At 42.1% G+C, this 72,089-nt stretch overlaps 3 protein-coding genes and 1 long non-coding RNA gene across 4 annotated transcripts; 1 reads left to right on the forward strand and 3 right to left on the reverse strand.

Moving 5' to 3' along the window:
- Window positions 1-21,874: 21,874 nt before the first annotated feature.
- On the reverse strand, window positions 21,875-26,282 carry supt7l (SPT7 like, STAGA complex subunit gamma). Its single transcript, XM_080043003.1, has 5 exons — window positions 26,197-26,282; window positions 24,887-25,379; window positions 24,142-24,466; window positions 23,180-23,387; window positions 21,875-22,886 (listed from the first exon to the last, which is right to left on the reverse strand). Exons 2-5 carry the CDS (start codon window positions 25,321-25,323, stop codon window positions 22,576-22,578), a joined length of 1,281 nt encoding a protein of 426 aa, XP_079899129.1. The 5' UTR covers window positions 25,324-25,379; window positions 26,197-26,282; the 3' UTR covers window positions 21,875-22,575.
- Window positions 26,283-26,517: 235 nt separating this feature from the next.
- On the forward strand, window positions 26,518-36,422 carry slc4a1ap (solute carrier family 4 member 1 adaptor protein). The gene is made up of 14 exons (XM_080041951.1): window positions 26,518-27,360; window positions 28,008-28,233; window positions 28,422-28,550; window positions 28,690-28,750; window positions 29,140-29,279; window positions 29,641-29,801; window positions 30,455-30,524; window positions 30,778-30,967; window positions 31,412-31,508; window positions 31,870-32,086; window positions 32,546-32,644; window positions 33,023-33,108; window positions 33,269-33,338; window positions 35,216-36,422. The coding sequence occupies exons 1-14, from the start codon at window positions 26,563-26,565 to the stop codon at window positions 35,263-35,265; spliced, it is 2,394 nt and encodes a 797-aa protein (XP_079898077.1). The 5' UTR covers window positions 26,518-26,562; the 3' UTR covers window positions 35,266-36,422.
- A 932-nt stretch (window positions 36,423-37,354) lies between these two features.
- On the reverse strand, window positions 37,355-57,508 carry LOC307261916 (uncharacterized protein). Its single transcript, XM_080042598.1, has 5 exons — window positions 56,890-57,508; window positions 49,121-49,202; window positions 48,149-48,717; window positions 44,439-44,492; window positions 37,355-38,728 (listed from the first exon to the last, which is right to left on the reverse strand). Exons 1-5 carry the CDS (start codon window positions 56,956-56,958, stop codon window positions 38,603-38,605), a joined length of 900 nt encoding a protein of 299 aa, XP_079898724.1. The 5' UTR covers window positions 56,959-57,508; the 3' UTR covers window positions 37,355-38,602.
- A 5,577-nt stretch (window positions 57,509-63,085) lies between these two features.
- On the reverse strand, window positions 63,086-65,559 carry LOC307261347. Its single transcript, XR_013845218.1, has 3 exons — window positions 65,398-65,559; window positions 64,489-64,617; window positions 63,086-63,374 (listed from the first exon to the last, which is right to left on the reverse strand). It is a non-coding gene; the product is annotated as an uncharacterized lncRNA (long non-coding RNA).
- Between the last annotated feature and the right edge of the window lie 6,530 nt (window positions 65,560-72,089).

The following is a 72,089-nucleotide window of genomic DNA, read 5'->3' on the forward strand; positions in this document are numbered from 1 at the left end:
TCTGCACTACTCTTCCCTCCTTGCTACTAAAAGCATATCAAATGTGAGCAGCTATTTGTTTGGAGTAACTTCCCTCTCCCTTGGTATTTAATGTGACACAGTCTGCACTACTCTTCCGCATTGTGTGTGTGTGTGTGTGTGTGTGTGTGTGTGTGTGTGTGTGTGTGTGTGTGTGTGTGTGTGTGTGTGTGTGTGTGTGTGTGTGTGTGTGTGTGTGTGTGTGTGTGTGTGTGTGTGTGTTCTTCTGTCTCCTCCACCCACCATCCACCAGATGATTCTACACTGGGATTGGGCATTTATTTAGTTTCTCTCCATTCTTTCCTCCCCCCCTCTACTTGTGAATCCCAGGCACATCCCTTCTTCTTTAAGAGGCAGCAGTAGAGGAGGAAGTGAAGGAGAGCGATGGCCGCCCCGTAGGAGGGAGCAGGCTTGACTGATGATCCGTCCAGGGCCCCAGGACACTGCCTTTTCCGAGCAGCCAGCATGGACTAGTGGCCAACCCATTAGTACTGCATGCTGTGAATGGGAGCTTATTTTCCATGAAAGCCCTAAGGCAGATTTTCCCGTCCACACCAATACAAGCGGCGAACAAGATTGTGTCGCCGCAAAATTTTTCTGGATATCAATCATAGGCTCATACTTATCTTTAGACCATATACTATTAAACCTGAAGTGTTTTCATTTCAAAACGCCATATCAAGCGTTTTATTAGCCCAACGGCTTTTAACGGCTTTCAGTTTGTTTTCGAGGGAGGAGGAGGGAGCATGGACATACACACACACAGGATTCTACATCCGCTACCAGTCCGCTACGCTTGCCGCCCGTTGCCGCCCCCTCTTTCTTGATAGGTCGATGGCGCCACTACGTCATACACTCGGGCGTGCCAGGGCTCTCATGAAAGCAATATGGCAGCTTCCTTGTTGCTTCTCTGCGCCAATGAGAAGCTTTCATAGGAATGAATGAGCGCCATTTTTCAATACGGTGTCCATTTCTTTATATGTCCATGGTTCCGTCCCCGCTATACACAGTTGGTTGTTTGGTTGTTGTTGGTTTAAATGGCCTCGCTCCCACAGCCATTCAATATAAACTACAGGCAGGAGTTTTGCGCCGGCTTTGGATGCAGTTGCACACATCTGCTTTCAACGCAATCCAAGTGATGCATTTTCCCCCATATGAACACCATATGACGTTCTCCCATTTGACGTGAATATGGCTTTGATTATCCAGCATTATACCCGTGAAAGCAATGGGGTTCCTGTAGACCGCTTTGTGAAATGTTCCTCTTTCATTATTTTGAAGGCTGTGACAAGAGTTTTTTCACATTCACACAATACTCGACATCACTTGACTCTTCTATATAGCCGACAGTGAATCAAGACTAAACAAAAGATATATATATTTGCTTATATTTTTGTCATTGCAGACGGCACTTATCCCATTGTCTCCATGGGCGTCCATGTTTTCCCAGTGCAGCGGAATTACTGGTATTCTTTTAAATTGGCAGTCAGCACCACTGGCGTCGTCAATGTGCACGCCTCATGTACTTAGGTTGTATCTATGACAGGCTTAAAGGTGCAGTGTGTAAAGGGAATTGGCAATTGGCAAAGAACAGACTTGGTTTAAATGGAATATTATGTTCATAAGTATATTTTTATCATAGGTTTCGTGGCCCAGGCTGTAAATAGGTTTAATAAGACTTTGAAAACGGCCTGTCTAACAAGTGAGTCAAATAAAAATAGCTCAGTCTTGGTCCACCCCCCAGTGGCACTTCCGGGTTACTACAGTTGTGGTCACTTCATTATTGGATGCTGGAGGTTGGGGCTTGGTTTTTATTAGTGAATAATCGCTTGAAAATACAAGTTTACTAGAATGAACCTTCATACTGTATCTACATAAGAGTAGGGCACGCCTTCAGGTTGCACCACCATGTTTCTACAGTAGCACAGAACAGACTAACTTAACAACCTTACGCTTTTCTATATATAGTGGGTGTCCTGGGGAAATGCACCTGTTGGAAGATGAAGGAGAGAATGAAAAACTAAATACATCTTCACCTCATCACTTGATAATGAGTAATGACTTGGGGGAGTGGAGGATGATGCTATATTTAGTAACTAGCCTTTTGTCATTGAAGGCCACCATAGCTTCTGTAAATTCTCCCAACTGGAGGCGTAGAGATGGAGCATTGCATTAGAACTTCCACCAATACAGGATACCAAAATACACGTTAGACACTGCACCTTTAAACTGGCAGCCAGCGCCACTGACGTCACCCCTTGGCATGCCCCATTTACAAAATGTTTGATCCTCCATGATAAGCTAAATGCCTGTCTACTGATGTGCAAGTTTGAAAGACAGCTCTGTCACAGAACTGACACCTGTGTGTGTGTGTGTGTGTCAAAAAGAGGGCCGTAAACATAGTGAACAGGGCTGACTGAGCATATACAGTCAAGTGCGAAAGTTTGTGAACCCCTTGAGCCTTTTGGAATTTTATTTATTTTAACCATTATTAATTCATTTTTATCAATACCAGTATTTTTTATATGAAATAACAGATGTTTGTTTATCAATTCAACATTTTTATTTTCCAGAAATCAATTGTTAAAACAGATAAAACAAATTATTTGACGAATGTTGTATGTGCAAAAGTTTGTGAACCCTGAGCTGCATTGCTTAAATCGAGCAAGGTAAACACAATCAGGTTGGCCAAATTGGTTGATGAAATAGACCAATGTAATGAGAGATCTTTAGGAAAGAAATTGGGCGGCACTAGATAAAACAGAGATAAAACCAGGTCAGTTTAGGCTCACCAAAGTGAACCCATACAGGTCAGACATGCTAAAAGGGAAACAAATCTCAGAGGATCTCAGGAATAGAGTTTTGATGTTACACATTTGTCTGGGGACAGTTATAAATTCATAAAAAAAAATTTGAGCTCAATCGGTCCACCGTGAGGCAAATCATCTACAAATGGAGAGCTTTAAGAGTGACTTAACATCTGCCTAGAAGTGGACTTCCTTCAAAAATATCCTCAAGCGCCACAAGAAAAGTGATTTTTCAGGTAAAAGCCAACCCAAACATTACACCTGGAGATTTGCAGACAATTTGAAACCACCATTATTCACTTGGGAGAAGGTTCTCTAGGTGGTAGGCAGAATTGCGTTTTTGCCCAAACATGGCGGTTTTGGTTATGACCAAACAGTTCAATTTTTGACTAATCTGTCCACAGAATAAGACTTCAGGTATCTCCAGGTGCTCTCTGGCAAAGTTGTGACAAGCAGTTTTGTTCTTTTTTGAGAGCAGAGGCTTCTTCAGCAACCATCCCATGAAAGCCATGTTGACTGAGTTTTCTTCTTATTGTGGAACCATGCACATCTGTCCCAGATGCTGCAAGAGAGGTCTGCAAATCACCAGATGTAATGTTTGGGTTGGCTTTTAACTGAAAAATCACTTATCTTGTGGCACTTGTGGATATTTTTGAAGGAAGTCCACTTCTAGGCAGATGTTCAGTCACTCTTAAAGCTCTTCATTTGTAGATGATTTGCCTCACGGTGGACCGATGGAGCTCAAACTTTTTTTTAAATAATTTATAGCTGTCCCCAGACAAATGTGCAGCATCACAACTCTATTCCTGAGATCCTCTGAGATTGTTTCCCCTTTTAGCATGTCTGACCTGTATGGGTTCACTTTGGTGAGCCTAAACTGACCTGGTTTTATCTCTGTTGTATCTAGTGCCGCCCAATTTCTTCCCTAAAGATCTCTCACTACATTGGTCCATTTCATGACTGAATTTGGCCCATCTGATTGTGTTTACCTGCTCCATTTAAGCAATGCAGCTCAGGGTTCACAAACTTTTGCACATACAACATTCGTCAAATAATTTGTTTTATCTGTTTTAACAATTGATTTCTGGAAAATAAAAATGTTGAATTGATAAACAAACATCTGTTATTTCATATAAAAAATACTGGTATTGATAAAAATGAATTAATGATGGTTACAATAAATAAAATTCCAAAATGTTCAAGGGGTTCACAAACTTTCGCACTTGACTGTAGGCTCATTATAACTACAGAGGTTGTCCGGTCTTAAAGAAAAGTGACGCATATGACAGCTCAAATCCAAAGAAGCAAGCGGCTGTCTCAATTACAGGAGCTTGCAACACACAGACAGCTGAGGAATGTCTTACCTGAGAGTCTGGCAGATGCGGGGAAAGAGTAAATGTACGTGTTTTCATGTGATACCTCCGCATGTGTTGCTGTTTCTCCAACGGCAGTTCAATAAACAGCTTACTGTCAAAAAAATGCATTTTTGAGTCAACCTCTCATGATGGTTCCCTGCTACACTTTTCTCCCCATTAGATACTTTTTTGGACAGCACATCCTCAAAGGCACATACACAGCTATAGACGCCATAAGATCAGGACACCCACTCCGGATTACTCACGCTGACATATTGTCTGTCTGTCACTTTTCTACCTAAGCCTTTTGCCAGATCAGGCCCTTGCAGTATAGGGGGGTTTCCATAGCAACAACTCATCCCCTCTGTCTGTGTGCAATCTGATCTTGTTTATCGAGTTCGCCCTTCTCATCGAAGAGGAGCTGCAATGGAAACAGATCCCGATGCCTCGCGGCCAAAGGAAGAGATTCAGAATAGGATATAGAAATTTATCACAAAAGGAGTTAAAAAAAATGTTTTTACTTGCACTTGCTTACTTGCAGACAGGGTCATTATTGTTGAATAATACTAATTAACTCATGAACTCTGAAGGCAACCTTGTGTCCACAGTTCTAATATGAAAGCCATGTGCTTCACAGTAACAACCTTCCTTGGTTGGCTTTACCAAAAGATGGAGGAAGGTGGCGGCAGGGATTTGCTCCCATCCCAACACAACAGGGGTCAGGCACTGATGTCGAGTGATAAGGCAAAGGCCCAAGCAAGATTTTACAGTTTATTGGAAAGGTAAAGGTCGGGGTTAGCTCTGTGCTAGTGGCTAGTGATTCTAATTCTTCTGCACCAAGCTGGGAACACCAGAGCAGAAATCTCACTGGAGCTGTAATCAACCCCTTTTTATATAGATTCCTATTTCATATTTGATGTTATTTCACTAAACATGAAATAATGGCAGCGGTGGATCTGGCTGCAAGATGTGAGTGACTCCAACAGTTGCAATTGTTGAGTAGGGGAGAATGGGGTAAAATGTCACACGGGTTGGTTGTCACAATCGTTATCTCGGAACCAGAAGGCAATGTCTGTGAAATTTTAGTATGTAAATATCCAGAATTGGGATCAGAGGTCACCTACATAGTCTTCCTTGGAGTTAGACTGCTGAATTTGAGGTGAGAGGGCTGTTTGTGTTTTTTATGTCAAATTGAAAATATGTAGCTCCTCAGTTTTTTTCTTCTAGGCTTTTACACAATGGGTTTATAACAAAACACTAGTTACCCATAAAAAGTGTGAAGGGTAAACTATAGTTTAGATTGTGGTTAGCAAGCTAATTAGTTGTCAGATGGTTGTTGGCCTTGATGCTAGCAAGAAATTCAAGTTGGGGTTGGTCGTCACATTTTGAGGGGTTGGTTGTCACATGTTATCCAAAGGCTGCAGCCAGAAAAGGAACCCAATAACGAAATAAATTGTCAAGCTGTATCCTCACTGACACCCCAGAGAAGGAGAGAATAGAGCAGGAAAAGGCAGCTAGCACGCGAAAGAAAAAAGGGCAACAAAATGAAAACAACCCAGTGCATCCCAAACTAGACCAGCTGCAAAGCCTACAGTAAATTATGTAGGCCTATTTGTCAACTTGACAATGGAATTAAACAATCAAATTTAGTTCTGCTTTCTTGCCTTCTTTTTAAGATTATTCCCATTAAGATAACATTGTGACAAACAACCCCATAGTGTGTGACAACCGACCCCATGATGGGGTTGGTTGTCACAATGTGTAAGGGTGTCTTTGATGATTAATTTCTTCTTTATTACAATAAGATAGAAAAAGTGAGGGGTACACATTTCAAGCCAACACCTTAAGCTTCAATTTAATGTAGGAATGACGACTGAAAGATGTTTAGGTGATGAGCAATTCTCACTAGAGTAAAAAGTGTGCCTACTTACCCCGTTCTCCCCTATTAGACTTGGTCCCTTTTACTACAGGTGAAACTCGAAAAATTAGAATATCATGCAAAAGTTCATTTATTTCAGTAATTCAACTTAAAAGGTGAAACTAATATATTATATAGACACATTACATGCACAGTGAGGTGTTTCAAGCCTTTATTTGTTATAATTGTGAAGAGTAAGGCTTACAGCTTATGAAAACCCCATATTCAAAATCTCAGAAAATTAGAATATTGTGAAAAGGCTCAATATTATAGGCTCAAAGTGTCACACTCTAATCAGCCAATTAATCCAAAACACCTGCAAAGGGTTGCTGAGCCTTTAAATGGTCTCTGTCTGGTTCAGTAGAATTCACAATCATGGGGAAGACTGCTGACCTGACAGTTGTGCAGAAAACCATCATTGACACCCTCCACAAGGAGGGAAAGACTCAAAAGGTAATTTCAAAACAAGTTGTATGCTCCCAAAGTGCTGTATCAAAGCACATCAATAGAAAGCTAAGTGGAAGGAAAAAGTGTGGAAGAAAAAGGTGCACAAGCACCAGGGATGACCGCAGCCTGGAGAGGATTGTCAGGAAAAGGCCATTCAAAAGTGTTAGGGAGCTTCACAAGGAGTGGACTGAGGCTAGAATTACTGCTTCAAGAGCCACCACATACGGACGGATCCTTGACATGGGCTTCAAATGTCGAATTCCTCTCATTAAGCCGCTCCTGAACAAGAAACAGCGTCAGAGGCGTCTTACCTGGGCTAAAGAAAAAAATAACTGGTCTGTTGCTCAGTGGTCCAAGGTCCTCTTTTCCAATGAGAGCAAATTTAGCATCACATTTGGAAACCAAGGTCACAGAGTCTGGAGGAAGAAAGAAGAGGCACACAATCCAAGATGCTTGAAGTCCAGTGTGAAGTTTCCACAGTCTGTTATGATTTGGGGAGCCATGTCATCTGCTGGTGTTGGTCCACTGTGCTTTATTAAGTCCAGAGTCAACCCAGCCGTCTACCAGGAAATCTTAGAACACTTCATGCTTCCTACAGCAGACAAGCTTTATGGAGATGCTGACTTCATTTTCCAGCAGGATTTGGCACCTGCCCACACTGCCAAAAGCACCAAAACCTGGTTCAATGACCATGGGATTACTGTGCTTGATTGGCCAGCAAACTCTCCTGACCTGAACCCCATAGAGAATCTATGGGGCATTGCTAAGAGAAAGATGAGAGACATGAGACCCAACAATACAGACGAGCTGAAGGCCGCTATCAGAGCAACCTGGGCTTCCATAACACCTCAGCAGTGCCACAGGCTGATAGCATCCATGCCACGCCGCATTCAGGCAGTCATTCATGCAAAAGGGGCCCAAACCAAGTACTTAATACATATGCATGATTATACTTTTCAGAGGGCCGACATTTCTGTATTTAAAATCCTATTTTTATTGATTTTATGTAATATTCTAATTTTCTGAGATTTTGAATTTGGGGTTTTCCTAAACTGTAAGCCATAATAATCACAATTATAACAAATAAAGGCTTGATATATCTCATTGTGCATGTACTGACTATATAATATATTAGTTTCACCTTTTAAGTTGAATTACTGACATAAATTAACTTTTGCATGATATTCTAATTTTTCGAGTTTCACCTGTATATTTTCATTACGTTTGGTCATGTTTGCATTTGTATAACTATCACTTGGCGATGCAGAAGCTGGATGTTTTAGTCATTGATTTTAGCTTTCTAGTTTGACTTCAATCTGCTTGCTACTTGAATAATTGAAACATAATTGATAGGCTGCTTGTCCCCTGCAGCCAAAATAAGGCAATACCAACTAATTGGGAACAGCAATGTTTTGAAGGAAACGTAAAGCAGACCTGATTGGTTTGCCGATTAACATAATGAGAAATGTTGTTAATTAATCTGGCATTTGTCAACGCCACAAGTCTGAATGTATCAGTGGAATGCTCACTGAAAACGTATTTAGTTTGTTTTCCAGCAAAACACAGGGACTCAGGTGCGGACACAGGGGTGTCTGAAGGTTATCCCCGGAGGGATAACCACTAAATCGCAAATGTGAATATGGGGAAAGGGGGGAAAACAAAAACACACAGAGCTTTAAAGGGCCACACAGGCTACCTTTAAGATGAAACACTGAACAACACACTAAACCACATCTGCCAAGCAGCTGAAGGCATACACAAGTAACTCAACAGTTTACTTTGGAACTATAAACACAGAGCGCACTTAGAGAGAACCTCTCACTATCCCAGAGGGCGAGACAATGAGCAGCACAGAGCACTGGGCTCTCAGGGCATATATAAACTCCTCACACCTGGGCTCAATCAGCCAATCAGTGCCACACACACCTGATTGCAGTGAGTGAATCAGTAACCATTCTCACGGCGCCAAAATATACCGTGCCCTCACCGGGCTGAAAGATTCCGTGTCCTCACACCATGTCATTTATAACCTGTGGCAGTTATTTGCGTATCCCTTCTTGAAATCCAATAAGGCTTTTCGATTGTATACTAATTGCCATGTCATCGGCTCGCATGATTGGTGTAAAAAAAAAAAAATTCTCTTTGAATATTTTAATAGATCTTAATTGCCCTCATTGCAACACTGTCAGCAGCTCTCTCATTTCACCGGAACGCAAACAAAAAATTATTTTTTTGCAAATGCTGGGACCCCTTTTGCCTTTCAGAGGGACTGAAATCCATTAAAAAGGGAAGATGGGGTTTATATAGAAAATGATAATACAAGTGTCGAGGGCATAGAGGAGTTAGCCGAGGTTAATTTCATTCTCTCCTCCCCTCTCTGGCAGCAAAACGCTATCTCCGCTTGCACTATTAAAAGGAGGAGTAATTGAATCATTTGTGTTGCAAAGGCATTCAGAGGCCACCACACCAAAGGGGATAACGTATAAGAACTTCTCAACATAGGGGTTTCAATAAGCTGTGATTAAAAGTCCTTAGTCATGATAAAAAAGTATAGCTGTAGGTCACATGATCATAGGCCTACTGTATATCATCTGGGCCTGACTGAGTTACACAAAGATACATACTGGGGTTAAATGTACCATATGAGGATAAGGGGAGAGGATGGATTTATTTTTTCAGGTTGCTCATCCTTCCTTCTGTACGTACGTCTGTCCGGGTCATTCTTGTGAACGCTATATCTCAAGAAACGCTTTTAGGGCTTTTCTTCCATGTTTGAGCAAATGTGGAGTCAATAATGAACTGAATAGAATTTGGAGGTCCGAGGTCAGTGTGACTTAGGTTGCGTTCCGAATCGCATACTTTCTACTATATAGTAGGGGAGAGTGGCCTAAGTTCTGCATTTTGGAAGTTGTGCCACCCCTTGTTTCTAGAAAACCGTGGAAGAAATGGGAAATGTGACCACATATTTAAGAAGAGCCATCCATTTGACTCATCCTGTAAAGAAGGGAGACACAAGGAATAAGATATAAGCACATTTAAGCTCAAAAAACTGTGTTTTGCCTTTCAAAGTAAAATTTCCATGATCAAGGTTTTTTGATTATTGTGTCTGAACAATTATAGACAAGTTTGAAAACATTTGACACGTTTTAGTGCTCTGGGGCCGTATTCACAAAACATTTTATCTTAGCGCTAAGAGTACTCATAAGGAGCACTAAAAGTTCTTAGTAAGGAGTAATTTCTTAAAACCTATTCACAAAGCTGATAAGATCAACTTTTACTAAGGAATGGGAGGAACTCCTAAGCTGAGAATAGAGGGCGGTGTTGACCCTGTTGCTATGGATGATGTCATGTTCATACCTTCTATGCCCACAGTGATTGGCTGAGAGGGAATGAGAGCTAAGAGTGAGTTTATGATAGAAACACTGTGGAGATATCCATATCGTGTCGCTGTATTAAAGTGAAGAGTTTTTATATACAATTAATGACAAGTGACACTGATTTAACATGAAACCAAGATACTGCAGGGTTTCCCACACATTCGTTCACAATTAACCTACAATAGCGCCACATAGGTCTATTAATTTAAAATGTTACAATGATTTGAATCGGAAAAAATATCCTCATTGAACAGCTGCACGCCATGCACTCTCACTGTATTTCCCTCAACGGCGGACTATGCCGCAATAGTCAGACAGCGGCAAACCAGGAAATTCGCAATTTAGAAACAACAACTGGCGAAATCGTAAAGTGCATGCGGAAGGAAAAAGGCGAGACACGCAACTATACAGTAGCGGACCTGTGGAATGGAGGAGTTGGAAGCGCCACATATGGGCCTACTCTAGTAACAAATTAAACCCAAACGTGACACCAACAGTAACTTTCAGTGCATCGTAAACCCAAAGCAACTGCAGGAAAAGGAACTTAATACATAATTTTTTATATAAATATAATAAATATAAATGTGTCTATACTTTCTAAACATAGCTTTACTAAGATCATTAAACCCTTACAGCTATTAAGGTACCTTTTGTAAAGCTCACTAGCATTAAATCTCTCCAAAATGCCATCAAATGAGTGTCTGTGATTTATTCTTAGTGACTTAGGAGTCCTCTCGAGGACTCCTAGCTTTTCATAGATTTAGGAGCTAGTTTTAGCGCTAAAATGCTTTGTGAATTACACTTATCTTAAAAAGTTAGGAGTCCTAAAATTAGGAGTGAAACGCCCCTTATTTTTGAGAGTTACTCCTAAATCAGCACGTTAGGACCTACTCTTAGCCTTAAAATGTTTTGTGAATACGGCCCCTGGTATGCTACATTTTGAGTCTATACAGTTAGCACGATGTCAGCCCTAAATTGCTGCATCATGCTTATTATCCAAATTTCTGGGATTGGGGTGATTTGTGCCAAAGGGCCTGGGTGAGTTATAAGTAGGGTTGCAAAATTCCGGGAATTTTCAAAGTTGGAAACTTTCCATGGGAATTAACGGGAATTTATGGGAATTAACGGGAATAAACGGGAATTTACTAAATTTAAAGCAAACCAAATGCACTAAATCCTTCTAACTATGTTATTTCAGTCCTGGCAAACGTTCTAGACAGTAAAAAGCAGTTTTTTCAACTAAGTTGTTATATATTTATGAACATTTAATTTCAAATCAGATTTTTTTTTAAGTTTATTGAGACACCCAACTTGATATCATATATTGATTTTTACTAGACCAGGTTTACAGAGGCTTAAACAGTGATTATAAATATAGTTGGGGAAAATATATTTGAGCAAAATCTTGACTAAAATAACCAGATTTTATGCAACTAACCTTGGCAAGTTGCACATAGCACACATCCTACTGCAGGGGTACTGAGGCCATGCCCTCTACATGCTCTGTGCATTCCTCCATCACATGGTGGGGGGGCATTTGACTTTATTTATTGAATAGGTTGGGTCAGACAGATGAGTAATATTTAACTCAACATTCATCTTTTTGTTGATCAGTGAAATTGTTGATTGTTCATAAAATAATCAAAACTTGATAAAGTTCTTCTTACAAATAAATCTGTTCAAATGTAATGATTTTTAATTGTATTATTTTGCATGGATGTCTGTCTATGACCAAACATAGTGTGTAGATGTTTAGATTTATGTTTGGATATGAAAAAAAAATCATTTAAATTACCGACATTTATAATTTCCAATTTTGAATATTCCCAAAATTCCCGAGCGAAAGTTCCCGTGGAAAGTTTCCGGAAACTTTGAAGGTAAAATAACAATAACCAAAATAAAAGACGTAAAGCCCATACATCCACATAAACACAGATAGTAGTGCAGAGGTAAGATAGTTAATGGGGAGGAAACACCAGGGTGTACATATGGGTGTTGAGCCTTCATTTAAAGGCAGAAATGTAGGGGAATCACATTTGTCAGGTGGCAGTTGGTTCCACAAGCACGGAGCAACTAGTGCAAAGTACATTTCTGAGAGTTGTGCCAGTGGCATGGCTGTATACGCTGGTCACCAAAAGAAAGTGATTGTCTACAGTAGCTCAGAAGAGAGTGACATCTCAATTCCACTTAACGACACCACTGATGAGAGTTCAGATGGCCAGAAAGATGATGATGGTGACTTTGTCATTATGAGCTTTGCAGGTAAAACCATTAGATCTGCTAGGCCTCATTTAAGAAAATTGTCCTTCAATCTTTGTCAACTATTTACTTTATTTACTTTAAATACACCTTAAATAAGTGATTGTCTAATGGATTTGTCTTGCATTACAGTTTATGAGATGTATATCAATGGCACAATTCACCCAATGGTATTCTCTCCAACCGCACAACTTACACCACACCGGGGGCAAGTTGTGCATCAAGACAACTTTTTTTCCGAAAGCTATATTTCTTCAACAGTTTATTCAAGATCCAAAGTTTTTATTGCCAGGGATTCACAACACCCTGAAATATATGTACATATTTGAGTTGGAGACTTTACTGTCAAGGCCTTACTTTAAAGTCACTTTGAGTGAAAAGTTGCACAACTTAGGCCACTCTCCCCTATGTAGAAAAAAGATTTAGGATGTCCCGATTCTTGTGGCCAGATTTAGGATTGTTAGAAGTACCCGGATGTCCTACTTCATGCGGCCAAGATTGTTAGTGTTGAAAACTGCATCCTATTTGGGTGATTCTGACCCACAATCCATTGCGCACGTGAAGTGACGTCACAAAGCCTCCATATGAAAACAAACGGGGATGCGACGGATATAAAAGCAAGAGGCAAGATCAAGGCGCAATGTTATGATGAAATAAGAGAGTAAAGTATGTCCCAATAGTATGCCTACTGCATCCTAACTAGATTATTTTTTATCGTCGGATGTAGTATGTAGAATAGAAAAAAGAAAGAGTATGCGATTCGGAACGCAACCTTATTGTCAGTTCGCAGTGACCTTCTATAAAGCATTGCCTACCACCACTGTGCTTTCACTGTTTGGCCATTGTATTCCTCACGTAGGCATATAACCACCAAGAGGTATTTTTCATCTTATTTATATGTTGGGATTTCTTAGCTGCTCTGCTAACATTTGTCCGTTTGCTAAATCTACTCGGAGAAATGGGTTCAGAGTTAAGGCTGTTGCATACTCCACAAGAACAAATAAAAAAACTTCTCTGTGACAGAGCTGCGAGAAGAAAAAGACATAATTTCTCGCAGCTATTGTTCAGCAGTTCTCCTTCTCCGAGAACTATTGTGTGATTGGTCAGTCAGAAGTCAATGAGGAAAATCAGCTGGTGCTATATGGTAACAGCGCGTGGTGTGTGCCGCGGTGAGGAGTTTGGCACTTGAGTTCTCATGAAGTATGAAATGTCCAGCTCTTGTTCTCGCAGCTCTGTCAGCGAGAATTTTGTTCTTTGTTCTTGCGTAGTATGTAACAGCCTTTAGAGAACCTGCTTGCACCTCCTTATTGTAAGGGCAGGACTTGCTACTATTGCTATTACATTATTCGAGTAATTTGCCCAACACTGAGCATTGACAGTGCTATCGATATCCTCAAGAAAGGCAAGAAAGAGAGTATAAGTGTTTGTCCCGAATAGCCCATAGCCATAGCCCATATTAACTACTGTGGGGTTTTTAGATACATTTCTCAGAACACCCAGGACCTGCTCCAATACGTTTCTTGAGAGCACTTGTGCCACACAATGACGTTTGTCTTGATGTCAGCAGAGTGAGGCAACAGTGAAACAGCTGAAGTGCTATGCATTTGTTACAGTGTATCACTGTCAAGTTAAAAAGGTCTTAGGGAAGATAAAACCGTGTGTGTGTGTGTGTGTGTGTGTGTGTGTGTGTGTGTGTGTGCGTGTGTGCGTGCGTGCGTGCGTGCGTGCGTGCGTGCGTGCGTGCGTGCGTGCGTGCGTGCGTGCGTGCGTGCGTGCGTGTGTGCGTGCGTGCGTGCCAACTGAAACATCTCAAGTAGCATGAGAAGAGTCAAGAGGCAAATAACACACGTTCTGAAGATTCTGTGAAGTTGCATTGGAATGTATGGCGCGGGAGACAAGTAATAAGTAAAAGGAGTATGAGGAGGAAGAGTGTCACCGCTCAGGTGCACTGTTTAATTGGCAAATGAAACTGCATATACTCCAAAGAAAGAGACCCTTTTCTCTACAGTGTGTGGCTTGTGCTTCCTTTTGGATTGGGAAAAAAAACCCTGATTGTTTACCTCGAATGGAGCGCTGAGGGGATTTTTACAGAAAGGGTTGTGTCACAATTGTATCCCCATTTCAGTAAACTAACGGCCAGCTCTCTGACAGCAGCTATGCTTTCCTCCACACATATAGGATTGAGCGGGAGTGGAGGGGAATACCAGAAAGAAAAATCCCCACAATGATTGAAAGGTGTCGCCTATATTAAAATAAGCGAGCGCTTTCCGTCCCCGAGCCGTGGCGTCTTGCTGTCAAAGCCGTCGCAGAGTGCACTGGGATTTTCACAATCTCTGAAAAAAAAACAGTGTTTTGACAGTTTGTGAGAAATGTTGCAGACGAGGATAGACTGGTGTCATATACTCCGTATCAACAAGGTGACACTGAGGACTCATCATGTGACAAACAGTGTGCCACACTTAAAAACCTCAGCTGCTCTCTAGGAAGGTGAAAGGACCCAGTGACCCTGTTTTTCAGACAGCCACTGACTGGACAATGGTGGTTTTTGGATAAAGCACGTGGCCTTGTATAAAATATAATAAAAAAAAAGATAATAATGATGGATGTTATTTACTGAACCCCTTTGCATAATGTTTTGCGCTGATGGCCAATTTCATGTCTAGTCCAGAGGCTTTTAAGGAGAGACATTGCATGCAAAAACATTTTCTCCAGGTTTTTTTTCAAGCACTTAATATATTCAAGCACTTAATAAAGCATTTTAATATATTGGCCTATTTATTCAAACATTTCTGTGGAAAAAGTTTTAAAAAAAAGTTATTGTTTTAATGTAAGTATTCAAGTGGCAAAGTTGCATGATGATATCTACTGTTTAAGTTAGAAAATGTACATGGTGATTTAGGTACCTTAATACCCTTAGCGCCCGATTGCTGCAATATGCGTTAGAAATATTTACGCGTTCAAATCCCAGCACACAGGCAATGACGCATGTAGCTTTAGATCAAGTGTGACTTACATTTTACGAGGATAGGATGCATTGTCCATGGTGAATACACTTCCATGAGTTTCTATAGAACTCATAGAGAAAAAGGCTCTCTTCATGACCCCATAAATAGCATGAGAATAATCATACTAATCCACTGATAATTGCTTGTACATCAAAGCGAAAATTGCAAAACAGGAACTACTAATGTGTAACAGTTGTTAAAAAATTGTGAACTAATATAGGCTAAAATAAAATAAAATAAAAGCAGGGCTCAAGTTGTAGCCTAGAGCAAGCTCGCTTTTGAAATCCCCCCCAATAGATTTTGTGTTGACCTATGGAATATGCAGCAAAGAATAAATAAATGCTATAAAAAAGCCTGAGCAGCGTTTTAGCACCACTGTGTAACCCACGCACAGGCAATTTCAGGCTTCTTTAAATGTGAGCCAATTTAATGAATACTAAAACTAAAAGCTAGTGCTTTACAGTAGAAGGGATTGAAGGCTTCTTTACGATATCAATGCCATCCTCTGAAAGGGCTTTCAAGCTGCTGATGTAAAAAATAAAAAAAACATTATAGTGGCCCCATCAACTGTAGTGGAATCGAATGAGAGAAAAAAAACTTGGTGCTTTTTTTAAGTGCGTATACTGCCAGCCATATGCAAGGCACAACAATCGCCTAATTGGTTATAAGCCCTTTTGCTGCAAAGGCAGAAGTGTGGGGAAAGAAAGCACCCAAGTCAACTCAACATACCTGCCACCACTGACAGGCAATTAAGGACAGGAGGCCGATATTCAGCTGCTCCTTCTCAATGTAATGTAATGCATATGAACAGAAAAATCTTTCAGTGTGACAGACCTGGTATGATATGACTTGGTTAGATTCATTTCAATCACATCTACCAGCAGACACTCAGGGGACACTGTGGTATGGCAATGCAGGCGCCAACAACAGTTAAGCTAATTATCACCATGTGTTGAGAATATGTATTCATTTGGCAGCATGGCTTCTCTGCAGCATTTCTGATGCCATGGAACTACTGCTGCTGCCCACTGTGACGGCTTGGGGAGTGCCCAAGATCTCTGTAGGGACTTGGGGAGATAAAATGCTAAACCCAGTATATGAATAGAGGCCTGCACAGTTAAGTTAGTGAGTGGCACGGGACTGCCCTCCAGTGGAATACTTATGTATTGCCTCTAAATCAGACTAATGCAACACAGAAATATGTAATTCTTTTCCAAAAAAGACCAAATATTGTTTTCAGTTAAATAAATTGGAGCACAATTGTGGAGAGACTGGGATTTATTCTCTTAAAAGATGAAAGCTATGGTATGAAAGCACATTAAAGAAGGGCTACATGGAAATGGACTGTTTTGCCCCCAGGCTGACGGCTCTTGCTGAGTATACTGCCTCCCCGCAGAGAGCTTCACCAATCCAATTCATGGCGGCAGGTCCAGGTCATGACTTATGTTCAGCCAATCCCTATGGGGCCTGTCATCAAAGCCTGTCTGGGAGGTTTTTGTTGTATTTTATTTCGTTTTTTGGTCTTCATATCAAAATACTTTGATTTGCTTTCAACAATGTTAAAATGACTTCAATATAAGTTCAAGTCTGGCATTCAAACATTATATGTTAAATATACTTAAACATTTAAATAGTTTATAAATAAGTACTAGTTAAAGGTGGAGTCAGTGATTCTGGAGAATGCTTGTTGTCAAAATAACTTTTTTTTCAATATCAGTGAATATCTCGTCATGATCCGCTACCTCTGTGTGCGCTGAAATAAAATACACAGCCTAGGCTCTGTTAACAGGCTTGTTTCTAACATACCCTTTGTTTACATACCAGTCACAGAGCTAAGTATTCTACCAACATTTGTTCAGTAGTAGCCTGGTCCTACCAGACCATCGTACTTCATTTCATTTGTACATAAGGTCTGGAATCGCTCAATTGGCAAACGTTACTCACTTGAAGGCGGGTGTCTGTTGAAGTTTAAAACTATTGGATCTGCCCAGTGCCACTCTGGATCTGCCAACCGATCGCATAATGTTTGGTCACTCTGTTCGCTGATTGGACCGGCAAAAATCTGTTCGGAGAAAACCCGTGAATATACCACAGGCCCAGACTGACTACTGAAGGGAAATGAGAATTGAGTGGAAGTACGTATAGGCGGGCGGTGCCAGGCTAGTTCAGCAGTATGTTCAGGTTAAAACTTTATCAGCTAAATATACTTAAAAAATATGTACTTGTTAAGCAATGAAATGTGCAAAGGGCTGAGTTATGCCAGAAGTCTGGAGTTTATTCAAAACTAATATAGAGTTTTAACTTATTGGGCCTTGAACAGCTATTGAAATGCAATCATCTCAGATGGGAAATCACTCTCTGGTGGAACCACAAACAACTCAATATTTTTCATGTTTAATCTTAATATGAAAAGTAAAGCTACAGCTGTGTAATGTATGATCTGGAGTTTCAACAAGTACTGTGTCATTGTCCCACTGAAATGTAGTGGAGCAGAATTATAAAGTACAATATAAGTACCTTGGGCTTTTACTTTGGTGCAGAACTTTGGGACATAGTCATTCTCCAAGGTTTGATTATTCAGTCAGTTGCAGCATGTTTGGTAGTTGGCTCACACTTTCTGATGAACTCTTTTGGATTTCATTCCCAATTATACCACTGGCTGTTCTCCAAGCTAAATAAATAAATAATCAAGCAGGGGGTGGCCGACTTCCAATTCTCGCTTAATTCGACATTTTCAGATCACCCTGGAGAAAATATGCATTGACAGGCTCAAAATTGAGTCACATTGCAATCAATTCCCTGGTCCCTGGGGTGCTGTGGAATGTCTGTGACAGTGGTGTATGGGCAGGGGGGGAACCTTTGTACCTGTCACATCTCATATGTCTGGCAATTCATCTTTCTGTTGATGCCGACATCTCCTCTTATAATTCATTTATTTGTTGCAGATGTGCGTCATCTCTCATTTGAATACAATAGACTGAATTTGGAGAGTTCCTCCATTGACAATACTCTAGGCTAGAGTGTGTCTTTTCAACTTTACACCTGATTCATTTGAAAACAGAGAAACGAGCGCCCTTAAAGACCCTGTAAACCCAAATCCACAAAATCCTTCTGTGTCATTTGGGGAGTTAGCTGCATGGTTAAGCATCTGGAAAGAGTATATGAGTATATTTATCAATACGAATGAAAGATATTGTCATTTAAGTTTGATAAACTTTACAGAAATTCGGTTTAAATGTGGCCCAGCTACACTCTGGTTCTTATTACACAATAAGAATTTTTGAACCAATCAGGGCAGTTCTCTGCCCAGAATTCTACATCCACGCCCCCACACAGTCCTGTCAAACGGGTCTAAAACCAAATTTTGTAATATTTATGAAAAAAAAAAATTCAATCAGATTTTTGTAAAAGCTAATTGAAACACCCAACTTTGCTATCACATATTGATTAGTATTTGAGTCCAGGTTTCCAGAGGCTTTAAGGCCCATCTGAGCACGCCAACACCTACAGTCTATTGCCAAGAAGGATTTTTGAATTCTGCTCACTAACTCAAAACTCGGCAGGATAGATTAAATTTCATGCCAAAATAAATGACTTTGCACGTAGTAGGAAAGTAATTAATCATTTGCCGGGTCCAAAAACATCTTGACATTTCTGTAATTACACCTTTTTCTCCCAAGCGCAAAGCAACTCAGCAGCTGTTGACAAACTGAGGGGGGGTCACACGTTGTAATAAGGTTGTAAAGGACTGACCATTAAAAAACCTTTTTTCTGCTTTCCACCTGCTAATGGCTTTCCTTTTTTATTTATTATACGTGATCAACAAGTGTGGAAGCGTGTTCAGCATAAATAACTAGATTACTTCAGCTGGTCATTTCTTGGGTGCCCCTTGAAGCGATAATTGAGTCATCAAATCTCTACAACAGATAACATAGAAGATATTTTGCTTCAGTGCAGGCAGGCTCGTCAAGATTGTAGGGAATTATAGGTGTCCCTTGTAGCGTAAAAAAGAGCAGTGTTTTAAAGTAACGTAGTATTAAAGGTCACATATTATGCTAAATGCACTTTTTAAATGTGTTCTAACATATCCATGGGTCCACGGTGTGCCTAGAGACTGCCAAAATATTTTAAAAAATAACAATCTCTCCTGTTCTCACTCTCCCCCTTTCTGAAACCCCCACCCCTCCCCCCCAATATACTCCAGTCAGAATTTTCCCCTTTTCTGACCTCACAAACTGGAAAGCCAGAAGCTTCCACTGTGCAGCCCACACCCCTATTTCTTATTGGTCCACGGCCCTGACAGACAGAGGGCGAGGCGTATCTGGCTTCGCTTCCGGACAGGGGGCGGGGGCAGCTCAAAGATTGTATATTTACGAGGGGAGCGCAGCTCTTTTAAAAAAATAGGCCATTGTGAGATTAGCTGAACATCAGCATAGTACAATAAATTATCTGAAAGTTTTTTTCAGCAAACAATTAAAAAAAAACGTATTAGGGACCACTAAGACCATATAATATGGTGTATAATAGTACCGAAAAGTGTATAATATGGGAGCTTTAACTCAAGTACAGTTCTAAAATTACGAATTGAAGTACTTGTACTTAATTTGAGTGTCACCATGTTATGTGTTTTTATACTTTTACTTTACTAGGCAAATGTTGAACTTTCTACTCTACTGCATTTATTTGGTATTTGTTGCTAGTTACTTTTTTTTTTTTGGCATTTTTATGCTTTATTGATAGTGTAGAGACAGAGTTGAAATGGGGCAGAGAGGGGAGTGACATGCAGAGAACGACCGTGGGCTGGAATCGAACCCGGGTCCGCTGCTGGCCGAGGCCCATGGGGGGGACGCCCTACCAACTGAGCTAAGGGCGCCCCGTTGCTAGTTACTTTTACGGATTCGATTTGAATGAAAAACCATGAACATGCTCATTTTCAGGTTTAAAATTGTAATTTGGGTTTCTACTAGAAAATGTTTTCATGTTGTTGTGTCCAGTTTGTCACATGCTAAAATCTCCTCTTTTCAGCCTCTGTCTGAAATACTCCAGTTGAGAGCTTCTTGAACACAGATCTGCAGAAAGGTGGAGGTGGAGAAAGAGAGGTTGTTCTCTCTGAAACTTTGGGAGTCACACTGGGAACACATATTAATGTTGAAGAAGTGCATTTTGCATAATTAGTGACCTTTAAGTGTATGTATTAATAGCATGTCCACCACATTTCCCTATAAAAAAAAGAGTCCAAGTAAGAACAACAGATGAGTAAACATTATAAAAACGGATGAAAATACTACTGATAAAAGGCCCAATATTGAGGGCTGGACCTCTGGATTAATAGCAGACCCCTATTAGCTCTAGCTGACATTGCTGAGTTATTAGCATTGGGAAGCCTCTTCAATCAAAAGTCTGGAATACAGATTTTGTTTTCCAGCTGATCCCAGTCGCACCTGTGTCGCACAGTCAGTGCGTTTCCATGGCACAACTAGATAGAATTAAGACATATACCGAACTAGACACTCGAACGGACCGTGTTACTTGTCTGAGTATACATGGCCCTTCAGTAATCGGATAAATGTCCGATGCATGGCTGTCTCCACTATGCTAGGTGGCGCTGTAGCCCTTTCAACAAGTGGTTAAGAGCCACGTCCGGCAATAATTGTTTTATATATATATATTTATATATATAAATTATTATATACATATATTTATATTTTTATATACTATCTATGCAATAACCCTACTATTTTTTTACGTTGTCTCCTTCCACTTCCTTATGAAATCCTCTGCAGGGATTCTCGAGCAGGCGCAGAAGCAAACTCCGATATGCGATGTCCGATCCCTGTATAACATGCAGAGAGAATGCCGACTATGAACGAGTTATCTAGGTGTTCTTATCCGACTTCTCTTGTCCGTTATTGTGCCGATTTGTGTGCGAAGTAGATCGGATAAAGGTGTTTACATGCAGTTTAAAAGTCCTGTTGAAGTCTTATTCGTTTAGTTACCCGATTATGAGTCTGCATGTAAACGCACTGAGTGTTGCAAATCAGCTACATATTTTAAAGGTGCGGTGCTCGAAAACCATAAATCAATTATAAATGCAGCTAATTCAATATCATCACATATGACCCCGATCAACATGGGCACCGGCGATTACCTAGTCCAATTGTGAAAATTAAAGAGGCCAGCACAAAAGAAAATCCCATGTATCCAAACAGGCCCCGCTCATTCAGCATGCAGAATTATGCGTGCCATAATTAATTTTCCATTAAGCCTGGATTGATGTCGCCTTCACCACGCTGACAAGCCAAGCCATAATTGCCTCTAGTGTTGCAGTCACAGCTTTGCCTCATTACTGAAACAGATGCTAATGTATTGGAGCAACTTCAGTTTGACAGGTGTTTGAAGTGTGTGTGTGTGTGTGTGTGTGTGGGTGTGGATCACTCTGGTGTTTTGGGCTACATGTAAAGTGTACTGCAGAAGGGAAATGAGGAGTTGAAGATACAATGTAATATATAACAGCATGTTCACAATGAAAAGTTTTGTTGGAGCATGTTTGAATGGTAATGAACGGGTTTGTGTTTGCCTTTTGGACCTCTTGTGTTTTCCCCGTTGTTCAATTCATTGGGTTAACTGTAAAACTCTTTCTATTTTTTCCTTAGTTAAAATAACCAAAACTGATTACTTAAATGCTGTTTATTGTGTTGACATCAAACTCCATTTGAATTTAATAGCAACATCCTCAGCTAGTGTGAGAGAAACTATAAATCATACAAACATACACATAAACGACTAAATATATATTTACCCCCACATCAGTTCAGTTCGCGCCTGACATTAATGTCTCAGTCAGTCTATCTCAGCAGCTGGAGATCGTTTCCACTGAGCAGCACAGTTCGGTTCGGCAGGACACGGTAACCCTAGATATGGCGTGCATTTCCACTGCTGACAGTACCCTTACTTGGTAGATAGGGTTTACGCCGCACAGCGATAGCCATGGTCAGAACATAGGTTGCGGCAGCTACATAACTATGGTGACATCATAGCAGCGGGACACAAAGTAGCCGGCTGATTCATTCAATGAAGAGGAGAAACGCCACGAAGAGCTGGCGCCAACATTTTTCTCGAAACAAAAGATTCTTCAGTCTTGCCCAAGTGACTACGCACTGCGGTTAATCACACGGAAAAGACCATTCTGTCGGTCGATCAACGGACTGCAGTGTGTAGCTTCACCCTTTTTCCCAAAAATAGGTGTGACTTGGGTTCGCTTATTTTGGTACCTTTCCCAACTTTTGATAGTGGAAACGCATATAAAATCAGTGCGGTGCGGTACCGAACCAAACAGTGGAAACGAGGCATAGGACTTGCTGGTGGGTCTGGAGTCCACATCCCAGGGCCTCACATCTTCTTGGCCCGTTTCTTGGGTCTTTGGCTGAAGACCGGCGAGGTGCCTATCAGGGAGTCTGGTGAATTGGAAGAGTAGCTGCCTTCAGAAGCCCCGCCTCCTGGAGAGGTTGCCATGGCTCCCCCTGACTCGCTCATGGTGGACATGGGCCCTGGCTCCTCGAACACGTCTCCACCCAGCACACTGCCATGGTGGTGGTGAGAGTGACTGTGGTGATGGTGGCCAGCGCTCTGGCCCTCCTCACCCTCCGTAGGCTCCATTTTAACCTGCGGCCACAGCGGGGAGTTGTTGGCACCGCCCCCACCTTAAAGGAGAGGAGAAGACATTAGGAAAAGGTGATTTTAGACCACTGAATCAGACCCTGCAGGTGGCTAGGGTAGAATGTTTCACTTTTTCACAATTTTTTTGAAAGCCTCACAGAACAGATGTTGGATACAGCCTTTTTTCATTTTGTAGATAAAAAAAAAAAGTATTCACAGGTCTTAAAAATGCATTTTCGGCATGTTTTTAAGAAGCAGCATCTTTATCTTCTCTACACTGTGCACAGTATGCTACACATTTAAGGTCTACATGCCAACCCACATGTGCTGCTCTCACCTGAGGTGTGTGGGGAATGGTCAGTGTCCAGGCCTGCAGCCATAGGCAGAGCCTGGTCTCCAGAGGCCGGGTCCGCCTCGGGCTCCTCGCTGACGGGGAAGGAGATGTCACTCAGGGGCTCCTCTTTGATCCTCGGGGGCTTAGAGTCCTCCAGAGCTTTCTCAGGATTCACCAGGCGCTCGTACTCCTCTGACAGCTCCTTACTCACCTGGAAGGAAGAGAAAGATTTTATCTGTCAAATGCTAGTGGGGGAGTAAAAAAGAAATACAGCAATGGTAGATAGGAGCCTAAATAATATAGTATTTTCTCTAAATAACAAGAGGTAAGGAAATGTAACTATTCTTTATTTAATTTTATTTAATTTTTTTATTTATAATGAGTCCTATCAGTCTCATCATCTGTGTAGTTATTATATGACCTCACTATAACTATTAGATACCCCATGTGTCCTTTTTTATGTAGTTTCACTGTTACGGTTTCCTTAAATTCATTACAAATTTTATTATTTCTTCCGACATTTGAGGAGCATTTTTTTTTATATCTCAGCCGAGTGGAGGCATAAAGCACCTGGAAGCTTGAACCTGAATGTCCTGTTTGCTCAAAAGTCCCAAATATATAAAATGTAGAATGATAAAAAAGTAGCAAATATATATGTCGGACAAGCTGGAGTTTCTGTCTGCTTGATAAATAACTTCAACCCCTATTGATTATTAAACGTTTTGAGAATTCATTTTCTCTAAAAGGACTATTTGATTGATGGACTAATCAATGCACATACATTTTTAAAGAATCATTAACATAAAAATCATGTTGGAACATTATTAATTAACAACTAAGAGCAGGCAGCATAGATACAATTAATAAGTAACCAGAGTGTACAGTAACAGTGTGCCAACATATTGCATAGTTGCCAAATCTATATAGTTTATATTGTCAAATTGCACAATCGTTTGCGTACTAACCTTGACCATATAGCTGTGGTAGTCCTTGATCCTGACTTGCCAGAAGCGCTGCAGTGCCAAGACGCTGCCGATGCCGGCCTCGTGGAACACCTGCTCCACCACGTCGGGGAAGGGACTGGCCCCTAGGCGAGCCTCCCGGTCCACGGCCACACGCAGCAGCCGGCTCAGGCGCAGGTAATGCTCCTGCACCATGTCTGTCAGGGTCTCCAGAACGCTCTCCTGGGCTGACTCAAAGCCGGCGTGGGCCAAGACGGTGGCTACAGACTGGTAGAGGAGCTGCCTGCAGGAGGGCCAGCTTAGCTCGGTCACGGGCTCACCTTTACCCCTAAAGATGGAACAACCAGAGGAGATGAATGATGACTGGTTGCTAAAAAGACTGACATTATGTCTGGGGAAAATTATGGGTGACAGTAAACAAAACAGTTAGAATAACTCAAGATACTTTACAGTATCACAATTCATCTATGCAATATCATCCCTAAATTGTGACAATGCTCTTGCTCATTTTGCCCTATGCATTAAAGGCATACTGGAGGGGGAGGGGTGACGATGAGAAATGGGATTGGCCCTAAGCGATTTTAATCAAACACTTTTTGTCAAAATCAGCAAATATCTACCTGTCCATCGAATTGAATGAGTGGAAAAATCGTGCTTCACATTTTAGCAAGAATTGTGCAGCCCTACTTTACAGGACATGGAACATACTTAATTACAAAGAGAGGAGTGCAGCTCATGACCAACTTACTTGTAGAAGTCACTTTCGGGGTCGCTGTGGCGGAGCTGGAAGGGCTGATGCGGGGCTTTGCTGTCTGCAGGTAGCAGGTCGTCGGGCATGACGGGAGGGGTGGGGGGACAGGGGGGCAGGTTGGCGTCGGCCTCCTCCGGCCTGGTGCCTCCCCCTTCGGAAGCTGCCGAGGCTGCTGAGCCCTGCCCCTGGGCCTGAGCCAGGAGACCCCGTAGGCGGCGGGCGTGCTGACACAGCTGCACCGTGTGGATGGTGAGGCTGCAGGGCTCTGAGGGGATGTCCAGCATGGTGGTGGGCCGCGGCCGCTGGGCAGACGGCTGGTGTAACGGAGGGTCCTGCATCTCCACCGAGCGGAACTCACGCTGCAACAGGTCAAAGGAGCTGCGGCTGGGAGGGGCGCCCGCCGGACCGGGGATCTCACCCCAGTAACGCATCATGACGAGCGGGCAGAGGCACAGGCCAGGGTCAGACTGGAGGGATGGACACTGGAGAGCTGGAGAGGAAGTCAGAGTCACACAATCAACATCTGATTTCAAATAAGACCTTTCAGAATAGCACTGACTTTTTGGACACCGGTTTACAACTCTGGATGGCTTTTCAAAAAATCTTTTCAAAAGGTGAAACTTTTGAACCCTAAATTAAATCAGATGTATTTAAATAACCCACTATCACAAAACAGCACTTTGCCTCGGTGGGCTTTACACACCCATGAAATCCCTATCCCATGACGGATGGACAGTCATAAAATAGATTATGTGTGTACAGAACAGTCCAACAGAAAAATCCCATTTGGACCGATTTCAGTGACATAAATATTACATGCAATATTGATGCATGAGGACGTTGAAATGACTTGCGGTGCTACGAAAGGTAGGATCTGAGCCACCATAACATTAAGTGAAAAAGGGTAATCATGCCTAATTTTTGTAAACAGAGTGAAATATAATACTAATAGCATGGTGGCAACCAGTAACCAGGAAAACATTAGCAATTATAAACAAATCGCAATGCCTCTGTAATGAAAAAACGACAGTAGGAGTGTTTTTTTATGTATCCTTTATTTAACCAGGTTAGTCTAGTAGTAGTAGCAAGAAATGCCATTTAAAAAAAGTAAATAGAGATACAGGCAGCTCTTGATGTGCCGAGATTAGCAGGTAGCCTATTTGTTTGGCAAGACAGCAGTGTCATGCGTTGGTCCTGTATGATGGAACGCACTAGCAAACAACTTTTAGATGGCAGCTAGATGAGAACTAACATGCTCGTTCAAGATGTTCAATTATGCACAAGTTCAAAACGCTCCTGTTACTCACATTACACACAGATGATGGAGCGGTTGATATAATAGTTTGAGTCAAAAGAAGGAAGTTGCACCGGAACTAAGTTTATCGTCCTTGTTGGATATACATTCGGGTGAACGGGTGAACGAGATGTTTAGTTCCGCAACAAACCATTTATTTTAACTTGTATACTGTTAAAAACAATACACACGCCATGTAGTCATGTTTACAATTATTTTCTTCGAATTTAATTACAAATGAATAGTACATATGTTTCATTGGCTGCCTTTGTAAGTTTTATAGAGACGTAGAAAAGCCGGACACAATTCACAGTCGCACCAAATAAACATGGCCGCCGCCACTCCGCCGCCCGTGTGTGTGCAAAACACGGCTGAAGAAATGAATTCTGAGATGGAAACGGACGAGTGTTCGTCCACGGAGAACGGAAGACAAGCCGAAAATAAAGATGTGCCCAAAACTGAACCAGAAATGACGGACACTTTCAAGAAACCGGCTCTTTTCGCGATACCCTCACGAGCCCCCCTCGGGAGCAGCAGCAAACGCAGTAACGTCACAGCAGCAGCAGCCTCCAAAACAAAAGGCGTGACGGAGAATAATAATAACGTTAAAGAAGCGAAAGAGCCAGACAGCACTAAAGGTGAGGAGTCTTCGGCTCCCGCGAATGAAAACAAAACCACCGAAGAAGAAGGCCAGGAAGAACAGGACATAAAGGTCGAAGCAGTCCAGAAGAATGTGGCTCCTGTCAAAACCCAGGCAGACGCTAAGCCCAGGGTGCTCCCTCCTATCGGTAAGTTCCCCCCTGTCCCGTACACAGAGCCGCCTTGGGGTGGCCAGGCCCCGGAGACCCCCTACGCTCTGGAAATACTCAAAAACGGCGCCATAGTGGACCAGGTGCCTCTCACTCAGAAGAGTTACTTCGTGGTGGGACGCCTGCCAGTGTGTGACGTGTCTCTGGAGCACCCGTCCATCTCCAGGTACCACGCCGTGGTTCAGTACCGCGGCTCGGCCGGGGACTCAGAGTGCGTGGGAGAGGAGCGGGGCTTCTACGTGCACGACCTGGGCAGCACGCACGGCACGGTGGTCAACAAGAACAAGATCCCCCCGAAGACCTTCATCCGGCTGCGCGTGGGACATGTGTTGAAGTTTGGTGGAAGCACGAGGCTGTTTATCCTGCAGGTGAGTCAGGGATGGATGCAGAGGACTGGACCACTTTACACCTGCAGTGAATATATTGCTTGCGTGTTAAAGTCCATTGCAAATGACTGTGAGCAGTGTTGGGGAAGCTACTTTGAAACCATATAGCTGGAAGAAGTGTAGTGTAAAGCTAAACCCTTGGGAAGAAATCAAAGATTGAGCCTGGAGAAAACTTGTTGTCAAAATCTCCTCATCATCTCACCACCTACCCACCTGTCAGTACTGTTTGCATGCTGAAAAAAATCCAGTGTTAGTAGTTTATACACAGCCTATGCTCTGTAAACAGGCATGTTAGTAGCAACGGCGGGTCCCCTTTAGTTTACATATCCTTTGCGTAGATGCCTGTAAACTGAGCCTAGGCTGTCTATTAACTCTGGATTTATTTTTCAGCACACATACACACAGTGCGGACAGGTAGCGGATCGTATGGAGATTTTTTTTAAAATTCATTTTGACAACAAGCTTTGTCCAGAATCACTGGCTCTAAAAAAAAGCAATTCAAAACCACTTTGTAAAAAATAATCAAATGGGCAATGTAACATACAACAAAAAAGTCACAGCACAAACGCGGTAAGTTGATGTTTTACACTAAGAACACCTTTCGTCACCTGTCTCACCTCCTTCCACAGGGTCCAGAGTTTGACGAGGAGGAGGAGTCAGAGCTGGGTGTGACCGAGCTGAGGGAGAAAGCCAGGAAGCACAAAGAAGAGCTGGAGAAGAGGATGATGGGAGATGGAGGCTCTGATGATGATGATGAGGAGGAGGAGGAGGAGAAAGACAAGGAGGGAGGAGACGGGGAGGGCCAAAGCAACAGGAGCAAGGGCAAAGATGACTCGGGCTGTTCATGGGGAATTGGTGAGTCTCCATGCTGGTTTCAGAATTAGGCCACGTGTAATCTGTGTCGAGATATTACATATATTATTATTATCATTATTGTCTTCCTGAGTGCGGTAGTGTCTTGTAATCAAAGACTCACGCTAACCCTTATTGTTCTTTCTTTCTGTCTCTCTCTCCATCCGTCTCCCTTCATCCCCTCCATGCAGCGGAGGAGGCGGCGCCAGAGGAAGACGAGAATGAAGAGAACCCTTTCTCCACAGAGTTCCAGGAGGACCAGGAGGCGGCCTACCTCAAAGACCCAAAGAAAGCTCTGCAGGGCTTCTACGACAGGGAGGGTGAGAGGGGCTACCGTTACAACTTTTTTTTGTTGTAAAATTATGAATTTATTCTTGTAAAATAAAGAAGATAACCTCTTTATCTTTTTTTTCTTTGTGGAATTTTCTTGACATCTGCTTCTGCGTCCTCTCTCTTCAGGAGAGGAGCTGGAGTTTGAGTATGAAGACAAAAGCCACGGCAGCTGGATGTGCAGAATCAAGTACGTGGAGATTAACAGACACTAAATGTGCTTGCACGCTTTGGAAAGGTTGTAAAGGGGGGTGTGGGTGTGTGTGTGTGTGTGTGTGTGTGTGTGTGTGTGTGTGTGTGTGTGTGTGTGTGTGTGTGTGTGTGTGTGTGTGTGTGTGTGTGTGTGTGTGTGTGTGTGTGTGTGTGTGTGTGTGTGTGTGTGTGTGTGTGTGTGTGTGTGTGTGTCTGTGTGTGTGTCTGTGTGTGTCTGTGTCTGTGTCTGTGTCTGTGTCTGTGTCTGTGTCTGTGTCTGTGTCTGTGTCTGTGTGTGTGTGTGTGTGTGTGTGTGTGCCTGTGTGTGTGCCTGTGTGTGTGTGTGTAAAAAGCCCACCATTCACCTCTTAATGTTTTCCGCGTCAGGCTTCCGGTGGACGATGCCAAGGGCAAACAGCTGGTTGCGGAGGTGACGGTCGTGGGGAAGAAGAAAGAAGCGCTCATCCAGTGCTGTCTGGAGGCCTGTCGCATGCTGGAGGCCAGAGGGCTGCTGCGCCAGGAGGCAGGTCAGGACTCAGCTACACAGCATGATCAGACACCATACTGACATGTTAACAAGACTGTTAGCGTTCTTATAGATTTTTTATTTATGATTATATTCACTCTGTGTTCTCTCTGATATTATTGTCTTTTCACTGTGCTTTGATTTATTCTGTCTTTTTATACCTATTTGAATTACTTTCTTTCTTATGACATTCTAAGGTGTTTTTGCTTGGCTCTATAGGCCTGTCTTTTTTATTTGAAATAGGTTCTGCTTTATTTGTCCTTGTTAAGCACTTTGGAACAGTTTTTAAGAAAAGTGCTATAGAAAAAAACAAAACAATGTAATAATCTATATTCCCTGTGTTTCCGTCCTGCTCCTGCTAGTGTCCCGTAAACGCAGGAAGAAGAACTGGGAGGACGAGGACTTCTATGACAGTGATGACGACACCTTTCTGGACCGCACCGGCACCGTGGAGAAGAAGAGACAGGACCGCATGAAGAAGCTGGGGAAGATAGAGGAGCGACCAGACACATACGAAACACTGGTAGGAAACATCCACAACATCTCTACTCGTCTCCCTGTATTGTTCACTCTGGCTTAATAGCATTGTTTTTATAATTAGCATTCTTTTTTTTAAGATTTTTTTGTGGTCATTCTTGCATTAAATAGACAGGGGGGTTAAGTTTGAGAATGAGACGGTTCAACATGGGGGAAAGAGTGAAGGGATACCTGCACTTATGACCTGCAACAGAGGTCGCCTGTTAGAATGGAACCAGTGGTGTTGTGATTATACAGCGTGGGCAGTAACCACCCAGATGCCATGGCACTCAAACATTAGTATAATTAATAGAAAGGGTAGATTCAATTTAAATTCTGTTCATTTGTAATCACACAAAGTTCAGAAAAACTGCAGAAGATTATGTCCTTATTTGCACTGAATGAATCAGACAATTTTGCTCCTCCTGTTGCTCCTGACAGCAACTTCCCCGACAGAGACGTGGCCGGTGTAGCGGGTCAAAACATAACGGGCTGCTACGTTCCACTTTGCTCCGCTTACAGTGCAGTTCCTGCCTAGATAGCAGGAACAGTTTTGAAGAACCAAATTCCCATGGCTGTGTAAAAAAGTCTACACTGTGAGGTGTATTCATGTTAACTGCACTTTTACTATAATTGTCTCTGTTGTTTATGGTCATGCAGGTGTCCAAACTGTCCTCAGTGGAGAAGGAGCTGGCAGACACTCAGAAGAAGCTGAGTGCTGGTAGAGGAGGTGAGTCATGGTTTAGCTTCCTGTGTGTTCACTGTTCTATGTCCAGACACCAAACCTACCAATGTAAGCCTGTATATACACTCACCGGCCACTGTATTAGGCCCAGCGGTTCACATATAACTTATCAGCCAATCACATGGCAGCAACTCAATGCATTTCATTAGCTCTTTTGTTTTTATAAGCAATGGAACAGGTGTACCTAATAAAGTGGCCGGTGAGTGTATGTATCACTGTACATATCCCCTCCCTTCAGACTCGTCCAGCTCGTCCAGTGAAGACCCTCTGGATGCCTTCATGACAGCAGTGCGCAGTGAGGCGGCCATGGACGCAGTGGAGCGCAGGAAGCTCCACGTCCACACCGCAGACCTCCGCAAAGAGGTGGAGAGGCTGCGCAGGCTGGTGGAGCTCACCCGGCCCGCTCAGCTGCCCTCACTCATGCCCAGGTTAGACACACAACATGCTGCTTGTTCTGGAGTATCAGAAGAACCTATGAGGTGTACTCTAATAGGTGGAATCAGCGATTCTGGAAAACACTTGTTGTCAAAATGACTTGTGTGTTAATACACAGCCTAGGCTCTGTAAACTGGTATGTAATCAAAGCTAGCAACATGCCCGTTTACAGAGCCTAGGCTGTTTATTAACACTTTTCAGTGAACACAGGGACGGGTAGTGAATAGTGAGGAGATAGTTCAGGAGATGAACAATAGTTCTCCAGAATCGGGGACTCCACCTTTGACCAATTACACATAGGTCTAAAATGTCAGCACATGTTCCCTAAAGTACGTAATTGTGTTAACTGTGATGAAATTTGAGGAAAAACTTTTATTCCATTACACATTATGCCACATTTAAGTGCCTAAAGGATGATTTGATGTGTGTTGTGACAGTGGTAGCTCGGAGACAGAGAAGCCTAAAAAGACATTACCTCTGTTTGGAGCCATGAAGGGAGGAAGCAAGTTCAAACTGAAGACTGGAACCATTGGGGTAGGTGCTGTCTGCCATGTTTGACTGATGCTAACATTAGCATATCATGGAAAAGTTTATTGTTTTCCTGTCGTTTTGATACAGAAATGTTTCATTTTGTTGATAACGGCTTGAAGCTCAAAATATTAGAATATTACTAGACCAATAATACAACGATTCATAATACAGAAATGTCTACCTTCTGAAAAGTATGTTTATTAATCCGACTTGGTCAGGGCCTTAAACCTGTCAAATATATTAGTTTCACTTTTTGACTAAAATTACAGGAAAAAAAATGGATAACATTTTTTGTAAGATGCACCTATATTTCACTGCCTCTTTCTCTCTACTATGAATTATTCTTTCTTCTTCTGTCATGTAGAAGTTGCCCCCGAAGCGAGCCAACCTGCCCGCTGAGCTGTTCAACATGAGAGACCCGCCCCCTAGTGGAGAGGAGGAGGAAGAAGAGGAGGAGAAAGAGAAAGAGAGTGAGAGTGTAACTGAGATGAATGATGACTCTGATGAAGAGTCCAGTCCATCCATGTGTCCAGAGAGGGCTCCCTCAGGACGGCAACACGCACAGTCCAAAAAGACTAAAGGTAAAAGAAAAGGCAGCTGTCCTCTGTACTTAGTTTATTTTGGAATTCTCATAGTATGGTATGGGTAATATGAATTTATTTTGCCACTGGGGGGCAGTAGATCTGTAATGCATACAACAAAAAACATCATCATCATCTAATGTATCATACATAGTTTTAATGGATTTAAATTTTTAATACGTGGATTTTTATTGCTAACTTATCTATCAAAGTGGTTCCTGTTTTTGTAAATATACAAATTTGAGGTGTAAAGTTTGCTAATATTCCTCCCTGTGACTCATCTGCAAAGTTACAATGAATAAGGTGCTATGTACCGGCAGTTGGCCTGAAAAAAAGCTCCAAAAGATTTCAGACATTGTAATACCTAATAGAATTGGAAAGTTGATTTGATTTCTACCTGAAGAACAGCGTTTATCCTCATTATTAAAGTTTGTTTCTGTGTGTTTGACTTGGTATCAGAGCAAAGCCCCCAACAGAGTAGAGACCAGGGCTCAGCTGAAGCAGTGGAGCAGCTTCCTCAGCGCAGCAGCAACAAGGCTGTGGAAGAGTCCAGTCCAGGTGGGTGCTGCTATTTTTATATTTAAACAGGTAAATCCTATTGAGACAGGAGACTCTTTTTCATGGGAGCCCTTTTCACATTCCCACGTTACCAGTCACACACCGATAACAGGCTAACTATCGACATTCACACGGGGCAAGGTGTCCTTGCCCAAGGACACAACAACCATGACACAAGTGGCAGGGCGGAGATCGAACCGCCAACCCTTCGACCGTTGGCCGACCCGCTCTACCACCTGAGCCACAGCCGCCCTCAGTGTTGTGATTTACATGTGACCATCTCAGGCTGTGGTCTCTAAAAACATTAAACATTGGTTATTGTGTGTCACTGTGGTATTGGTGGGTCTGCCCTAATGAACCATACCCATGTCTCCATAGAGTCCAAATCAGAAGGCGACAAAGAGCCCGCAGCACAGCCCGGCCCCAAAAAGAACGTGAAGAAGAAGGTGATGGGCCCCAGCAGGGTAGGCGGGCGCGTACACACACACACACACACACACACACACACACACACACACACACACACACACACACACACACACACACACACACACACTGTGATTCAAACAATTTCCATCAAAGAGAAAAGTATGACTTTAATGAATTGCTGATTTGTCTCCACAGCCACCAGTGCAGCTCACAAAACAGTATCCAGAGGACGACCCTGACTACTGTGTCTGGATGCCTCCTACAGGTAAACAGGCTGACTGAACTGACTACATGCACAAGACTCCAAGACTTATTGACCAATTGTTCATGTCCCAGATCAACACACTGACTGCATCTCCCAATACATTATGTTTCTCCAAATACTTTTATTTTTATTTGAGCACAAATGACTTGTTTCTTGCGGACATCAACGGTTAGAAGAAAAAACACCACGCCACCGTCTCACGCATAGTTATTATGGATGCTTCCCCTTGTAAAACGTAGTTGTCTGAACCCTTAGCCCCTTTTACACAGCCAGTGAAAGCCGGGAATATGCCGGAATTTCGGCCCTCCGCCCTGCTGTATAAATGCGACCGTTGCGGAACGAGGGAAGAAAGGTGCGAGAGATTGTTCCGGGAATTTTACTACCTCGGGGGGTAGTAAGATTCCCGACACAATCAGTTCCGCCTCTCTGTTTAAATGCGGCCAGCTTGTTGTTGCGGAACAGGGGGGCGTTTGACGTTCCATAGCCTAGGTTCTAAACATGCAACCATGTTAGCAGTTGAAGGACGTGTGTTTAACATTAACCACGGCGGCCTGATGTCCCGTAAAAATCACCAAATAAAAGGAACGGCGTATAATCTAGCTGGTCATAAGGTCCGCTGCTCAATCCAAACCCCCACGCTTCATTTTGCAGAGTGTATGAGACTATTTCTACCCAGGGGAAGTTGTACAATGGGAATGCTAGGCTAAGCTAGGCTAGGCTAAACTAGGGTGCGACTGGATCGCCACCGCTATTATTATCCTAAGTCTGAGTGTATATCCACACTTTATTTCTGTCTACAGTAACGTGACTTCACACACTGTGTGTATGTGTGTGTCTGATTGGCAGATCGCTGCCCTTACAAAGAGACTCACTCACAGCCAACCTGTCACACAAACACACACACACACACAGAGGTGATGCAGTGAGCAGCGGAGTGATTTTTGTCAGTTTGGTTAACAGTCCCAGAGATGTTGGACTCAGCGCGTCGCGAGATCAACCGGCACATCGTGGGGACAGTAAAATACGGCCCTCTTACTGCAAGCTCCAGCACTTCTGCTCTCAATTCACCGGTCAGTGTTGTTGTTGTAAAGCAGCTGACCGGCGCGGCGCTAAATGTTTACGTCACACCTGACGCTGTTTACAAGCACCTCTTTCATTCCGGAGCGCTGTGTAAAAGGGGCTACTGATGCGCCAGCAGGCCGGCGTTGCTTGGTTCTGTGTAAATAACACAGAAGCAAGCAAAGCCGGCATATTGGAGTGATGTTGTTCCGTCAATATGCCGCAATCTCTGTGTAAAAGGGGCTCTTGTCTCCGATTAAGTCATGTTGTGTGCAAACCACAGCAATGCAAGACGCCAGATTACTATGCAGCACGTTTTTTGAGTGTGAACTATACGGCAATCCTTCCATGTAGTGTGTCCCTGCCTTAACTTGACCCCTGCCAGTGTGCTATGTTCCTGGCCTACTGTTCACAGGAATGGGGTGGGGGGGATTTTTTAAGGACACGTTGAGAGGAAGTAAACGGGGCTTTCATGCTCCATTTGTGCTGCTGAAAATTGCAGCGACTTTTTTCATTGTCCACGAAGGAATGCAGATCAAAGTTATAAATGATAAGATAAGCTGGAATGAAAATACACTTTGAAACCACTGGCAGCCTTGGCCATACCCAGACCCAGGGCTCCCAGCTGATTGCACTGTGGCATTTCAGGAACTGTGATCGCTGTGATGATTGCACACCATTCCAATGAGCTAATACTGTACTATACTGCTCAGTTGAGAGAATTTGTTCTTTTGGGACATTTAAAAGTTATACCACACAGCGAATCATAAACTTGAATCCCATTTGACTCAAAATTCCTGTTTTTTCTTCACTTGTAGGTCAGAGCGGAGACGGCAAAACACACCTCAACGAAAAGTACGGCTACTGAGCTCCTGTGTGTCCTCTCCACCAGCTTAAATGCTGCAGATAATACCTGCAACACATCCACCCGGTCTCCATCCATCCACCAGTGTCTGTGTAGAGCCTGAAACACACCAGGGACACGCAGGCATAACAATGCAGCACCTCTTCGTTCATCTTTAGGGGATATTTGCATTCTCGGAGTGTCTTAACAAGAAGAACACTTATCCGATCAGAGGCGGACTTACAATTAGGCAAAGGTAGGCAATTGCCTTGGGCCCCTTAGCTTACTAGGGCCCCATAAAATGTCTCAGTTTATTTTTCTACTTTTTGATTAATTATGTAACAGTCCATTATACCTATCCATAGGCCTATGCTAAAATTGCATCAGATCGCTTGATTAAAAATAAGTTGCACAAGCGTCCATCCTATTGATGTCAAGGTTTGGGTAAGGGCTGAACAGGGGGAAGAACAAGGGATGTGAACGGCCCCATGCCTGTATTTGCCTTAGGCCCCGATATGACTATATCCGCCCCTGATTCTGATTCACATTAAACTGGCAAGTTTGGGGGAAAGACCCCCCCACACAGAGCAGACACTGGGCAGTCAGCCTACTGGCACTTATCACCACTTGATGATAATAGAAATGGGTAGCACTTGTATTTAGTCCTTTTTTTTATTGGAGTTCACCCAAGCCGAAAACAGAAGGAGACTAGAGCAGGAGCTGTAACTGATCTGAATTCAGCTCTCTGCCCCTTTTTGCTGTTAAATTCACCTTACTTCCAATCTGTGTTGTGCCCCTTTCTGGCTCCAGTCGGTCACTGGTACAACCTTTTTTTTTTTTTTTTTTTTTTTTTTTTTTACTCCAAAGGAGAGAGTGTGAGAGAAGGAGGGAGAGCATTGAAGCAGCTTTTGTGACCATCTGGACACTTGGATGGCTTACTGGATGAAACACAAGCTGATAATGACTCAAGCTAAGTGTGCGTATGTGTGTGCGTGCGCCTGTGTCTACACCGACGCTCACACAGCCCCAACCTTCTCCCAACGTTCTCTTTTTAACACGATTGTCTTTTAGAGAGTGAGTCAGCCATTGGTGTTTTGCCTGTAGGATTCCACACGCTCTCAGTGAAATCCCACTCAGTGCTGTTCTGTTGGTTTACTGCCCATACCGCTTTTTGTCCTGTGTCAGAAATGTAAACTGTATTTTTTTTTTGTTATATAAATTGTAAAATAAACTTGTCTGTACATAGCGTGTGAGTTAGTGGGTCACTCTTAAGTTTTTTTTTCACCCTTGTATTGGTGCTTAAGTATTTTCCATCCATCCGTTTCATCTCTGGCGTGCGCTCCTGGCCCTACTTCACACCCAGCCCCAGTGTTTTGACGTCAGAGTTTCTTTCCCTCTCTTTCAAGCCCTCTCTCTCTCTCACACACACACGCACACACACGCGCACAAAGAAGGTTTTTCTCCGGGTCTTGATCTGGCACAAAGAGGCTTGTGGTCTTAGCTGGAGATGTTTTTGCTGTGATGTTTCTGTGCTGTGACCTACTAATCGCTGACGGAAGGAATTCTTCGCTGGCCCCCGAGAAGAGCATGAGAGGAGGCCTCTGTTCTTCCACCTGGCACATCCTTCTCTCACACACACACACACACTAAGGAGAGGATAGTAAATGACAAGAAACGTAAGCCTATGCACTTTGTCGCTCAAGTTCAAGTGCAGGACTTCCATACTGGTTTAATTTAGAGTGTGGTATTGACGGGGCCATGTCTTACAGTACATCCTAAAGCTATAGTGCGTAACTTCTCTTGCCCCCATGAGGAATTCTGAGTAATTAGTAAAACTATCAACCACGCATCTACATGAGGTAAGCCTTCAGTGATGGCGCATGGATTTTATACCTTCTGCTGTACGTCCAGGTTTTTTCTGAGCCGTAGAATCAACGACTGAAACATTTCTTGGGCACTTCTTGAGCTCCTGATGTGTGAACAAAGGTATTTTGATTAAGGTTATGGAGATGTCAGTCATGTTGAATTTGTCCATGCAATACCTGTGCCGTGGTAGTTTGTCATAACGTACTGAACACAAATAAAAGGCAGCTCCTAAACAAGAGGCCACAGGGCATTTATTCATTCATATTGTGCAACAATGGACGAAAAAACATGTCACAATGTTACATTCACTTCAGCTAAATCTTAGTTACAGTGGTGACATTGCGTTTGATTGATTGACGGGCTTTATTCTCAGAACTACCTCGAGTGTCATTCAATACAACGGGAATGTGATTTCAAGGCATTAAGAGATCTTTAGAAAATAACACTGGGACGTCTTTAGATTAAACACCAGTGGTCCCTCTTCTACCTAGAAAAGTACACGAGGTACAATATTGGAGAAAAATAAAATAAAAAACGCCACACTACAAGTAGGCTATGCATACCATAGCACCAATTATACTTGACAAAATGTGCAGCAAAACTATTGTCATACTTCCTTATTATTACATTTCCACATACCTCTCTTTCTGCAAAACAGCGGAATTCATGCACAGAAAGAGGATACAAGTACTTAACTTTGACCAGGGCTAAAAGTGACAAAGTCATTTTAGGAAAACGTACAAGGTCAAAATGTCAACTATTCAACTACATTACATGTCACACATGTTATAGCTGGTCGTGACATGCATATTCCATGACACGTCCAAAGAAGTGGTTTTTACAGACAGGAGAAGCCCGTTTTCTACTGTATGTGCATCGCAGCAATAACAAGCTATCCGATGACTCACCTCGCCACATGTAGAATATTAAGTTACCAAGAACCTTACAAGATGTCACATCGAAAAAAAGGAAGACACCTTGGAACCGATTGATTGTCTGACATGCATTATTTCCCTCCCACTATTTATCCAACAACGGAACTAAATCCAAGTTTTTCCAAAATGGCTGTCCATTGTCCTTTTTTTTAGTACCACCTCTGGTCCACAGGCCATGTTATTTTTCTTTGATCATTCTTCCTCCCAAAGCGCAGGACGTTTTCAGAGACAGCTATACATAAAGCAAAAAAACCTGAACTATCCTTATACGTGTAAGTACTATCCATTCTCCAAATGTTCTTGTTGATTTTCACGTGGAGAACAATGATCCAAAGTGACGGCGTTACAGAGTAGGGAGGGAGGGGGGGGGGGGGGGGTTACCTGAGTGTGCAATATTTTTGACCAAACAAATGTCTTTTTTTTTCTAGCCCGGTCAGTTTTTCCCGCAACAGTCACTCATTGGTTTTTTAATGCAGAAGCCACTAAAAACGCAGCCGTCTGGGAATGGAGAGAGCAAGGGGTTGAGAGAGGATTATCTAGTGCTGGTTTGAGTGTGTTCTTTATGAGCAGGGGGGGTCTTCTGACGGGGTGAGGGGGCTGCAGGGCGGCACCGTGCTCAGCGAGCGGAAGGCGAAGATGGAGGGATCGTAGGTGTACCTGGACGGAGGACGACTTCCTGTCAGGGTCTGAGGAGAGAGAGAGAGAGAGAGAGAGAGAGAGAGAGAGAGATGAGTGGTCAACCAGGGTGTTTGGGTTAATCCAGCTTTTGAGCTTTATTGGATGGAAATGGCGAGGATTACCCGCTGACCCAGAGTTATGGTGTTATTGGTCACTTACAGTTTGTCAGGTCGGGTTGGGTGTAGCAGCCAATAATGCAATGACAGACGTAATAACATTTCATTTTAGAATGTAATAAAAGCCGATAATGTGGTAACTTGCCAATAACATTATACAACTTCTGATAGCAACTTTTTGCCAATAATGTAATTAGTTATTCCAATATTGGCTGGTTGCAATAGTAAGAGTAAGTGACATGGATTTTATGATACTTTACAGCCAATAAATCAAACTTAAAGGTCCCATAATATGCTCATTTCCAGATAAAAAATTGTAATTTGGCTTTCTACTTGAAACAGTGGGACAGGGGGATCTGGGAGTCTGCTTATCACAGGTGGAGGTAATACTAAGTTAGGTTGGTTATGAGGGGGGCGTGGCTTCTGCCCTTATGACGTAATAAGGGAAGATCAATCTGACTGGGGTTCTTGAACAGAGGTTTTCAGAAAAGTGGTGAAAAAGTTGTTTTTTCTCATACTTTGGGAGTCTCTAGACACACACCAGAAACACTGATTGTTGTTGAATAACGTTAAAGGTGCATTTAGATTAATAGGACCTTTAAATAAAGTGATACAAGTATATTATTACATTATCGGCTCCAGTTATTCCATTTTTAACAACCAGCTAACAATGGCCTAACTTATTCAATTATGGCCAAAGGGTTATGATGTTTTTTGTTCAGAAATTGTATTACGTTATAGGCAAGTTATTACATTATCTGCTGCTACAACGTGTCATAGGATTGAGGGAAGAGACTGAAAGCCACACTAGCAGTGGTGGGAAAATTGACTGCACCTGGAACATTTTCACACGGATTCTTGTTTTCATTCACACTGCAGGCTCACAGACATGAATGCTTTTCCATGGCCCCCCCTCCCAAACAGAACCTGGCTTCTTGTAGCTCTTAACAAGCCCCCAGTCTAAAATTAGCCCTGGTCATTTTCTCTCCCTACAGGAAACCACAGGAAATGACTGTTGGATTTGGCAGTGAAGCAGCACTTTCTCCAGAGCCCTGCTGAGGGGGGAGAGCAGAACGTTTGTGCAAAGGTGGACTGAGAAAGATTAGGACCCTGGGACACATTCACGTGTGATTAAGGAGCTTATCCCATGGACAACTAAACCTGAATGTGTGCTTATGTGGATAGCTGTATATTCTCATTGTCGACCATTAGCATCAGTGCCTATGAAATAAGGCCCCATTAACAATGTGAAGCTAAAGGTGTTGCTATGACTTCAGCTAACATCTTCAGGGATTCAGTACTGACAACTGAGTCGCAGTAGCTCTGGCAACAATTCCCAAAAGCCCCCGAGCTGTTTTATCCACCACGGTTAAAGGTGCACTATGCAGTTTCATGGGAGGGGGATTTGTTTACATTTGCAGAGCCTGCAGTTAGTTTTACAAAAACATATTTACTCTACATGAACTTCTTAGTATTGAATATTCTATCATTATAAATCAAGCCAAAATCATTTTTGAGGCACCAGGAACCAAACGTAAGACTAGAATATGTTTGTAAACTAAACTGTGGGCCCTGCTGCTGTAAACACAACAGTGAAACAGTAACTTTTCAGGAAGCTTTCTAACTTCAAACAGTGTCCCAGGGATCCAATTTTCCTGTGATGAAAGTTTGTTTCTTCGGTTATGAGAAAATACCTTAGAAAATGTTCACTTCTCTGACACACCCAAAGTTACATAGTGCACCTTTAAAAACAGCTCTTGTTTTATCCATCAATGTTTATTAAAACAGGCAAAAAGTGAGAGCTGGAAAAACCATATGTAGCCCCAAGAGTGAAAACACATTGAAGTGGACAGATGTGAGTTGTGTTAAGGCGTTCTCCATATGGTTAGAGCCTAGAGTCAGTCCAACTGTAGGGGAAGAGTGGTTCATCAGGAAGGCTATCTATCCTCCACAGAGTCGTACTGTGTCCACATCTGCACTATGACGGACATTTAGGGCCCAGAAGGGTCAGACAAAGAACAAGTCCCTAATGCACAAAGCTCTCTATTTGTGAACACATCAAAAGTAGCCAATTCCCCCCCGGGGGGTCAGTAAAAGAATGTCTGATTCTGAAAAAGCATAAAGTTGGAGAGCTGAGTTAGAAGTAATCCAGTAATATGTCTCACTTGGTGTGCTGGGGCTGGATGGGAGTTACAACAATGACTCCTTCTAGAGATGTAGTGTTGTTAAAGCTCCCATATTATACACTTTTCGGTACTATTATACACCATATTATATGGTCTTAGTGGTCCCTAATACGTTTTTCTTTAATTGTTTGCTGAAAAAAACTTTCAGATAATTTATTGTACTATGCTGATGTTCAGCTAATCTCACAATGGCCTATTTTTAAAAAAGAGCTGCAGCTCCTCTCGTAAATATACAATCTTTGAGCTGCCCCCGCCCCCTGTCCGGAAGCGAAGCCAGATACGCCTCGCCTGTCAGGGCCGTGGACCAATAAGAAATAGGGGTGTGGGCTGCACAGTGGAAGCTTCTGGCTTTCCAGTTTGTGAGGTCAGAAAAGGGGAACATTCTGACTGGAGTATATTGGGGGGGAGGGGTGGGGGTTTCAGAAAGGGGGAGAGTGAGAACAGGAGAGATTGTTATTTTTTAAAATATTTTGGCAGTCTCTAGGCACACCGTGGACCCATGGATATGTTAGAACACATTTAAAAAGTGAATTTAGCATAATATGTGACCTTTAAATGTGTTCTGTTGGTCATTCATTAAGGCCCCAACCTGCACATGTGAAAAGTTTACACACTGTTACCAAAATGTTCAGGGGGAATATTTCTTACATGGATGGATTACTGCATGGGCCTCCTGGGGCAAGACCAGGGGCTCAGGGGGGGTCAGGGGGAACTAAGAGTGACTATATGAGTTGATTATTTATTACCCTTTGTTAACATACCCGTTTACAGAGCCTAGGCTGTTTCCGCACACAGTACAAGACAGTAAGCGGATCGTGAGGAGATCCTCACTTATTTTGACAAAAAAGGATTCTGACAACAAGCGTTCTTCAGAATTGCTGGACCTAATTTAACGCCTCCTAAATGTCATTAATCAATATGCTTTATTTCTTTAGTTTATTCTAAGATCAAAGTTTAAAACTCTTTGGCTAAGCTAACTGAGAGCTGCTGCCAGACAGATAGACAGAAGAGTTGCATTGAGCTTCTCGTCTGACTCTGCAAGACACAAGTGTAAGTGTATTTCCCAAAACGTCAACCTATCCCTTAAACATCTGTTTTCCCTGATGAAGACCAAAAATACCTCAACATCACATCACATCCAAGCCGTGTAGTTAATCTCAATCAATAATCAAAGGGGCAATTCTACTTTTTCTTCCCCTTCCACTCTCCATTATCTGTACCATTTCCCTCACCTCAATCAATCTTCATCTCTCTCTCAGCTCGTCTGTACGGAGGCTGAAACCGGACGCCATTGCTCCTGCACTGCTCACTGCTTATGGGAAGGGAAGCTCTCATCACCCCCATCCCTATTCACCTCCAACCCCTTGAGGGGAGGGAGGCCTCAGCAGCAACAAGCACAGGCCAAAGCTGTGTTTTCCTACTGCTTCCACATTACTAGCTACTAGAACCCCCCCATCTCTCCCCCATTAAAACACACACACACACACACACACACACACACACACACACACACACACACACACACACACACACACACACACACACACACACACACACACACACACACACACACACACACACACAACCACCAGCACTATCCACCACCTCAACTCCTTCTAACAACTTCCATGCTCGAATGCTTGAATCCAGTCTCAAAGCCGTGGGCCCCATCCAGATCCAGTGTCTCCTCTGGATGGGGGCCAGAGAACGGGAAAGGGGTTGACAGATAGAAGAGGAGAGGGATAGCAGCAGAGGAAAGATGTAAAACAGAAAGAGAGAGATAGAGATAGAGATAGAGAGAGAGAGAGAGAGAGAGAGAGAGAGAGAGAGAGAGAGAGAGAGAGAGATGGGACAAAAGAATCAACACAAGCCTCCACAGAATGTCTCATCAATCCAAAAGACTCACTACGTACTGTATGTATGTAGTCACTTCAAAACAACAATCTAACCAGCGGGAACATTACCCAATGCACCACGGACGTCACTGACGCAGGACAACAACAACGCGCAAACCACGCCAGCACAGAGAAAACACAGGATAATGAGTCATATATCCGTGCATCACTGGAGCTAAACAGATAGCAGCCGGGGCCCAGGCTATAAATGGAAAGAAATGACTTCATCGTTTGGAAATACACCACAAGGGGAACTGCACAACACTCCACCTCCTCCTCCTCAGCTCCCATCTCTTAACGCCACTCACTTGTTCTGCCTTAAACACTCTCTCAAAGATGATCCCTTATCATGTTTGTACGGAGGATGACACACCTATCTGGAGAGGACTGGGGTAAACTAGGTGCTGTTGTAGTCTGTGTGTCTGTCTGTCTGTCTGTCTGTCTGTCTGTGTGTGCGTGCATGTGTGTGTGTGTCTGTGTGTCTGTGTGTGTGTGTCTGTGTGTGCATAAACAAGTGTGTGGTGATAAGCTTCCATCGACACTAGCCCACTCAATGTGATAATAACGTCACTCCTCTCACCACACTGTGCGTCCGTCTGGAGCGGCCCGCTCTGTGCCAAGATGCCCAGGCTGGTTCCAGTCCACTCTACCACACTGCCTCCCTTACCCAATACAAACTCCAATCAACCCATGCACAGTCACAGGGCTGAGAGGGTTGGCGGTTGGGTTTGGAAAAGCCACCTCACAGGAAGATCAGTTGGGGCACAATCTTGAGAAAATACCTTTAGCTAATCAGGTGAATGTGCATTTATGAGAGCATTAAGTGGACGGCAATTAAAGGTTGTTAAGACAAGACTGGCTTCGTCTATTTTGTTTCATTAACATGTCTTCTTTCATACTAGTATAGATAAAAAGTTAAAAATTTACATTTAGTTGTTTATTTGACTAAACCTTGTCTGTTTGCGTCTGTATATGTTGTCTTATACAACCATCTTTAACGGCCATTATCTGTTCTATGTTGTCTGATTTATGATACAAATTGTTCTTAGAAACTTGCTGAAAATGCATTTTTTGGGTGAATCTGACGGATCTATCAAACGTTCAGACGTCTGGGGGCTTGTCTTTGTTGCTAGCAGAAGCTTGTGAACAAACGCTGTGGCCAGATGCTGTCCCAGCATGCAGTTGGATGGACATCAAGGTGCTTGGCGACGAGACAGGCCCGAGCTGTTCACGGGAGCCCAGCAACCCCTTTGCAACCTTATCACTTCTGTAATGGACACCCTCATCTGAACTGGCTATTATGGCTCGGCACAAAAAAGGAAAGGCTGTGTGTGTATATATACAGTATATTCAAATTTAAACCACTTGTATAAACAACCCGTCTGTATGACTGCCATAAACAACAGGGGTTTTTTTAGGATACCGTCAATGTTTTGCCTTCATTACGACAACAAAAACTACAGGATTTGAGCAGATTTGGTTTATTTACTGTGGGAAGTTGAATAAAAAAAAGGAACTCACCCGAATCTTAATGGTCCGCGTTTTCCCTCCACAGTTCTTCTTCAGCAGCATTTTCTGTGGAGAACAAAAGTAACGTTTCATTCAAAATGGAATGTGTGTTTCTTTTGAAACTGTTTCATGGTGTTGTGTCAAAAAAAAAACGTTATATTTCCCACAGTGCCATTGCTTAATCTTCCTCTTTAGGGAGACTGTTGTTTATTCTTATACTAGACACACCAGGGACCCATATTAATGTTGGAAATACATGAAAAAGAAGTGAATTTTGTATAAGTGACCTTTAACTTTTTGTACAGTGAACCAAAATAAGTAGTACTGTCTGGATAAAACCATGCTAGGTTAATGTGCATGTTGATTCTAATAAAGCACTTAAAATGTGTTCTTTACATTACAAACGGCCAAGACCTGACGTGCCAAGAGCCACGCATGGGCAGCCAATTAAAACCGATTCGAGGACGATCGAGGAAGTGAGGCCAATCCAGCTGTCTCACTAAAACTAAACAGTCGGTCAATGAAGCTTGTGCAATATCCTGTCTCCCACTCCCCTCCATGTCCACGCAGCTCCACCATTCTAACCCCCTCCCCCCCAAAAAAAACCGTGGGGGTGGAGTGGACCACACAATCATGGAATTGTGTGGAAGTCGGGGAGGTAGCTGCTTCTAAAAGGGGGAAGGGAGCACAGGAAAATAATGGAAACATAAGACTCCTGCTGTTGTGATGTGGGAGAGAGAGAGAGAGAGAGAGAGAGAGAGCTGGGGTGTGCACTTGCCCTCATGCTCACCTCAAGCCACCACTTATCTGTTTTATATCATGGAATCCTACACTATAAGTTGGCTGCGGGCTGCTTGAACAAGAATAAAAAATTGGAAATATGTACTTTGTCTCTAATAAAGGACTTTTTTAAAAATGTTAACAGAGATATGATGTTAATACTGTATGTGATGACGTCATGGAAAATCAATCAATCACTTTTAAAAGGAGCATACACTTGGATTTGCTACAAACCCTCAATGAGCCTACATTACATCTAAATGATCCTCTCTTTTCATCCCACACATCCACCACTCTGACCGCAGGAAGAACCATTCTACCCACCACCAGCCTTCTCTTAAAACACACACACACACACACACACACACGCACACACACACACACACACACACACACACACACACACACACACACACACACACACACACAAGCATCCAACAGGTCGTGACTTGCCAGCTAGCCAACTGTTTTTGGCTGGGTGTTGTTGTCATTGGTGAGTATCTGTATGATTGTTTTAGAATGTGGGATTGTTTGGAAAGATTTAGTCTGATTTTGTGAGGGCTGGACAGTGGACATGAATCATGGTCTGTGTAGTAGGTTCAATGAACTATGTAGGGAATTTTAAAAAATGGAGTAAGCGTTTCTGGTGAACTTTTATTGTCAACATCTCTTTTCCTCATGATCCGCTCCCTGTCTGTACTGTGTGTGTGTGTGTGCTCAGTTTTTGACAAAAAAGTGAATTTGACAACAAGCGTTCTCCAGAATGGCTGACTGCACCTTTATTGCCTTGTCCTGAATGAAACCTATCTGCTATTCAAATAAAGTTGCTTTGTTTTACCTTATCCGTGCTAATCATTAGCGAAAAGCTATAATATCGCCTCTGTTTACGTCAATGAAGTTTATCACTAAATAGTCAACAACACCAGCTGACACAACTGTAATCTTACCTCAGCCAGTTGAATGTAAAAGTAAACCAATTGTAGTGTACCAGGTCATAAGATAATAAAATGATAACTGTTATGCTTTGAATATTAAGGAAAACTAGCACATTGTCTATATTATGTTGAAATACTGCTACGGTCCTTTGAGCGGCCAGCATCTGCCAGTCAGGATAACAATGGGCCAGCCACATGTGAGCATTTGGACATGAGTGAGCAAGCATCAGTGAGAGACTAAAGGAACACAAGCCACTGACCTTTTTAAACGCTGCGTTTAAGGACATCATGAGATAAATAAATATATAACTGGGGCTCAGGCTAATGCTGGTCACACATGGGGGCACGGTAGCCTGGCTTGCCAATCAATGCCTTTGATAGCAGTCGTGTCCAAAGGAGGAGTTTGGGGGGGGGGGGGGGGGGAAAGACAATTGGACTTTGACATGGTTTCCCAAGAAATAGGGAATAGTTTCATCTGAAAAGTATTTATCTCCTTGTTAGTTTGCACATGGAGACGTTGTGTAACGGCTACCACTTATTACAAATACTCCTGAAAAAAAATGTTTTTCTTCGGGACCATTGCAAGGAGTTCTGATTCCCTACATTCCACACATATAACACTGAACTCCATTGGTTTTGACATCCTTTAAAAAAAAAATGTCTTTCTTTCTTTCTATGGTTGAAACTCCAGAACACCACACACGTATGACATAAAGCTATGGTGATGGCGTGGAGTTTGTACATGGAGGTTATCCAGCTAAAGGGTTAATGAGAGGCTGGTGCTGTGTCTGCTAGCTACCTCTGTAGGCCCCCTATTGTACTCCCGGCAGCACCTCCCATTCCACTTGACTGAGTGTGCAGCACACTCTCACACACGCAGACACACTTGCACTGTGGCACAGACACACACACACACACACACACACACTGATACAGCAACAAACTCACAGACAGGAGGATGTACACATGGAGACACAAAAAGACTCAAGCAAAATGATAGACGCGTACCCCAACCCGTCCCCCCCAAATACACACACACACACACACTCTTCTTTTTTTTCTCTGGTCACCCCTCTCATCGCTGCCCGCTGTCTCTCATCATCTGTTCTTTCCCTCTAAAAACCCCATGGACATATGGACCACTGAAACCTGCAGTTTCTCTCTCTGAAAAACACACACATGCACGCACAAACACACACACACACACACACACACACACACACACACACACACACACACACACACACACACACACACACACACACACACACACACACACACACACACACACACACTCTTTCCCATCCTCGGAGTAGGCCAACAAGTCTATTGGATTTGACTGATTAGTGGAGCAGCTTCTCCATGACTCATTAGTGCTTGTCGTTGTTTATTTAATCCTGTCCTTCTGCCTCCACCCCTCCGTGGGCTTTGCCAGCCTTTGTGAGAAAGGAGGGCGGACATCTGCCTCCCTCTCCTTCATCTGTCTCCAGCCAGACCACCGCCATGGCCAGCGTCCTGCTATGCAAAGTGGAAGACTTTGTTTGCCTGTGCGAGCGTGCACGTTTTTGTGTGTGTGTGTGTGTGTGTGTGTGTGTGTGTGTGTGTAGGGTGGCCGGTTAGACCGCAGGGAACAGTGTAAGGCTCAACAGCTGGTTGGTGCTTAATATTTTTAAATGCAATGCATAGGTTGCTGTAGTGGGAAGTTGTATACATCAATTCATATTTAACGAGTGTATTGATATTTGCGAGGGAACATTCTCCAGCTATTTTGGTGAAATGGTGTTTTAGACATGAAAAGGCCTCCTGTGAGTGTTTTCAAGTATGTGGGCGCAGGGGATGAATATTGCTCACCGTACCACACTGTCAGTTGATGTGTCATAATGTGTAACAGACAGAAATACATATTGAGCCATCTAACTTTATTTAGTCCCTTAGTTATTCATAATTAAGATGTGTCCCTAGCTAAACCTCCTCCGATACACACTGGAGCTTGGCCTAGTAACTAACCTGTTGCATCTTCTCCAGGTCCAGACTGGGCCTGCCTTGCTCCCCGCTGTAGCTGTGCCTGTACTTCCTGTAAGGTGCTGATTGGTCAAAGTGGCTCAGTATGATGGGCCTCGCCACTGGCTGCTGCACCACCTGTAGCTGGAAGCGCATGGGGGGCTGAGGCTTGAGGCTCCGCGGCGGGCTGGAGCTGAAGAGCACCGGGCTGGGGGAGGCAGCCAGGCAAGCCCCCTGCTCTACCAGAGGCCTGCTGGTGGTGGTGGTGGTGGTGGTGGTAGTAGGGGTGGGGGCAGCGGGAGACACACAGCCACACAGGTCCCTCACCTCCTCGTCACTGGAGGCGCTGCTGTGGTGGTCGGCGTGGCGCTGAGGCAGAGCCGACACCCACTTCCTGTTGTGGATGGCGGCGCTGCAGCTGCTGATCCTCTCCAGCTCCTCCTCTGAGGAGTGGCGCTCCAGGTTAGCGTCTAGCAGGAGCCGCAGCCGGCGTAACCGGGCCGGGGACAGGGGGCCCTGGTGGTTGGGCTGCTGGCTGGTGGCCAATGGGGTGAGGGCACAGTTTCTCCTTCTCTCTGGAGAAACAAGGGAATCAAGTCAAAGGAGAAGGAGGAGGAGAAGTAGTTGCAAAAGAGGTGAGGCGCTTTTTTATCCACCAGAACATTAACTGTTGACGTAACCCTCCTGTAATGATCTATCTTTCTATTTATCCATCCATCCATCCATCCATCCATCCATCCATCCATCCATCCATCCATCCATCCATCCATCCATCCATCTATCCAGCTACGGTATATGATCGATCTTGAGGCTCTTGATCGTATATTTGATCATGACACTTGATCAAGACAAATGCCATTTTTGACCGGAGACACAAAAGGACCACAACAGGAGGGGTTAAACTAAAGAATGTAATAACAGTATGTGATTGGGGGAGATAATTAAAATCAGTTGTGTGTGTGTTTTCAGGGACCTTACCTCTGTCGATCTGTGCCAGCTCCTGGTTCTCCCCCTCTGAGTCGTCACTCTCCACTCCCTCTCCACTGCCATGGTAAGAAATCTGGACAAAAAGGTGATTTGAGTTTACACACTGTAGGTGAATATACAGGTGATACTCATATTATTAGAATATCATGGAAAATGAATTGGAATTGAGGAAAGAATTCATGCAAAAAGGGCCCAAACCAAGCACTGAGTACATACGGATGATTATACTTTATATAGGGCCGACATTTCTGTATTTAAAATCCCTTTTTTATTGATTTTTATGTAATATTAACATTTTCAGAGATTTTGAATGTGGGGTTTTCAAAAGCTGTAAGCCATAATAAATACAATTATAACAAATAAAGGCTTGAAATATCTCACTTTGCATGTAATGAGTCTATATAATATTTTAGTTTCACCTTTTAAGTTGAATTACTGAAATAAATGAACTTTTGCACAAATTTCAAATTTTTCGAGTTTCACCTGTATGTGACAGATTGTACCACCTGACAATGTCACATTACATTGGTAAAAGTTGGTTAAGAAAATTCCAAAAAAATGTCATCATTTCTTGTTGCATGTACTGTATCAGATGTTCAGTATCAATTACAAGCTAAATTCAAAAGATTCAAAAGCAAAATCATTCTTAAATGACAGTAATTTAAGCCAAAACAGTGTGAGTTAACTTGAGATAAAGTACTAACTTGGAGCTCTGTATGACTGTGCTGTTCACAATATAATAGAAAATGGCAGCCTGCAATCCTTGTCTGATTATTAGTATTTTCTTCTATTTTTCTGTGGCCACCCCATACAAATACAGATACTTAAAGTCACAAAGGGGTTTAGTTGAGTTCAGGACACTTTCTTTTCTTTTTCCCACCACCCCTCTCTCTCTGTCTGTCTCTTTCAAAATCAATTCCTGGTCTGTACCCCCCAGTAGCAACAATACAACTTCCCTGCAGACTGCGACACATAGAGTTAAGTAACGCGCCTCACACTCAGTAATTACAACTGTGAGCCAGGCGCTCGCTGAGCAGCTGCCATCTGCGCGAGTGCTCGTGTGGTGTATACACATGTACATCCAGCCAAACACACAATGCCTTCCACTCACCAACACACATCACACACACACACACACACACACACACACACACACACACACACACACACACACACACACACACACACACACACACACACACACACACACACACACACACACACACACACACACACACACACACTCCTCTTCTTCTTTCTGAAGCTCTTCAAAAAAGGAGGTAGAAGGGAGAAAGGAGCCGGGGCCTCTGCAGACAGTATTCAATTTATGTTAAGCGTGAATTCCAATGTATAATTTCAAAGACTGCCCACAAAAAAATACAAAGGCTGCTACATGCCATAGCTGTAGTTCACTTACAATTTAAATGCCATCTGTCACGGTGACATTGATCAAAATCTTTTTTTAAAGAACGTATCCTATCGTTAGAGATGCCAATGCAGCTCAGAATGATGTTTCCTCAAACAGCAATGAATGCATATATGTTGACAGGATCAGATGCAGTTTAAAGTAGATATTCAGCAGGGTGTGTTGGTTTTACAATGTGTAACTTTAAGAAAACACATTGGAGTAGTCCTCCATATTCCCCAGACACTTTTGTATGTATATTGACTGTGGGATCTTACCCTTAAGATATTTGGATAAGCTAGAGCCAAGTGCAGTCTTCTTCCTGCTTTTCAATTGTATACAAGCTGTGGGGCGGGTTCTCAATGAACAGGCCCATAGAAAAAAAACCAACTGTCTCTCTCGAGGAGTCTCAAGTTAAACAGTGTGCTATCATGAACATTAGAGGAGAAATGACACCGAGGAATAACTGTGGGAAGGAAATGTATTTTGGCAAAGTGTGTGGATCAGGAGTTGAGAGCAGCTCCACTGTACATACACTCCAGTGAATTATGGTTGGTCAACGTCCATTCAACAGCTGAAATCCTATTTAAAGTTACTGCTGCAGGATATATACTCAGGATGAAGCCATGGCCCTTGCTTCATAAACTTTACACAACGGAAAATACACTGTGACATTGGTGTAATCATTTCTCCCCTGAAATGTTAACCTCTTAAAGCTAACACATTTACAGAATGATTTGTGAGCCTGTGTTGACCGGAGTCTGAGGAAATGTCTCCATAGAGGAAGCTTTGTCTGTGTCAAACCAGAGGCAGATATAAAGTGACACATGTAAGGATGTGGCCTTTGCTTGCCCTTAGGGGACGCCTCACAGGCTGTTGTTGGTCAATCAGAACAGAGATGTAACATACATGTTGGACATGGACATGGACTGATCGCAAACAATGGACGAAAAGCTTTGTTCGTGTGTTCAAGGGCCTGTCACATTTTGCATTGACTTACACAAATTGTGTTGTGTACCATGACACACACAACGTTTGTGTGTTTCAGTGCACAGGATACAACAGTGTATCAGTATTATGGCAATGTTGAGAAAAGAATAAAAGGAAAATTACTTCAAAATAATTCATAGCGCAATTTTACGATATATATTTTTTTTATATTTCTAGAATGAAGACCTAATTTTATGAGGGGAAAAAAGTGGCATTATTACAAGAATAAAGTTGTTATATTGACTGTGATATATTGACACCTGAGACAAACAGTGGCTGACTAGGATTCTGCCATTATAACACTGCTCCTGCCATTGTTTTGTAAGCTATTGGTCATTTTTTCCTAAATCATGCTTTCATTCCTCATAAAAATACGACTTTACCACGGAAAATTATGACTTTATTCTAGTAACTTTATCTATCTTTTTTTCTCTCGATGACTTCCTTACTTGCGATCACTGTAACACTAAGCACCACTTTAGCTAGTACACTCTTACTACTTAAGCAAAGCATGTCTGTCTCAACAGACCATACGACTATCCTACCATGCATGTCCCATCTAGGAGTGTGTGTGTGTGTGTGTGTGTGTGTGTGTGTGTGTGTGTGTGTGTGTGTGTGTGTGTGTGTGTGTGTGTGTGTGTGTGTGTGTGTGTGTGTGTGTGTGTGTGTGAGTGAGTGAGAGAGAGAGAGAGAAAGAAAACTTTGCATGTGTTTTTCAGTCAACAACATCTGATATGGTTATAGCTTTGGCCACAGATACCAGACTGACTAACTGACTGATCAGTCTATGGTTAGATCGGATGGCAGGACTTTCCCAAAAGAAAACCAATAACATCAAAATCCATTATGGCACCATCATTCAAGCTTATTATGTGGACGTTTTGCATGCAATTCTACCCTAAAATGCAAACAAAGATCAGGAAGTAGTACATGAGAAAGAGAAAGTACACTAAACCCATCCCAATCAGGGCCAGCCACCGTCACACCCTTCCCAAGAATCCCAACACGCTTATTACTCATCATAAGCATCGCATTCACACTGTGTTGTAGTGTGAAAAGTTACATTAATGTTGGGGGCGCCCTTAGCTCAGTTGGTAGGGCGTCCCCCCCCATGGGCCTCGGCCAGCAGCGGACCCGGGTTCGATTCCAGCCAAAATGCCAAAAACATATCTTTATAAAAAAAATACAAATAAAAAACATATTAATGCTGTTTCCATATTGGTGTACTAGAAGAAACTCTGTAATCACTAAAAAAAACAACGTGTGTGACTTCATTTAAATATCATCTTCAGGTCCTTGTGGTTTTACTTGATGAATGGGCCTGAAGACACCTGCGCAGGAGAAACTGGCCCACACTGACACTGAGTTCTTGTATTGTGCACTTTGATTATTGTTTGAGATGTTTTTCAGGTCTGAAGAGTTCCTTTTAGTGGTTTGAGATCTGACCAGAGAACAGTACAGTATATAGTAAGTGTTAAATATTTAAATTGATATATTAACCAAATATTATAGTATTAAGTATGAATGCCATGTCAAGGGGGGAAACTATTGAAAAATATATAGAATAAAGTTGTAAATCCTACAAGTTGTAATATTACGAGAATAAAGTTGAACTCTTACAAGAAGAATGTATAATGTTACAGGGGAAAAGTGGAGTTGTTTCGTTATATTCCGACTTTTTTTCTGGTAAATTTACGACTTTGTATATTTCAAAATTGGGTTAAACTTATTAGTTTTTTCTCGTCCAACTACGACTTATTCTCTTTAATACCCCCCCCCCCCCACCCGCCTCGACGTGGCCCTAATACTGCGTTATACAAGTCTTTAATGACACTAATGTGATACGAGTTCTATCTTTGACATATATTTGCGCTTGTATGCCTGCACTGGAGAACTTTAAGAGAGTGACCTGGAGACACAATGACATGCCAGCTAGTTTAGTTTGGCAAGGTTCATTTACAAATTTGGTATTTTTTTAAAAACCAAACAGCCTCACAAGTAAAGTGTTCTGCAGTTATTCCAAAAGGCTTGACATGATTCAGTGAGCTGACACACGTAAGCACAGTGAAAAGTGAGCCTGCCAGCAATAAAAAAGTGCTTTTGTTCATAGGGAGCAGTGGACGGACAAAGAGTTGTGTGTTTGTGTGTCAAGAACAGTTGAATGAAATCCTTGTCAGTGCCTTGGCTGAGCAGCTTGCTAAGCTGGATCAATGGCAATGTCACAGTGTACACACACCAGCCAGTTCACACACATATCAGCTTTGCTCTGTCCTTCCACGCTGACATGGACACTGACACACACTCTGTGAAAAAAAAAAACGCACAACAACACGTGGTGGGAGATGGTCTCATTCTCTTTGCCTCACACACACTCCGGTCATTCAGTGAGTCCCATAGTGGAGAGAGTAAGAACTTGATTAGTATAAAGTTCCTGGGATTATACCATAACCGATGCATTTAGCCTCTGTTCAACCCTCCTGCAATGACCCTTCAGCCCTGCATCCAGTCAGCACACTTCAAACTCAATATTATCAAAAGTACTTGTGAAAGAGATAAGGCTATTTCATTCCCCCCAGGAGAAATTCAGACCCTTAACAATGCTATATGCAAACCCAACCATAGTGCTGTAACAACAACAGCAGCAAGCTTTAGAGTAACCAAACATGTGAATAATTTGAGCCTTTTAACTAGATAACAACACTGGTAGTTCATCTTAAAAAGTAAAGGGATACATGACCGACTCGACAAAAGAAGGGATTCAGCATTTTTGGTGCTACACTCATATTAGGGGCCTTAAGTTTACACACATCAATGTAATGCCATTCCTGTATAACAGTGTCTCTAGTAGTTTATATGCATCTTGTGTCCAATACCCATAGTTTGGGCCATCATTGATGTGCACTCACTCACCTTAGTAAGCAATAGTTTGACACAAACAGTAAAGACAAACAAACCTTAACAAAGAAAAAACTGGTTAGCCAAATTGAATTGGTAGGGATTTTTTATTTTCTTTAAAAGACGTATTTAAATAATGTAATAGTCATCCAACATCCATCAAAGTTAACATACTTAGTTGACATCTTTTTAGTGATGTTGCCGTTTAACCAGATCTCAGCTATTGACTTGCTGAATAGGCTAACAGTGTTATTGTTACAGATAGGAACAGTGTTCTCAGCTATGAAAATAAGCCCAAAGTTGGAATGCTTTAAGTGTCCTCCATTCAAAGTTGATTCTCTGGTTTCGTCCCGGCTTTAGGAGTGGCACTGTGGCAACTTGAAGTTAAGTTTTGTTCTCGGATGTGAGCAACAGGCCTATCACAATTTCACTTTGGCCATCTGATTGACAACAACAATTGGCTGAAATAACCTCACCATTATTACCACAGAGCGGAGCATCACAAAGCCTCCCAAAGAGGTGGCACACTTTCCCCCCCGTATCACTGAACAGTTGGGGGCACATTGGCACAAAATGGCTGCCATGTGACTATACAGTTGGCTGATGCTGGATATTGTTGTGTGGATGGAGCAGGTTAAGTGAACCATGCAGGACACTATGCACCCCCACTGCTCACACAGAAAAGAGGCATTATGCAAACTATGCAAAGGGAGCAGGCCGTGTACAAGTGAGGAGCACTTCGGCCGACATGGATTCTGTTGTGAAAAAAAATTGGAGGGTTATGACGTAGATAGTTTAGCTTTCAAAAAAAAATGTTTTGACTGAAAAGTTTGTTGTGTTTATCCTGTAGGCTTTGTATTATAACCTGCCTTTCAATGAGCTTACGTTGCCATGCCCCCTTTGCCATACCACACACGCAGCTATTTCCACCTGGAAACCATAGCCTCTTTCTCTCTCTGCCTCTCTCTCTCTCTCCCTCTCCCTCCGTACGTGAATAATCTGGACTACTTCCACAGCCAAGGCACATTGTCCCATCTTACTCACAGCAGAACTCTGGACAACGAGTGGAGATGCACCCATCCATCCACTATTTTTTCAGTTCCGATCTGATTCGTAGCTCTGAGTTTTGGATATATAGGTCCATACTGATAGTATACTGTCCAATATTGAATTTTCTTTGGGTGGTGGTGATATCATGTGTAAACTTATAAAGGATTAAAGGTGCTGTAAGCGGAATGGTTCTTTTAGCTAACCTCCTGTCAGTTACTGCAGTTAGCAGTCCCCTCGCTCGTCCCTACGTCACCACATTAATGCACAGCGGTCTTCGAGCAGCAAGTTATCTAGCATCATCTCAGATCCATAAGTGTGATAAAACATGATAAAAACCATCAAAACAGACATTGGGAAGGATTTTTACCTGCTCCGCCATTGTAGGCGGATACACATTCACCCATCTGTTGCTCTGGCGTGCACCGGCAGTGAGACCATGGAGTTTATATACTATATATGACTGAGACGAGTGTCGGTTTATAGCGTTCTCTCTTCTGATTGGATAAAAATGTCGGGATACTACAGTAAATGTATTCACCGATTACATGCAAAGCAGCTGACTGAGAGATCGGCTTTATGAAACGCGCACATTATGTAAGTGATCACTGTATGAATAAAGAGCGAATTTACACTTATATTAGCATAAATAAACCGCTTACTTCACCTTTAAGTAACACAACAATTATAATTTGAAAGAAACTTCGACTTCTTCTTCACAACTATAGTGTAAAGAAAGTATGTCAAGAGAGTCTGTTGACATGCCACATGTTTGCTGATCTGTTTGTGCAAAAGCAGTTTTTTTTGTAAATCTTGTAAACATCTGGCGTGGGCCCTGTGAGCCATGAGGAAAGAGTGCATTCCTACTAACGTGGTAATGAATGGGCTGAGGAGCCTGGAAAGCAAGAGCATAGCCTACCTCCTCCAAACAACACATGTCCCTATATGCCCCCCTTCAAAACACACTGTCGGTCAAGACAGGCTTGCAACAATGTCATGGTGTGTGTGTGTGTGTGTGTGTGTGTGTGTGTGTGTGTGTGTGTGTGTGTGTGTGTGTGTGTGTGTGTGTGTGTGTGTGTGTGTGTGTGTGTTGCTTGATGAGCGAGAAAAGAGAAAGAGAAAGGCAGGTAGTGTTAATAAACTCACCATCTACTACAGTATTATAACCCCATTCAAGCCTGTGATGTGAGCACCTATAGTGTTAAACGCTGTGTGTGTGTGTGTAGTCAACCGGCCTACAAATGAACAAGTCACAAGACAAAAGTAAAGCCACGCTGTGCACAAACAAGCACATTTCCTCTGAGCTGTACTGTGTACTGTTTATTTTAGTGCACTATTCCAATGCACTGACAAGTTAACTACCACCTGTGCTTTTAAGTAATGCACGTTAATACAGCAATAGTAAGTTACTCAGTCAACTTACCTTCAGTTGGAAGGGATGTATCTCATTGAGGGAATGTCTTCTTAGCTTCTTCGTCAGCGTCTTTAGCATCTTTTTTTCTTCAGTTTGTCAGTTAGTTTTCTGAGTATAGCGTAGTAGGCTATGGCTGATCCCCTACTACAGTTACGTTTGTATTACTGTGCCTCGCGCGACGTCCACAGCAACTTCATTAGCTAACATGAGCGACTTTAAACCTTTAAAATAAAGGCACAAGGTACTTTCACTATGAGTGCCAACAAAAAGAAAGAAAAAAGAGAGAGAGAGAGAGAGAGAGAGCAGCTGCACACTCTAGCTTCGAGTTAGCTAGTGTCAAAAGGGTGACACATCGAAATTCGCTAAACTGCGTAGATGTGGCTTGTTTTCAAAGGCTGCACGTATAGCAAACTTGCTATTTTTCGACTTCATTAAAGAGTATCTCTCTCTCTCTCAAACACACACACACAATCACACACACTCGGACAGTGTCTTTTTCTTTTCTTTTGCTCGGAAAGATGGCTCACTCACCCACCGTAGCCGAGGCTTAATTCAAAAAGGTTCGGCAAATTAAAAAAATATATACTATCAACTTGTTCTCACTCAGACACTCACACACGCACTCTCATTCACACACATACACACAGCCAACTGCACGCAGGCTACACGAATACACGGAGTGCTCCTCCAGCTCCAGCGTCCTGCCCTCCCATTGGCTACGCTGCGCAGTGATGTCATGTGTTTCTCCTGAGGAGGAGGAGGACTGGGAGTTAAAGCCACACTATCTTGTCTGTTAGTGTTTACTTCATCTTTGTCATAGAGAAGGACAATAATTGACGGGCGCTTACACTTTAAGTCCATTTTCTAATGTTTTGGATTCATTGTGTTATGTTAGATCTAGTAAAATCCGTAGACTACTTGTAGTAAAGTTAATTTGAACCCATTAAAATTCAATTAACTGCCAGTCTGCCACTCTTCACAACACACACATACCAACTTGTCATAAGAAGGAAAGCACTGCTGTAAGTTCATGAATGGTGGCTATGTTTCATTTTGCATGGACACTTTATGGTAATAGACCTATTGTCAATGTGTTAACTAGAATTTTCACCTGTTCTTATAACTCAATGGCAAGTCAAAATGAGTGATGTGTAACATAAGTATTCTATTTGTGGCTTACTATATGTCTTTATGTTATTCTAATCTATTTCCTCAATCTATTTATTTGTGTTGCTGTGTAGGTAGAATTGTGCCTTTATAATTGGTTGTAAAGTGTAATCCATGCATCACAGTTTATAAGCTCACTATATGTTTTGCATGTTTGTAAAGTGACCCATAACCGTAGCTGTTGCCTTAAAAGAAAACGTTGTGTAGTCAACATAGCTAAATATCGAACTAATTGTAGTAAAAGTATCAAGTCGCACAAGGCACTTAAAGGATCACTGTATAATTACCCTGTTAGCTGTTAAGCAAATGCACTTAGTTCCTTTCCATCACTGTAATTGACCACATGTCAAGAAGCTTTCAGTTGGGCATTAAAAGGAGCGTATGTGGTTTACACATAGTCGTAGCGCTATGTATGCTTGATTTGATTCATTATTAAACACTCTTAATAAAGGGAAACATGTATGGCCTTATCATCTTTCACAGGTTTGGTTATGAGCTTGGGATATATATATAATGCATCCATATACAGTAGCTGGGTTTAATAGTGCCTGTCAGAGGGACATTTGCACTATTGTCTTACAAACATTTACATCAAAGACTAATTTTCTTTTTCTATGACATAGTCGCTCGAATTTAATGACCCAGTAAGTAAAAACCTAAATTCTCATTATTTTTTACTACAGGGCAGACAGCTACACAATTCAAAGACATTGTTGGGGTCATAAAGTTAATCCGTTGCTACAGTGTGTGTGTGCATTTTTGGACATATGCCATGCGTTTGACATTAGACCTGTGTTTGGGGTATACAGTAGTCTTTACTTTTATGAACCAGTGTTATGCAGCATATTACAATAATGCAGCAGACGAAAAGGATCATTCCTTTTATTGGAGTATATGGAAACACGTTGAATGCTTGAGACAGAGGCTGCCGTTTCAAGGGCAACATCTCCATCTCCATTTGTGATGCTTCATCCCATCATGAGTTGTTTTTTTCCTTCTCTTTACAGCTGTTTGCCTCTCTTTTTTTCCAGTTAGCAAACAACAACAAAACAACAACAAGCGGATCTTGAAACTAGAGAAACACAGAGATAGAGAGACAGAGAGAGAGAGACAGCGAGAAAGAGAGAGAGAGACAGCGAGAGAGAGAGGGAGGGAGATGTGAAGGACGAGAGAGCATGTCAGGTGTAATAGTGTTAGTAAGGCATCCAGTTTCAATGATGTCATTCTTTGCAAACACTCTGGCCTGCTGTCCAAGAGGCCGCCGGTGCACGTGTGCATAGTGTTGCACGCATTTGCTGCACTGTAGCTGCACAGCGTCTTATAGGTGACCCCTTTAAAGGATCACCTATCCTGTTAAATGAACTAGTGAATGAATGAATCAACATTAATATGGGTAACAAGTGTGTCTGGATACTCCCAAAATACAAGAAAAAAAACACACCCTCTCTTTTTATCCATGTACTGAAAACCTGTGTTCAAATACCTGTGTTCATATTTTCCTTATGACGTCATAAGGGGAGAAGTCAAGTCAATGCTACACTACGTTGCACTCGTAAATAACAGAGTGAATGAGAGTTTAAACTCATAAAACATATTCCAAACGTAAATGGACCTTTTTTAGTTAGAGGACTGAGTGACATATTTATATATATGAGTGAATTTTTTTTTACACTAATTTCTTTGATGTTTTTCCAGTACGTTGGCATCTGAGTTTCGTTCCTCCTCCCGTTCGTCCACTTACTGTGTTTATTTCACAACCTGCTTGTTTAAACGTCAATGCAAAATCCATGAATTAGTTTCGCAACAGTTACTTTGTGTTTGAGCCTGTTCTTTCAGTGCTCCTTCTCTGCTATACATCTGAGCACACACAAACAGCCGGGCCATGCCTTCCATGTGCTTGTGGCTCACTTGTTTGTGAGTGTGGAGACTTTCCTCACTTAATTCCCCCGCGGTCACTGACCTGGTACACTTTCCAAGGAACCTTAAGGCTTGGATTGGCTCCAGTTCAAGCTCAATGCAAATCCAATTTGCCTCTGAATATAGAACAACATGCCAAACAACCCCCATAGGCCTGCGTGACATGCCTACCTCTTCATTTTCATAATAAACGTTAATCTGTCCAAAATCATGACAAACAAAATGACAAAAAAACAGCAGTCACGATCATGCATGGTCCTTGTCAATGTTAAGTTGGCTTTAAGGGCTGCTTCACTCACTATGTGGGTCCTTCTTGTATTGACATTTCTGACCACATGGGGGCAGCATTTGTATTCATATAGAGGCGAGGAATAAACGGATTGCATCCAAGAAAAGATCCTAGATAAACTGAGAGTGACAGATCCTTTGACAGCATTGCGTGGGTGTGACCCTCTGACCCTTAGATGATTATAAAATGTTGTCCTATATTGTTCCTTTCTAATCCTCTTTACACTGTGACTTTTATTGACAGTGTACTGTTTGCCTTTGTGTGTGGCTTTGATGATTTCATTTTAAGGACTTAAAAAAGCGCTTTTTAGCCGATTTTCTCAGCCCCAAAGCGCTTTACATTTCTTACCACATTCACCCATTCATACACACACTCATGCACCTATATCACTACATTTTTGTAATGTACCTTTTAAGGTGAGACACTGTAGGTGAATAGGGTACAATGTTTGACTTATACATATCATCATGAAACCTTGTCAGATTACTATGTAAATTATAATTTAAGTAAAGGCAAAAGATCGTTGTGTGCACAGTTACGCTCAGGAACACTACCACTAGCGCTGGAGACTGGTAGGTTCAATGATACTCCAGAGGCAGACAGGCTCTGTTTGATGTGTGACCTCAGGGAGATTGAGAATGAGATTCATTTTATGTTTTATTGCCCAGTTTATGATGATTTGAGGGATGTATTGTTTACTACGATGTCTTCCATTTATGCTGATTTCTTTTGGTTCGACGACTATGAAAAACTTGAGTTGTGTTTTAAAAAGGGAACCTTTTATGTTGCAACCTTTCTCTGTAAAGCCTGGGAGAGAAGAAGAAGTATGTTGTTCAGAGACCCAGCTGTACAATATTCTGTATTTTGATTGTAATGTAGTATGTGATGGTGTCCTATAAACCCATGAGGGTTGGGCACTTTGAGTGCAGGACACAAAAACCAAAATAAAAAAAAAATAAATAAAAAAATTACTTACATTAAAAAAAGTATTTTGTATTACATCTCTTTTTCAGGAATGTTTGATTTAATATTCACATTAAGTAATATCTAACTAATTATGTGTAACCCTCTTTAAAAAAAACATATCTTGTGAGGACAAAAAACCTTTCAGCCCTGTGAGGGCACATAGGTTGAGTTCCGAATCGCATACTCTTTCTTTTTTCTATTCTACATACTACATCCGACGATAAAAAGAATCTAGTTAGGATGCAGTAGGCATACTATTGGGACATACTTTTCTCTCTTATTTCATCATAACATTGCGCCTTGATCTTGCCTCTTGCTTTTATATCCGTCGCATCCCCGTTTGTTTTCATATGGAGGCTTCGTCGATGTTACATCACTTCACGTGCACACTGGATTGTGGGTCGGAATCGCCCAAATAGGATGCACTTTTCAACACTAACAATCTTGGCCTCATGAAGTAGGACATCCGGGTACTTCTAACCATCCTAAATCTGGCCACAAGAATCGGGACATCCTAAATCTTTTTTCTACATACTATATAGTAGAAAGTATGCGATTCGGAACGCAACCATAATCTTTTGGCTCTGTGAGAATGATGACTGATTCACTCACTGCAATCAGGTGTGTGTGGCACTGATTGGCTGATTGAGCCCAGGTGTGAGGAGTTTATATATGCCCTGAGACCCCAGTGCTCTGTGCTGCTCATTGTCTCGCCCTCTGGGATAGTGAGAGGTTCTCTCTTAGTGTTCTCTGGCTTTAGTGTTTTAAAGAAAACTGTTGAGTTCTTTTTGTGTGTTTTCATCTGCTTGGCAGTGGTGGTTCAGTTGGTTGTTTTATTGTGTTTTCTTAAAGGTAGCCAGCCTGTGTGGCCCTTTTTTAGGTCTGTGTGTTTTTTGTTTTCTCCCGTTCCATATATTCGCAATAGCGATTTAGTGAAATACCTCTGGGGATAACTTTAACCCTCTGAGCCCTGAGGGCATTTTCTCGATTTTACATGCTTTTATAAATTACCATTTTAGAGGGCAAGTAGATAACATAATACCCAGCTGATTCATATTAAAATGTTCAGAACACTCTCAGCTCTCAGTTAGGAAGGTTCAATTTTGCCCTAGTCCAATGTAAAAAAAAAATATTTTGACATAAATGTTGAAATTTGAAGTCCGATTTTTGAAAAATTTCGAAATGTGTGTGAAATAATACCTTTATTCATCTGATTGAGTTATTTTGGCTCTTGAAATTGCTTCTCCAAAACATTAGCTTCTAAAATGTACAAGAATGTTTCCATAAAAAGGTTGGGAAGAGCAAAAAACATGACTAAAATGATCTTTTTGTCCAAACGTTTTTTGGTTTTTTGGTTCTCGATTTTACATGCTTTTATAAATTACCATTTTAGAGGGCAAGTAGATAACATAATACCCAGGTGATTCATATCAAAATGTTCAGAACACTCTCAGCTCTCAGTGAGGAAGGTTCAATTTTGCCCTAGTCCAATGTAAAAAAAAAATATTTTGACATAAATGTTGAAATTTGAAGTCCGATTTTTGAAAAATTTCGAAATTTGTGTGAGATAATACCTTTATTCATCTGATTAAATTATTTTGGCTCTTGAAATTGCTTCTCCAGAACATTAGCTTCTAAAATGTACTGGAATTTTTCCATAAAAAGGTTGGGAAGAGCAAAAAACATGACTAAAATGATCTTTTTGTCCAAACGTTTTTTTGGTTGAGATTTAAGGGCATTTTCTCGATTTTACATGCTTTTATAAATTACCATTTTAGAGGGCAAGTAGATAACATAATACCCAGCTGATTCATATTAAAATGTTCAGAACACTCTCAGCTCTCAGTTAGGAAGGTTCAATTTTGCCCTAGTCCAATGTGAACAAAAATATTTTGACACAAATGCTGCAATTTGAAGTCAGATTTTTGAAAAATGTGGAAACTTATGTGAAATAATACCTTTATTCACCAGGACAAATTGTTTTGGCTCTTGAAATTGCCTCTCCAAAACATTAGCTTAGCGAAGGAATACAATAATTGACTAATGTTAACATGCTAATACTAAAATAAAATATGAATAGTGTGGATGCAGGAGAACTTCAGATGCTGCCAGAGGAAGGACCTGATCCACACCGTCTCGTCTCCACCAGGGAAAACTGGAAGAGAACAGACAGACAACAAATGAGCCAAGAAAAGTGAACAGGCATGAAAACAAAAAGACTATCCTGCTGAGCGAAAGCATTATCCCCATTTACAAAGCATTAGCTTCTATAATGCACTGTCATTTTCCCAAAAAAAGTTGGGAAGTGCAAAAAACATGACTAAAATCAAATTTCCCAAAATACAAATAGTCTCTTACTCTACTTTGACCACATATGAGGAATTAAGCAAAATGAGACTGAATAATGACTTGATACTAGTGTTGTTTTTGTCAACGAAATGTATGACAAAATATCGTCGTCAACGAACATTTATCACGTGACAGAAACGAGACGAGACGCAACGTAAATGGTGGTCATGTGACGAAGACTATAATCAAATATATAATGCTTTATTGTTGACTAATAAAAACGGGACTAAATGTGGTTTACAAAAACTGACATTACAGCATCGTAAGAGAGGCCGTGTCCGGAGGGGATGTCACTTTTCCCTGTGTAAATGTTAAAATCTATGGTTTAGCCATTGCTTGAGTCCGCCAAAACGAACAATTTGAAACCCCACTTAGTAGGTTTGGCCTTCATGTATTGAGTAATTCCGGTTTTAGCCTTTGAGGCAACCATCCTTTCATCCACAGCTAGGTTTTTGTATGGATGAAAATAGGTCTTTGCTGCGGTTTTGATCAAATTGAGGAGAGGTTTGACCCTGAAGAGTTTGTCGAATTGTGGCGTTCCCTTCTTCCTATCATTGTTTACATCTTCATCTGGATCACTTATGTGTAAGTTCCAGGAGATGACACCAAATCTGTCCCTACGCATGACTGTTGCGGCAAATGGACAGGTTAAACTGTGGTTCTGCCTCCAGTAATCAGCAATGTGGTGTAGTCTAACCAGGGCCATGTAAAAGAGGAGTCCAATGTACTTGTAAAACTCCTCAACTGTCAAATCAGTCCATTTAAACTTTTTACCCATGGCAATTTTTTTGGCAGCCTGTTTATTTGTGTTGCTACAGAGTGTGTGTACAGTGTGTGCAGTGAAAAACAATTTGAAGAGCTCAATTGGTGTGTAGAAGTGCGTGCCTAGCTGTGGGCCAGGGGTGCGTGCAGGTTGAAACCTGGAGACAGGAGGAGCGGTGTCCTGGTCTTCCTCAGTCTTCCAAGCCCGCTGCTGCGTAGGGGGTGCTGGTGGAGTTAGGACACGGGACCTCTTTGCGGGTGGTTCTCCTCTTCTCCTGGACCTGGTGCTGCCACAGATTCACAGAAATCAGTCTCATTATCTCATAACAAAAATATTTAAACTTCACAACTTGTATTTGCAAACAACAGTGTAATAAAAGTCGATGCAAAAACATTTCCATTCTGTACTATTTGTAAATTGTAAAGGGAAATACTTTTACACAGAATACACATCTATTACTATTATTTTCAAACAAAAGTAAACAAAAGTAGTGCTATCAATAGAGAAATCAGTCCCTGTAATGTCAAGAATGCAAAATTCAAGCTATCTTACATTTACACACAGAGCTTCATTTGCAATTTCTAAAATAAATTATTATACCCGTTTATAAACAGCTGTATAGCCTACTACAGTTTGTTTGTTTCTCTCTCTCTCTCGTAACTTCTGTCTCCTCCCCTCAGCCAGACTAAATGACGGCTTTCCATCTCCCACAACAGACAGTGTGTGTGTGTCAAAATATTGACACACACACACACACAAATATTGACACACACACACACACACACACACACACACAAACACACACACACACCCCGGGTGTCCATTTATGCGAGACAGCTAGCAAACAAAATTGAGACACACGGGGAAGATTGCTTACTTTTACTTGTTTTCAAACTATTACTTGTTTTCAAACAACAGAAGGCTGGCGACAAGAGTATACAGCTCTGTCACGTCAGTTCCAAAAAAAAAATCGGTCACGTCACGGACGCAACATTCAAGCTAGTTTACATGTTCACACTTAGCTTCCATTACAAAAACAGACGTTTTGTCAAATAAATGCTCTTACCCGTCTTCAAATGGATCCATGTCACCTTCATATTCCTCTTCGTCAAAGCCCTCAATGTCGGAATCGGCGTCTTCCTCTGAATCTCTCAGCTGTCGAACATCCGCGCCATGGTGAAATCGAAATTAGGAGCATGATAGGAGTCCTTTGTTCAGTGATTGTGTATGTTTGACCTTAGTGGGAGGTCCTTAGTGATTACACTAAGTTGATTGGATGGTTTTTCACAAAATATGACAGCAAGCAGCTCTACCAATCACGCAAGGGAAAGGGCCGATGACGTTTTCGCAAAATGTTGATTGACAAGCGGCTCAGCCAGTAGCGCAAGGGAAAGGGTTGATACATTTTCGCGCCTCTCAGCAACATATCTCTGGCTGTGAGTCACGTAGAATCACGCGAGAATATGTCCCGGAAAGGGGAGAATCTCAGCTTTCCGGTGATATTTAAACCACATTGCTGCGATTTAATAATGTTAAATAATGTATTAAAACATAACGAAATCACCGACAGAACGCCATAGAACGCAGTACTGCGGGCTCCGGGTCCAGAGGGTTAAGACACACAGGGTCTGTGCCTGTGTGTATAAGAAAAAAGACATGAAATGGGAGAAAAGTAGCAAAAAATCTCAAAATTGACCAGTTCTTGAGAAAACTTGAGAATACTTTCTACTATATAGTATGTAGGAAAAAGATTTAGGATGTCCTGATTCTTGTGGCCAGATTTAGGATGTACCCGGATGTACTACTTCATGCAGCCAAGATTGTTAGTGTTGAAAACTGCATCCTATTTGGGTGATTCTGACCCACAATCCAGTGCGCACGTGAAGTGACGAAGCCTCCATATGAAAACAAACAGGGATACGACAGATATAAAAGCAAGAGGCAATATCAAGGTGCAATGTTATGATGAAATAAGAGTAAAGTATGTCCCAATAGTATGCTTACTGCATCCTAACTAGATTCTTTTTATCGTCGGATGTAGTATGTAGAATAGAAAAAAGAAAGAGTATGCGATTCGGAACGCAACCACAGTTTTTGCCTGCAGTTTCCCCTTAAATACAATTTTAAAAACTAGAATGTAAAAAAAAGTATAGGATATTGTAAAGTGAGTAATTAAACAAGGTATAAGTAGTGGATACAGAAATGGCTAATCGGTACTTAAGGTAGTTAAACTTGATCTGACATTAACGTGGAACCTCATGTTTAGGTTGGGGCCATCTGGCCTTTCATAGTCCAGTTTACATTGTGCTGTACTTATCAGTTCACCCACATCCTAAACATAGCAGTACACATAGCATTGGTGTATTGGAGGAGTTGGACCATAGATAGTGTATAAAAGAGTAGGACCGATTACTCGTAAATGGAACTGGTTCCTTTTTTGTGATGCAGTGACTCATTCTGTAGATTTTCTCACTGGAACTTGCATCAGGTTTCCTGTGCCATGGCTGCCACAGCACGCACGCACGCACGCACGCACGCACGCACGCACGCACGCACGCACGCACGCACGCACGCACGCACGCACGCACGCACGCACGCACGCACGCACAGCTCCAGTCCTGTTTGCTCTCTGCTGGCAGCTCACTGACACTGCACACATCAGTGGAGTGTGGGCCGGGTATGGAGTTATTTTACTATCTTTATACAAGGCAAGGCAAGGCGAGTTTATTTATATAGCACAATTCAGACATAAGGCCACTCAAAGTGCTTTACAAGTGCATGGAACATATCAGGATAAGACATTAAAAAAATATAATGCAAAATATGAACAGAAATAAAACATTTAAATGTGAATTAATAGAAATAAAACATTTAAATCAAATAAAAATGACATTACATTAATCAAGAGCGCAATCTTTCTATTTGAGAGCATGACTTATTGTTTTGACGTTCAGATTGTGTCATTCTGTCCTTTCAAACTCTCAAATAACTCCTGCTTCCTCTAGGTTGCCTCTGCTTCTGTTCAAACTCTATGCTTGCCCTCAAATGAACTGTTGGTCGTTCTCAGATTTCGCTATAGATTTCCTGAGCAGGCAGGAGCAATTTGAGACAGTTTGAGACACCTTTGAGGGAACAAATTACAAAATATGTACGTGAAAACTAATAAATAATACTCTCAAATCGAAAAGACCATGCTCTTTAATAAAGATAACTCTATCTTATCCTAACTGTTACAGCACATAACTCCATAGCCGAGCAGTGTATACGTGCTAGGGAGTGTTCATAAAGAGTTGTGGTGTGAAAGGTGTTCATTGTATTCTTATCTATGAAACTTAAGTCAGCGATTCTGGAGAATGTTTGTAGTCATACCTTTGTTGTTAAAATCAGTGAATCTCTCCTCACCATCCGCTTACCTGTCCATACTGTAGTGTACACTGTAAGAAATCCAGTGTTAATACACAGCCTATAGGCTCTGTAAACTGGTATGTACACAAAGGGAATGTTAAAAAAAGGAAGCCCACTGTAGCTAGCAACATGCCTGTTTACACAGTTTAGGCTGTGTATTGATATTGGATTTTTTGAGGAGATATTCACTGACTTTGACAAAAAAGTGATTTTGACAACGAGCGTTCTCTAGAATCACTGGCTCCCCCATAAATGGAAAAAAGTAAGTCATTTGCTTTTCCTTAGATTGCATTACAGGGCGGTTCAATCATTTCCTGTTATAGGTCAGACGTGTATCTCTCTTTCTCAATCGAAGGTTTAGTCATTTTCCACACAGGGGCGTCTCAGTAATTCCACTGGATCTCAGATGTAACAGTAAGAGGTCAGCGTAAAGTTCATTGTTGCTTCATCAGAGTTACTCATCCATTTTCTTTAAAGACTGGATGAATTGGGCTGCTGTGGCTAAGCACGTAGGGCTAGCGTCCAGTGAAATGCAGTTCAGGGTTCAATACCCTCCTGCCACATGTCAAAGTGTCCCTGGGCAAGACCCTGAACCCAAAATTGCTCCCGATGGTTAGCTTGCGAGGCAGCTGCTGCCGTAGGTGTAGGTGTGTGTGTGTGTGTGTGTGTGTGTGTGTGTGTGTGTGTGTGTGTGTGTGTGTGTGCGCGTGTGTGTGTGTGCGCATGCAAATACAGTGCTGCTTGAAAGTATGTGAACCCTTCGAGCCTTTTGGAATTGTATTGAGTTTACCCATTATTAATTAATTGTTATCAATACCAGTATTTGTATATGAAATTACAGATGTTTATTTATCAATTCCAATCTGTATGTGCAAAAGTTTGTGAGCTGCATTGCTTAAATCGAGCAGGTTAACACAATCAGATGGGCCAAATGGAGTGAAGAAATGGACCAATGTAATGAGAGATCTTTAGGGAAGAAATTGGGCGGCACTAGATACAACAGAGATCATGCCAGGTCAGTTTAGGCTCACCAAAGTGAACCCATACAGGTCAGACATGCTGAAAGGGAAAAAAATCTCAGAGGATCTCAGGAATAGAGTTGTGTTGTTGCACATGTGTCTGGGGAAAGCTATGAATTAATTTAAAAAAGTTTGAGCTCCATCGATCCACTGTGAGGCAAATTATCTACAAATGGAGAGCTTTACGAGTGATTGAACATCTGCCTAGAAGTGGACTTCCTTCAAAAATATCCACAAGCGCCACAAAAAAAGTGATTTTTCAGGTAAAAGCCGATCCAAACATTATATCTGGAGATTTGCAGACTATTTGCCAACACCATTCTTCACTTGGGAGAAGGTTCTTTTGGTGATAGGCAGAGTTGCGTTTTCTCCCAAACATGGTGGTTTTGGTTATGACCAAACAGTTACATTTTGGACTATCTGTCCACAGAATAGACTTCCAGAAGACTTCAAGTATCTCCAGGTGCTCTCTGGCAAAGTTGTGACAAGTTTTGTTCTTTTTTGAGAGCAGAGGCTTCCTCAGCAACCCTCCAATGAAAGCCATTTTGACTGAGTTTTCTTCTTATTGTGGAACCATGCACATCTGTCCCAGATGCTGCAAGAGAGGTCTGCAAATCACTAGATGTAATGTTTGGGTTGGCTTTGAACTGAAAAATCACGTTTCTTGTGGCTCTTTTGGATATTTCTGAATGAAGTCCACTTCTAGGCAGATGTTCAGTCACTCTTAAAGCTCTCCTGCCTCACGGTGGACCGATGGAGCTCAAACTTTTTTAAAATGTATTTATTGCTGTCCCGAGACAAAAAACTCTATTCCTGAGATCCTCTGAGATTTTCTTTCCCTTTTGGCATGTCTGACCTGTATGGGTTCACTTTGGTGAGCCTTAACTGACCTGGTTTTATCTCTGTTTTATTTAGTGCCGCCCAATTTCTTCCCTAAAGATCTCTCATTACATTGGTCCATTTCATCACTCAATTTGGCCCACCTGATTGTGTTAACCTGCTCGATTTAAGCAATGCAGCTCAGGGTTCACAAACTTTTGCACACACAAAAGTTGGCAAATCATTAGTTTTATTTGTTTTAACAATTGATTTCTGGAAAGGAAAATGTGGAATTGATAAACACGCACTTTTTATTTAATATAAAAACACTGGTATTGACAAAAATGAATTAATAACGGTTACACTAAATACAATTCCAAAATGCTCAGGGGGTTCACATACTTTCAAGCAGCACTGTATGTGCAGGAGAAGAAAAACAATGTAAGAGTCTTAGAAAATCAGTGAAAAAGAGTACATTTAAAAAATAAAAGTTCCAATTACCATTGTACCAAAGACATTTGAATAGACACTACACCACCATGATTCATAAATAACTGATTTACATTGTAGACTGATGAATGTAGAAGAGAAGTCTGATACTCTTATGAAGAAGCAGGACCGGTGACCACCTACAGGTGATGCTATGACACAGGCTTTCACTCCACACTTTGACCCAGTACAGTCCTCTTGCTGCTGCTGCTGCTGCTTACCAAATATGGCCTCATCTTAAAAAATCCAGGGTGTTTGATTTCCCTGCTTTTGATGATTGCACAATGGGAAGAATGTGGGGGCAAGATAGAAGAAGTGATGTGATCGTTACCACCAACCACCAGTAGTGATGTGGACATGGTTTCCCTTCTCCCTCCTCAGTGGTTCAAACATTGCTGAAATAGCTGATGACAAATCTGGCCGGCTGACCTGACCGAGCGTCATCGCACAAACAGTCTGTTTTTAGCTTTATTGTTGCACTGTAATTTTTTTCTGAAGCCCACTTGGCCTTGGAAGTCCTTGTATTTTGGCCCACCGCGTCGCCCACACTCTCCCCTGGATAGCGGTGTATATTCCTGGCCACATCTCCTCCACTCCTCCTCCCTCACCCACTGACCCACTGGCGGAAAGCGTGGGGGGGGGGGGGAAAGCTGTGTGCCTGGAGAGAGCGTTACTTTTTAGTCTCCCCATGCAGCTTGCTATTTTCTCTTCCCTGTGTGTTTGATTTGATAAACACAAAGCACAGGCGTTTCTCTTACGCAATACATCGTCTCACTCTCTCTGCTGTTTCACTTTGCAGGTCGTGTTTACACAACATTGCACATGGCCCGTGGCAACACACACACACACACACACACACACCCGCCGTACACAGGAAAGAATGACTGTCAAATTTAGAAATGAGATGATTCCCTGCCCCGGCTGCCTGCATGAATGAATATGTAGTTTAAAAATGGCACGAGGATGTTGTATTTATAGTCATGTGAGGATTTGTGGATGCCAGTATCAAGACGGGAAATCATTTACAACACATTTTGAATACCATATAACCTGGGGTTCATACATGTAGGCTATGTATTATATGAATTATATTATATGAATATGTAGCCTATTATTATATTATGTACTGCACATGATATGTATATCATGTGCAGTAGTCTAATTTTGTTAGATATCCCTTTCACATAAGATCAAAGATCAATATATTTGTTGAAGACCCATATTTTGAGAATATTACATAATTTCTTCCAAATAAAAGACAGGCTGATGGTGATGCTATTGAGTTCGGCAGGTATTATTATTTAAACTTCAAATTAAACGTGTTTATCTGATCATGACAACACATGAACATTTAGGGGATATTCAAAGTCGTAGGGATTCTTAAAGGCCTACTTCATCGGTTTGAATATGAAGGTGTATTGAATTCTGAGATCCTATGTAGTATAAATGTGCGAAAAAAATTGAAATCGGTTCATCCTAGCCTGAGAAAAGGCAGAAAGAGTGTTTTTTTTAACCCTATATTTCTCTTTCTCGTGACATCACAGAAAGAGAAATATAGGGTTAAAAAAACGTACTTTGTAAATATTACTGTAATGTCACAGTAAAAGACATCACAGTATCACAAATTTACAAAGTACGTTTTTTTTAACCCTATATTTCTCTTTCTGTGATGTCACGAGAAAGAGAAATATAGGGTTTAAAAAAACACTCTTTCTGCCTTTTCTCAGGCTAGGATGAACCGATTTTTTGCACATTTATACTACATAGGATCTCAGAATTCAATACACCTTCATATTCAAACCGGTGAAGTAGGCCTTTAAGCTCATGAGACATGGCTGGTCTCACGAAGCTAGATCGACGGCCACACAAACCAATCAGAAGCTTACATTCATTTAAAGGACGGACGCTAGGTCAGAACACAAGCCCTGATTGGCCCGGTCATTTTTTGACCAGCAGAGATTGGAGAAAAGGCCAAACTCATCTGAGTAAGGGAAACAAATTTGAATTTCGCACAAAATCATGAATG

This window comes from Ammodytes marinus, assembly GCF_949987685.1.
Source record: "Ammodytes marinus genome assembly, chromosome: 15".
Lineage (NCBI taxonomy): Eukaryota > Metazoa > Chordata > Actinopteri > Uranoscopiformes > Ammodytidae > Ammodytes > Ammodytes marinus.

Excerpts from the sequence above, each read along its gene's own strand:
- supt7l (XM_080043003.1), bottom strand. The coding sequence starts at position 25,323 with ATGATGCGTTACTGGGGTGAGATCCCCGGTCCGGCGGGCGCCCCTCCC. Across the intron at positions 23,388-24,141 it reads ACCACAGCTATATGGTCAAG|GTGAGTAAGGAGCTGTCAGA; the intron begins GTTAGTACGCAA and ends TCTTCCTTCCAG. Across the intron at positions 22,887-23,179 it reads CCATTCCCCACACACCTCAG|GTGGGGGCGGTGCCAACAAC; the intron begins GTGAGAGCAGCA and ends CTCTCCTTTAAG.
- LOC307261916 (XM_080042598.1), bottom strand. The coding sequence starts at position 56,958 with ATGCTAAAGACGCTGACGAAGAAGCTAAGAAGACATTCCCTCAATGAG. Across the intron at positions 48,718-49,120 it reads GCTGGCACAGATCGACAGAG|AGAGAAGGAGAAACTGTGCC; the intron begins GTAAGGTCCCTG and ends TTGTTTCTCCAG. Across the intron at positions 44,493-48,148 it reads ACCTGGAGAAGATGCAACAG|AAAATGCTGCTGAAGAAGAA; the intron begins GTTAGTTACTAG and ends TGTTCTCCACAG.
- slc4a1ap (XM_080041951.1), top strand. The coding sequence starts at position 26,563 with ATGAATTCTGAGATGGAAACGGACGAGTGTTCGTCCACGGAGAACGGA. Across the intron at positions 29,280-29,640 it reads GCTGCTGCGCCAGGAGGCAG|TGTCCCGTAAACGCAGGAAG; the intron begins GTCAGGACTCAG and ends TGCTCCTGCTAG. Across the intron at positions 30,968-31,411 it reads CTGCCCTCACTCATGCCCAG|TGGTAGCTCGGAGACAGAGA; the intron begins GTTAGACACACA and ends GTGTTGTGACAG.